This window comes from Phoca vitulina, unplaced genomic scaffold (assembly GCF_004348235.1).
Source record: "Phoca vitulina isolate PV1807 unplaced genomic scaffold, GSC_HSeal_1.0 scaffold22, whole genome shotgun sequence".
NCBI lineage: Eukaryota > Metazoa > Chordata > Mammalia > Carnivora > Phocidae > Phoca > Phoca vitulina.
This window is the reverse complement of record NW_022589725.1, coordinates 14667976-14738895: the sequence shown is the minus strand read 5'-3', so window position 1 is coordinate 14738895 and position 70920 is coordinate 14667976. Positions and strand designations below refer to the sequence as shown.

The 70920-nt window shown below is 46.7% G+C and overlaps 1 protein-coding gene across 7 annotated transcripts; it reads left to right on the top strand.

Moving 5' to 3' along the window:
- Positions 1 to 15427: 15427 nt before the first annotated feature.
- Positions 15428 to 65322, top strand: COMMD7 (COMM domain containing 7). Of its 7 annotated transcripts, none has more exons than XM_032419325.1 (9): positions 15428 to 15589; positions 22953 to 23003; positions 23098 to 23200; positions 32505 to 32561; positions 32643 to 32680; positions 33139 to 33229; positions 33550 to 33599; positions 33982 to 34030; positions 34560 to 36007. In XM_032419325.1, the coding sequence occupies exons 1-9, from the start codon at positions 15506 to 15508 to the stop codon at positions 34634 to 34636; spliced, it is 600 nt and encodes a 199-aa protein (XP_032275216.1). In that variant the 5' UTR covers positions 15428 to 15505; the 3' UTR covers positions 34637 to 36007. The 7 variants fall into 7 exon arrangements, with proteins under 7 accessions (XP_032275216.1, XP_032275215.1, XP_032275219.1 ...); XM_032419324.1 differs by having other exon boundaries at positions 22950 to 23003; XM_032419328.1 differs by lacking the exons at positions 33982 to 34030; positions 34560 to 36007 and adding an exon at positions 63159 to 65322 and having other exon boundaries at positions 22950 to 23003.
- Positions 65323 to 70920: the final 5598 nt, after the last annotated feature.

Sequence of the window (70920 nt, the reverse complement as noted above, 5' to 3'; positions counted from 1 at the left end):
TAGAGGTAAAGGGGCACACTGGCACCAATTTGCCCTTAAATGGTTCAGAAACAACAATATGCATATGTATGGGAGAGGGAGAATGTAAAGCAAATGGAGGAAAATGTAAACAAAAGGAAAATCTGGTTAAAAAGACATTCATTCATGAGTTCCTACTACTAGTCCTACAACTCTTCTATAAATTAAATGAGGGATTATATCAAATAAAAAGATGCCCCCTGAAAATTAATGTTAAAAAAATAAACCACACAGGGGTACCTGGGGGGCTTAGTCGGTAGAGCACGCACCTCTTAATTTCAGGGTTGTGAGTTCGAGCCCCACATTGGGCATGGACATGGAGCCTACTTAAAATAAAATTTTAGGTGCACCTGGGTGGCTCAGTTGGTTAAGTGTCCGACTTTTGATTTTGGCTCAGGTCTTCATCTCAGGGTCCTGAGTTCAAGCCCCGCGTTGCGCTCCATTAATTAGTTAATTAATTAAAATACTAAAAAAACAAGGGCCGCCTGGCTCAGTAGAGCATGTGACTCTTGATGTCGGAGTTGTGAGTTCGAGTCCGATATTGGATGTAGAGATTACTTAAAAATAAAACCTTGAAAAAAAATTCTTTAAACAAAAAACAAAAACCCCACACATGTGGGGTGCCATGCTGGCTGAATCAGAAGAGCATGCAACTCTTGTTTTCGGGGTCATGAGTTCAAGCTCCATGTAGGGTGTAGAGATTACTTAATTTTTAAAAAAAGCACACATAAATATATATATCCTTCATGCCTTTGTGCTAATCAACACATTGATGGACTTACACCCATGTCATGGTTAAATATTATATTTGTGTTGAATTCTACCACCATTTTTTCAGCTCTCACAGCAGCTACAGGTTTTAATAACATGCAAAAAGCTAAGCACTGTGCTTGTTGCATAATAAGTACCTCAGATGCGGTAGGTATTTTTATGAACAGGTGACTTCATCTCTCTGTCTCGATTTCATCATCCATAAAATGGAGGTAATAAGAATCCTTACTTCGTAGAATTGTTGTGAGAATCATATGAGTTAATACATATCGGGCTTTTTGAACCATAACAACCATAAAGGTGCTTGTTAAATTAAAAAAAAAAATACATTGTTATTGGGGCGCCTGGCTGGCTCAGTTGGAAGAACCTGCAACTCTTGATCTCAGTGTCGTGACTCTTGATCTTGGGGTCCTGAGTTCGAGCCCCACGTTGGGCATAGTGATTACTTAAATAAAAATTTTTAAAAAAATATATTGTTATTAATAGTGAATTCATGCTCCCCTGCTCCCCTGGCTGTCTCAGCCCTTAGCAGGTGCGGAGAGGAACACTCCCGCTGCCCCCTCAGCATCACAGAACCCTGTCCCTTGGGCTCCCTGCTGCTTAAGGCAAGCCCAGTTCACCTCTGGATCTGCAACCAACATCTAGTGTGATGAGCCCCATTTCACAGTCAAGGAAACTGAGGCTGTGCAAGGTAAGGCAGTTTGCCTGAAAGCCATAACTGGTTGGTGGCAGAGCTGCAACTAGACTCCCAGTTCGACCCCCACTCTGCACGGACCCCCACCCCACCCCCATTCTGTGTGTGCTATGCTAAGGAGTTTGAGCCTCAGTCAACTCCCAGTCTGATTGGAATAATAATAATAGTAATGCCTACTTCCGGGAGTGACTGCAGGGATCCGCAGAGCCCGTGTATGTGAAAGAGCCCTATTGTAAAGTACTTGGTCTTAACTGCAGTGTCATCTGAGGCCACGTTCATGTGCAAAGTGGGTTCCTCACCTTTCGTTTTCAACAGAAACACCCAGACCTCTCTACCCCAGTCCACCCACAGAATTCTTTTATGTCTTTTTTTTTTCTTTTATGCCTTTTTTGAACCTAAAAATGGGCCATTGAAAGATCTGCTTTAAATATACCTACCTAGACAAGTACACAGTCTGGCCAGGTATTATTTGTTATTATTAAATAAGTATGTTAGTAGCAGCCATCAAGAGATGTGCCAGACACTTGGCTCAGTGTTTTGCACGTATTACGCACTGATTCTTGGGGCAGCTTCATGAAGTAGAAAGGAGTGTTATCTCCATTTTACACAGGGGGAAACTGAGGCCCACAGAGGCAGAGTAATTATTCGAAGTTATACTGCCAGGAAGTGTGCTGAGAGCTGGGATTAAATTCTAAGCTGGTCTTAACCACCTTGCTACCCTATAAAAGGTTTAGCATGGTTCCTAGGAGGTGGCACTGATGAACAGGGGAATGGATCCTACTTCTCCCTAAGAGCCCTTTGCTGGCTGCACAGACCCACTGACCTTCCTTTGCCTGGGGATGTGAGTCTGCCCCCTACCCTCTGAGCCAGGGAAACTCTATCCTGAGGCGTTGCTCCTCACACCTTCTATCTACTCCTTTCTCTCCTTCAAAATAGGGAAGTGCCCTGGGGTGGGCATGGAAGTTAGGATAGGAAGTGGGCTGCCCTTCTCCTTGTCCTGCACCTCTCTCTCCATCCCCTACAGAAGCAGTTCTTTCCTTGCTGCTGTCACTGAAGAGGATGCCTTGGTGGAGGAGTGTGTGGATATTTATTTAATTTATGGAACTACCTGCCAGGTGCTATGGTAAGGACTGGGGATAAAGCAGACAACAAAAAGGGACTTAGTCCTGGGGCTGCCCTCCTGGAGCTTACAACTGAGTAGGGAAACAGACACGAATTAACTGAATTGATCTCATGAACAATTATGAGATTACAATTGTGTTAAATGCTAAGAAGACAAGCACAGGGTAAGTAAGAGGAAGTGCGGCTGAGAAATATTCTCTGAGAAAGAGCTCTAAGGGAATGCAGGCTACAGGGTGGAGGGAAATGTGTTCTAGGCAGTGGGAATAGCACTTGCTAAGGTCCTGGAACACAGGGAACTGAGGGGAGGCCCGTGTGGCTGGAGCATGCAGGGGGAGAGAGAGAATCTGGTGAAGAAGGCAGGGGCCAGATCATGAAACCTTAAGAAATGAAGTCATTAGGGCGCCTGGGTGGCTCAGTTGGTTAAGCAACTGCCTTCGGCTCAGGTCATGATCCTGGAGTCCCTGGATTGAGTCCCGCATCGGGCTCCCTGCTCTGCAGGGAGTCTGCTTCTCCCTCTGACCCTCCCCCCTCTCATGTGCTCTCTCTCATTCTCTCTCTCTCAAATAAATAAATAAAATCTTAAAAAAAAAAAAAAGAAATGAAGTCATTGGAGGCTTTTCAGAAGACAGGTTATTAATGTGATCAGATGTAAATAAAGCATTTTGCATAGTGTCTCGCACAATGGTAGCTGGTAGAAGGCAAAAAAGCCCTCCCTTCATTTAGGATAGTCTCTGTATCTACAGATATATAGTCTCTGTATCTATAGATAACATTTTATCCCAATTTCTCCAGACATCAAGTGAATGAATGCTCAAGTTATTTATTATCATTATTCATAGTGATAATAGTACTCCTAATTTGCTTCCCCTGAATTGCCTAAGGAGATAATTTTTTTTAAAGATTTATTTATTTATTTATTTATTTATTTATTTATTTGAGAGAGTACATGCATGGGCACGGGGAGGAGCAGGGGAGAGGGAGAAGCAGACTCCCTGCTGAGCAGGGAGCTGGACACAGGGCTAGATCTCAGGATCCTGAGATCATGACCTAGCTGAAATTAAGAGTCAGAGGCTTAACCAACTGAGCCACCCAGGTGCCCTGGAGATCATTTTTAAAAGGTGAAAGACATGGTTAAGAAAACACAGCCCTGGGCGCCTGGGTGGCTCAGTCATTAAGCGTCTGCCTTCGGCTCAGTTCGTAATCCCAGGGTCCTGAGATCGAGCCCTACATCGGGCTCCCTGCTCCGCGGGAATCCTGCTTCTCCCTCTCCCACTCCCCTTGCTTGTGTTCCCTCTCTCGCTGTGTCTCTCTGGGTCAAATAAATAAATAAAATCTTAAAAAAAAAAAAAAGAAAACACAGCCCTGGGGCGCCTGGGTAGCTCAGTCAGAAGAACACAGGACTCTTGATCTCCACTTTTTTTTTTTTTTTAAGATTTTCTTTATGTATTTGACACAGAGAGAGCACAAGCAAGGAGAGTGGCAGGCAGAGGGAGAGGGAGAAGCAGACTCCTTGCTGAGCAGGGAGCCCGATGCGGGGCTTGATCCCAGGACCCTGGGATCATGACCTAAGCCGAAGGCAGCGGCTTAACCAACTGAGCCACCCAGACGCCCCTTGATCTCCAGTTTTGACTTTGAGTTCCACATTGGGTGTAGAGATTACATAAACAAACTTTAAAAAAAAAAAAAGGAAAGGAAAGAACACAGCACTACTGTCCCCCGCCCTCACAGTGGCCCTTGTGAGAAGAGCCTCCACTGCAAAATAGTCTGTAATCTGTCTTTGGCTTTTGACTTGGGTCCCAGGTCTAAACTATTGATTGCTTTCCTCATCCTGAGCCTTAAACAGACAGCATGCCTTACTCTTGAATGTCCCTCCATATGTATTTAAGTTTTTTATTTATTTAAGTAGTCTCTAAACCTGAGGTCAAGAGTCACACACTCTTCTGACAGTGAGCCAGCCAGGTGCCCCTCCTCCATATTTTGTGGTGATCATGCAATGAGGTATTCATCCATACTTGATAGGTTTCTACTTTTTGGAAGTTCCTTGAATAAGTCTTGCTTCAGCCACTTGCTATCTGGTAGAACAGCCTCGCCTGTCCAGATGTGGTCTGATGAGTGTCCAAAGGGATGACGCATGCCCTCATGTTTGTCCTCATGCACACTGGCATGAACTTGAGTCTAGAGATCTCCCTGAAGAAACATCACCTGGGATGGTGGTAGTGATGGCGACAGCAACAAGCAACTAGGCCGTGTTTACCTTTTAAATGTCTAGGCCCCAGCGCCCATTCTGGTCCCATCCTCGGGGCCTCCAGGAAACCTCTTGCCCACCTCCCAAGTTCTAGGGTGCCCACCCGAAGTTCTTGTCTGCTACACCCAGGCAGATGCCTAAAGGATCTTAGATGATAGAGGCATAGTCCCCCTACTCCAGTACCACCCTCTGCTTGAAACCTCCACACAGGTCACTCTCAGTGCCAAACCCAAAGCCCTGGAGGTACATGGGGAGTACGTTAAGGCCACGTTATGTTCATATGTGTAACATTTAGTCCTTTGCTTGGTCGACCCACGTGAACAAAATGTCCATGTCAACCTGTATGACTCTGCCATTCTTTGTAACTGCTTCACAGAATCCCACGGTATGAACGGGCTGCAATTTATTGCACAGTTGATCCTGTTAGTGGACAATTCATTGGCTTACAGGTTTTTCCCATTACAATCCTGGTTACCAAGAGCATTCCTCTACATTCCTCCTCATATGTATGTACATTTCCGGTTTTTACAGTTACCATTCAATTGTCCAAGATGACTATATAACAATTTATTAATTACTTGTATAATTTTCCAACATTTTATTATGGAAAATATTCTAAGATTCAGCCAAGTTGAAAGAATTTATGGGGAACCCCCTTAGACCTCCTACCCAGATTTTGCCGTTGACATTTTATACATCTCTCCATCCATCCATTTATCCATCCATCCATCCATCCATCTATCCATCTTATCTTTTGAAGCATTTCAAAGGAAATTGCAGACATCAGTACACTTCCTTCTGAACATTTCAACATGCATTTCATTAACTAGAGTTTAATATTTGTTTATACTTTTTTGTCTTCAATGTAAAATTTACATAAAAGACACAAATCTTTTTTTTTTTTTTTTTTTTTAAAGATTTTTATTTATTCATTTGCGAGAGAGACGGAGAGAGAACAAGCAGAGGGAGAGGCAGAGGGAGAGGGAGAAGCAGACTCCCCGCTGAGCAAGGAGCCCGATGCGGGACTCGATCCCAGGACCCTGGGATCATGACCTGAGCCGAAGGCAGACGCCCAACCATCTGAGCCACCCAGGCGCCCAAAAGACACAAATCTTAAGTGTACATTTACTGAACATTCATACACGCATACACACACTGTGTGTGCTCCCCGTGTACCCAAACCCCTATCAAGATATAGAACATCATCATCACCCTGGAAAGTTCTATTGTTCCTTCCAGGCAATCTCTGCCCCAACTACTACAAAGATAATTAGTGTTCTAATTTTTTCCACCACTGACTGCCTGTTCTAGATCTTTATATTTTTTAATGGGGGGGGGGATGGGGGACACTCCCCACGTACACATTTTTTCTGCCTTCTTTTATTTTAATGGGAGGAAAACAAAAATCTCACCTCCTCTCCAGTGCCTAAAGGAATGTATTTCTTTCTGACCAGATAAGTTCTATTCCTCCTTTGAGTTCCAATAAGCAATTAACTTCTCATTCCCTGGGACACATGTATTTAGGCTCTGAGCTACCTGAATGCAGGGACTACATTTATCCCCACAGTAAGTGCTCAATAAACGTTTCTTCCCTTGAAACCCTTGCTTATTATCTATCTTTCTCTCACTTTCAGACAAACCATAAAGTACCGGTGGGCCTTCCTTTATTTTTGGAAGCTTAGGTTTGACTGCTCAGGGAGGTAGGATGGTAAAGGGAAGATCAGCAGCCTGATCTCATTCTTCCATCAACCCACTGAGTGACCCTATGCAAATATTTTCCCCAGTCTGGGCACTGGCTTCCCACACTGTCAAGTGAGGAAGATGGTACAGTGTGGGAATGGGGCCAAAAACCTTGGTGTCATTTTTCACTCCCTTCTCTCACGCAGGATCTGTCAGCACATCTGAAAGGTTTTCCTTCAACTCTGATTCCCAATCTGACCCTCACCACCTTGTTGCCAGCGCCTTGTACAAGCTACCATCCTTACTCCACTAGAATCTTGCATCAACCCCTCTTACTGGGCTCTCTGCTTCCAACCTTGCCCACTCCTGTCTCCTCTTCCTGAGCAGACTGGTCTTTGTTCAAAGATCTCCCACGACTCCCCATCTCACTTAGGGCAAAAGCCTAAGTCTTTCCAATGGCCCACAAGGGCCCCTATGACCTCGACCCAATCCCACCTTCTACTGTCTTCAGTTCTCACCCGTGACCTCTGCTTTTCCTTGAACACACCACGCACACTCTGACCTCAGGGCCTCTGCAGTTACCCCTCTACCTGGAATTCTTCCCCCCAGACATTTTCATGGCTCATTTCTTCACTTCCTTCAGGTCTTTCCTCAGATAACACTTTATTAAAGATGCCTTCCCTAGCCTGCCTATTAAAGAGCAAGCCCCCACCCTCCTCCCCCAGCACTCCCCATCCTCAGGATCATCCAATGTGCTATGTATTTACTTACTTATTGCCGCCTGTCTACCTGACTAGAATGTAAGTTCCACGAGGGACAGCTCATCTACCTGTTTTGACTGCAGCTATATTTTGTTCACTGTGCACCTACATTAGGGCCTAGCTCATAATAGGTGCTCAGTAAATATTTGTTGGTGAGTCAGGGAACATGGGCTTGGGACTTAGCTCTAGCGATGATCTTTTCTATCTAAGGCTTGGATTCCTCCCTTAAAAAAAGCTCCCAATCTTTTCCTCATTGTATTGTTGTGAAAAGTTAAATGGTACAGGAAACACATGTTACAGAGTTGCCTGGCTGACAGTACAGAAGCCCTGTGGCTTAGGGCACGGCTTCTGACACCTGAGTGACCTGCCACGAGGTTCCCTGGCCCTTCTAGTACCTGCTTCAGAAGTTTCCTTAAGGTTATACAAAAGCCCCATGGAACGTGCTTCACACAGTGTCTGATACAGTAATAGTAACCGTTGTTGAGGGACTGGAAAAGGATTCTACTTCTTGGATTTGCTCTGGATCTGGACTCTGCCTCCTCTTTTGTTTTGGGATAAACAGACCTGTCCAGACCTGTCCTTATCTCCTCTGGGCAGGCCCTCTCCCACCAAGCTTCAGGAAGTCCTTATACACAGCTTGTAGATAACCCTGCCGGCAGGCTGGCCTTCAGAAAGTGATTACTGAGTCATGCTGACCTGGGGAGTAGTGAGAGAAGGTAGGGTGACAAGCCCAAGACCCCCAGGCTTCCCCTTGATTGTTATGTTGATGCCCATGTCCAGGGCCAGTCAGAGGTGGACGACTTAGTCTGCTTAACTTCCATTCACCTTTCAGGTCTACCCACAGCTGGCTTACCCCCCCCACATGCCCCCCCCCCCCCCACCGAACCTGCTCACCAACCGCCCCTCCTTCCTAGCTTCATACTGCCCTTCAGCGACTCTTCAAATCCAGTGTGTCTCCCCCGTTAGATTGTGAGCTGCATGGGGGCAGAGCAGTAATCTGTCTAGATCACCGCGTGGCCCCAGCACCTAGCACAGGGCCTGGCATACAGAAGGTGGTCAATAAATATCTGCTGCCCGGAGGACCAAAGGGACTTTCCCATCTTTCAGATAATAAAAGTGGTCTAGAAGAGAAAGTTCCCCTGGCAGCCCCTCCCAGGTTACACCCAGGTCTCTTCTCAGCACCCTGCAGCGATTTGCATTGCAGTCCTAAAGCAGGGCTAGGCCAGGCATTCATTTTATAATTGTCCTGAGGAGAAAAACAAAACAGACAATAGAGATCCGAGGCCTCATTTTCTCAGGCAAAGAGATTCCTACCTTGAATTTGAAATAAGGGGCGAGAGATTCCCCAAAGGTGGAGGCATTATCACCCCCACCCTCAAAACTAGGAACTGCCCAAAGGGCCCTTTAAAAAACAAATTTCTAGGGGAGGCAGTTTAAAAGTCCATTGAAGCTTAGGCCAAGGATCTTAAAAAGGTGTAACCTTTACCCCAGGAATTCCACTTGTAGAATTTATGTCAAAGAAAAATCTTGAGATTAAGGGAGACTTTTGAACGGGTAAGCAAGTTCTTCACCACCTCCCATGCAAAAGTCAAGAGAACTGAAATTGTCCTAGGAGTCCAACAATAGAGGGCTGTTTACATTAATGTGCAGATACAAGGATAGAAAACTGAAAGAGGAATTGACTCCTCTCCCCATGGCTTCCAGCAAGCTCAGAGCCAATTTGAAATTCAACCAATAATCTCTCCACTGCTCCATATGTTGGTGAGTTTGCGCCCTACCTGGTCCTGATTTACCTTTCTTTTTTTTTTTTTTTTTTAATCCTCCTACTTTAAGTGGCTCATTTCTTCAGCCAGTAACAGTCTTCCAACAGGGGAGTTTTTGTCTGGTTCACTGCTCTGTCCCAGCACCCAGCATGATGCTCACTAAAGACATGTTGCATGAATGGACAAATATATCCACAGGGTTGACTTAAAATCTTGGCCAATTTGGCAACTCCTACCCAAACGAAAGGTGGCAACCCAGCAATTCCATTCTAAGATCCAGTAATGCCATTCTTAAGATACCTGTATACATGGATACCTGTGTATGTGAAAAGGCAAGATGCTAAATAGTGTAAGAGTGTATATATATATATGTATATATATATATATGAGTCCATGGTTCGAAGCAAAAATAACAGAGAAAATAAGTGTAGGCCATTCCAGAATGATCCTGAGAGCACATATGGGAAGTTCCGATCTCACTCAGTCGTGGGACCTTGAATAGCACCTTTCCTCTATCAGCCCCATCCCCCCTCCCACAAAAAAACAAGGATAAGAGTTAAGACCTCCTGGGGGGCTTACTGAGAGGATTAAGGAAGAAAATGCATGTAAATGCCCAGCACTTCTACAGTTAGTACTGAAAGATATATTAAAATAGAAATTTATTTCCCTTGTGACAGGATGGGAACAAAGATCATTTAACTTCTTTTGACCCCTTTAAAATTTATTCTGTAAGTAAACTCAAATTTACGAAAGAGTTGCAAGAATACCCGTTATACTCTACCCAGAGTCAATAATTGTTAACCTTTGCCGTGTTTGTGCTATTTATCTCCTCTTCAATTTTTATTTCTTCAACCATTTTATCCCCCTTTACCTTAAATACTTTCAGCATGTAATTCTGAAGAACAAAGACATTCTCCTACATAAGCAAAGTACAATGATCAAATTCAGGAAAGTGAACACTGATACAATATCATTATCTAGTTTACAGTCATGTTCAGATTTCATCAGTTGTCCCAATAATGGGGTGCCTGGGTGGTTCAGGCGGTTGAGCGTCTGCCTTCGGCTCAGGCCATGATCCCGGGTTCCTGGGATCAAGCCCTGCGTGGGGACTCCCTGCTTGTCAGGGGAGTCTTCTCTCTCTAAAGTCTTTTTTCTTTTTTTTTTTTTTTTAAGATTTTATTTATTTATTTGACAGAGAGAGAGACAGTGAGAGAGGGAACACAAGCAGGGGGAGAGGGTGAAGGAGAAGCAGGCTTCCTGCTGAGCAGGGAGCCCCATGCGGGGCCCGATCCCAGGACCCTGGGATCATGACCAGAGCCGAAGTCAGACACTTAACGACTGAGCCACCCTGGCGCCCCCTCTCTCTAAAGTCTTTAAAAAAATTGTTCCAATAATGTCCTTTTTTAAAATTGTGGTTAAAAAAAAATAAGACCCACATAATATTTACCGTCTTAACCATTTTCCAAGCATACAGTTCAGTAGTTTTTTATTTATTTTTTATTTTTTTAAAGATTTTATTTATTTATTTGACAGAGAGAGAGAGAGGGAACACAAGCAGGGGGAGTGGGAGAGGGAGAAGCAGGCTTCCCGCCACGCAGGGAGCCCGATGTGGGACTCGATCCCAGGACCCTGGGATCATGACCTGAGCTGAAGGCAGATGCTTAACGACTGAGCCACCCAGGCGCCCCAGTTCAGTAGTGTTAAGCATATTCACGTTGTTGTGCCAATAATATATTTTATGGTAATTGTTTACCTCCATCCAAGACCACACATTACATTTAGTTATCTTGTCTATTTTAATTTCTTTTAATCTGGAGCAATTCCCCAGCCTTCCTTTGTTGATGACTTCCATAACATAGGTGTTTTTGAAAAGTGTAGGCCAACTGTAATTTTGCATTTGTCTATGTGCTTTTATCATAAAGGAGCTAGTATTGAAGGTATGATGAGGATAATAATAAATGGAAACACGAAAATGTCCACAGTATATTCCCTCCCAGTGTTGGGTAGGAGGAGGATCTGGAATCTATCCCTTCTGTCATAATGCCCTTGGGCAACATACCAGATCCTCAGGGGTGATAGAAACGTTCTGCATCTCACATCAATCTCAGTATCTCATCAATGTCAGTATCTCACTTTGCAAGATAAGATCTGTATATTGAGGGATCTCTCTGTATTATTTCTTACTACTGTACATGAATCTACAATTATCTCAAAATCAAAAATTTAATTTTTTTAAATGCTTTTGGCATTTCAGAGCATGAAGAGTCAACCTTTCTCTGGGGAAGAACTTGGCCCCTTGGTGAAATTCCCAGCGGGAATCCTTGTGCCTGAGAAAAGACTTCTTAATGAGCTCCTTTCACTTGCAGGGGAGGGGGAGGGGGCCCTCTTTTGCCCTCCACAGGGACATTTTAAAGTGAATGAAGGGAGCAAGGTCCCTCATTAAGGCTGAAATGGGAGCTGCTGGGGGCGGGGGTTCTCTAGAAAGGAGGCCTGGCCCCAGGTCTGCATTTCCTGCGACAAAGTTATCGCATTAACAATAATCACCACTCCTTCCTTCATCCTAGAATGGACTGTGAAGGAAAACATTGGAAAGACCTTTTTACCTATTGTTTTCGTTAACTGACAAGTTCTTAATAAAACTGAAAAACTGTAAAGACCTAAATAGGCAACCATGGGGATTAGTTATGGGCATTATATTCTGGCTCAGTAGAATAGTATGCAGGCTCTTATGATCATGTTTGCATAGCGTTTACAGTTGAAGCCAAGACTGGAGTTGTCTGAGATTTTGAGGTTTCTTTTAGAGGACTTGGGATTACCCTCAAGGTTGAGGAGTGCTGGGTGGGAAGGAGAGTGAGTTGCTCTTAAGTGCCTCATCCAGGGAAGTGAACCTGCCACCAGACCCCTATTCAGGGTGAAATGCTAATTTCTGGTTGTTCTCTGAGAGATCAGTCATGGTCCCTACCTAGGAAAGTTGGCCATTCTCTTGCTATTTAGAACCCAAATAGTCTGAACATAACATTCCTTGACACTTCCAGGAATTTCTCAAAAAGAAATAATCAGATGTGGGGAAAAATGTGTACAGGGATGCTTATTGCTATATTCTTTCTATAAGATTGAAAAACTGGAATAATAATAGCAAGCATTTATTGAGCACTTACCATGCGCCAGTTGCTGGACTAAGTGTTTTACGAGCATTGTCTCATATCGTCCTTTCAAGTAGGTTCTATTATTGTCTCAATTTTTACAAATGAAAAAAGAAATGGAGGCACAAAAAGCTTAGTAATTTGCCCAAGACAACATTATTAGTAAGTGAGGGAGACAGATGGGCAAATGACAGCAATAACACAATGTGATAAACATTAAAATAGAAATAATATGAGCAACAATAGGTAGATGGTGCAAAGTATTATCATTACACATGCTGTCTATTCGGGTCTTCAAATAAAGCCTGGCACACGGTGAGCATCTAAAAATTGTTGTTATTATTTATACTTCAAACTTGAATGTGCCCAGGAATCACCTGGAGATCTTGTTAAAATGCAGATCCTGAATCAACAGGTCTGGGTGGGTGGGTGCTACAAGTCTGCATTTCTAACAAATTCCCAGATGGTGTCCGTGTCCTTCAAGGACCACACTCTGTCTATCAGAGATTAAATAGGTTGGGGAAGGAGGAAAGCCCTGAATATGTAAATACAAAACAAATCACAGAAACCCCAAGGACCTGTGACATGGAAGAAAACTAGAAGGCAAGATAGTCACTGTGTTACTACGGTGTTGGACAGCAGCTTCCAGTGAATTTCTTTCTCCTTCTCTCTTTTCTGTCACATGGACTAATTAAATTCCACAAATATTTATTATGTGCTTCAGCACCAGTCACTGTGGGAGCAGAAATGAAGGAAATCCACTGCTTTCCTCAAGGAATTTTTTTTTAAATAAAATCTTAAAAAAAATAATTTAAAGAAACACATCAAAACCTCAATGAGATACCACCTCACACCAGTCAGAATGGCTAAAATTAACAAGTCAGGAAACGACAGATGTTGGCGAGGATGCGGAGAAAGGGGAACCCTCCTACACTGTTGGTGGGAATGCAAGCTGGTGCAGCCACTCTGGAAAACAGTAGGGAGGTTCCTCAAAAAGTTGAAAATAGACCTACCCTACGACCCAGCAATTGCACTACTGGGTATTTACCCCAAAGATACAAATGTAGTGATCCAAAGGGGCACCTGCACCCCGATGTTTATAGCAGCAATGTCCACAATAGCCAAACTATGGAAACAGCCTAGATGTCCATCAACAGATGAATGGATAAAGAAAATGTGGTGTATATATATACAATGGAATATTAGGCAGCCATCAAAAAATGAAATCTTGCCATTTGCAACGACGTGGATGGAACTATAGGGTATTATGCTAAGCGAAATAACTGAATCAGAGAAAGACAAGTATCATATGATTTCACTGATATGAGGAATTTGAGAAACAAGGCAGAGGATCATAGGGGAAGGGAGGGAAAAATGAAACAAGACTAAACCAGGGAGAGTGACAAACCATAAGAGACTCTTAATCTCAGGAAACAAACTGAGGGTGGCTGGAGTGGAGGGGGGTGGGAGGGATGGGGTGGCTGGGTGATGGACATTGGGGAGGGTATGTGCTCTAGTGAGTGCTGTGAATTGTGTAAGACTGATGAATCACAGACCTGTGCCCCTGAAATAAATAATACATTATATGTTAATAAAAAAATAAATTAAAGAAACACACTTAAAAGGAGTGCATCTCATTGTATATAAGTTATTCCTCAACAAAGTTGATTTAACACTTAAAGATATAAATAAATATAATGCCCCAGCAGAGATCTTTTTTAAAAGGTTGAAAATATTTTAAATTAAAAATTCCTGGATGGTGAGTCAGGGGGCCTGAGTTCAGTCACTGTCAGTAAACTTGAAGGTTTACTCTCTTCCAGGTACCTTGGACTTGGAGAAGTGCCCTGCATACATTTTCAAAGCACTTTGTACTTCTCGGCATCAGTTAATAATTTCACACACACACGTGTGAATTTCACACGTGTGTGTGTGTCTGCTATCCTGACTAAACCCCGACTTCTCCAGGGCCAGGCACTGCATCCGGCTGTCACTGTGGTGTCCTAGCACCTGTCATGGTATCCACTCTCCAGTAGACACTTGATTTATTACCTGTTGAATGAGTGCATGAATGAAATAATCACTAAAGGGAAGGCACTTGGCCTCTAGGTCAAAGACATTTTGTTCATATCCTTCCAGAGGGATTTTTAGTGAAGGGTAGAGAAGAAAGCCTGGTAGGGAAAGCCAGCCAATCCTTTCCATAGTCCCCCACCCCATGTTTCTATGCATCCCCTCCCTACCCTCAAGGCTGAGGGTGGGGGGGGGGGGGTAGGTGAAGAAGCTCTTGGGCTTGGGGGTCACGTCCTAGATTCCAGGGAGCACTTCTCAGTTTTCTCATCTGTTCAGTGGGGATCAGGGTAATAGTTACCCCGGGCTGTGAGAGGTATTTGGGAAAACACAGCATAGGGGTTAAAGTGTTTCAGGTTAAAGTGATCATCACCCTCCTAATAAACTCCCTTCATGGACCTGAGCACCACCCTCCCTCCCACTATCACAGTCCTTGCACTTCTGGGGGTCAGTTTACTCCACTCCAGAGGTTCTCAAAGTGTGGTCCCTAAGAGCTTGTTGGAAATGCAAATTCTCAGGCTGTACCCTAGACCCTTCTGGATCAGATACTCTGGGGGTGGGGCCCAGCCATCTGCCTTACACCAAGCCCTCCAGAAGATGCTGATGCAAGCCCAAATTTGAGTCCTTACTGCTCTGCTCTGATATAAGCTCTCCTAAGGAGGGACACTGGGCCTGCGTTGTTCACTTCTCTATCCCCCTGGCCTGGCACAGTACGCGTGCGACAAGAAATCTGCTGAATGCATCATACCTATGTTAATAGCAGCTAGCCACTGATTGAAGACTTTCTATGTGTCAGGCTAATCTTCTAAACGTTTTGGGAGAATTACCTCAGTTAAGCAGCCATCCCTGGGTTCATTTTACAGAGAGTGAAACTGGGGCGCAGGGAGGCCAAGCTCTGTGTTGTGGGGTCACCCAGAGGGAGATCCGCTAAGAAATCCCACGTTTGGCAGCTTGGCTCCTTGGGGCTCTCCAGGGGTCGCAGCGGCGCGCGCCTCTGCCGCGCTGCTCGTGCGCCCCGCCCCGCCCCGGGGTCCGCGCGTGTCCGCGAGGCCGCCCCGCCCCCGGGGCCCGCGCGTGTCCGCAGCTCCGCGAGGCCGCCCCGCCCCGCCCCGGGGCCGGCTGGGGGAGGAGCGCGGCGGCGGCGGCGGCTGTGGCGAAAGTGCGGCTGCGGAAGCGCGGCGAGGCGGGCGGCGGCGAGGGAGGAAGCTGGGAGGCGGCGGGCCTTGCGGAGCCGGGCGGACGCCATGGGCCGGCTGCACTGCACGCAGGACCCCGTGCCCGAGGCCGTGGGCGGCGACATGCAGCAGCTGAACCAGCTGGGCGCGCAGGTGGGCCGGGCGGCCGGGGCGCGGGCCAGCGTGGGTCCCGAGGGCTGAGGGAGGGGAGGGGTGTGGGCCGAGGGCCGCCTGGGGGTGAGGAGAGTGGGAGGGACTAGGCAGAGGGGCTTCTGGTGTGCAGTGTGGCGCTAGGGAGATTCAGGGACGGGCTAAGGGGAATCGGGGATCTGAGGCGAGTTTGGGGGGCCGAGGGATCTCAAGAGGCCTCCGGCGCAAGCTGAGGGGTCCCGGGGAGGGGAGTGTGGGGACACAGGTGGGCGGGAGTCCTGGGAACGAGGAGAATTTGTGGGGGTCTTAGAGGACCTGGGGGAAGTCTCCATAAGGCTGAAGGGAGTTTGGGGAACTGAGGTAATAGTGGGAGTTTGGCGAGCTGTGGAATTTGGTGCTCCAGGGAGGGACTGAGATGTTCAGTAGGGAGGCTAGTGGGGGAAACTGCGGGGGGTCTTGGCATCCAGCGGGGGCCGGGGGAAGGGGGAGCCTGGAGTGGGGGGCAGGTAATCCGCGGTCACATACGGGTTTGGGTAATGGCCAGGCCAGGGTGGGGACTGTAGGGGCCTGAGATCAGGGCCACACCCCTAACCCCCAATTAAGGGGAATATCTGGTAGTCCTCAAAGAAAAAAACCATATACTCTTCACTGTGGCGGACCCCCCCCCGCCCCCACACACACCCCCCTTGGTAGTAGAGGAGCTGGCAAAGCTGTTTTTTGCTTGTTCAGCCTGCAAATGCCAGCCAGCCAACTTCCTGCCCCTGTGCTGGTTGGGCTGCCCTTTTCAAAGCACCAAGGCAGCCTAAATAAATAGGTTAAAATGACACCTCTCATCACCATTGTAAAGGTGCGGCTATTTCCCCCACTGGGTTGTAACTTCTCAGGAGGTGGGGTCCCTCTCCTTCATCTCAGCATCCCCCACAACTTACTGTTTTCTCATAAAGTAACACGAATTATAATGCCAGACATACTCTGAAACCCCTTTGTCCAACAAATAAATAAATTGCAAGCCACAAGTCTAACTTTACATTTTCTAGTACTCACATATAAAAATTAAAAAGAGAGGCGCTTAGCTGCAACTCTTGATTTCAGGGTTGTGAGTTCAAGCCCCACATTTTGTGTAGAGATTACTTGAAAATAACATCATTAAAAAGTAAATAAATAGGGCGCCTGGGTGGCTCATTCAGTTATGCATCTGCCTTTGGCTCAGGTCATGATCTTGGGGTCCTGGGATTGAGTCCTGCGTTGGGCTCCCTGGCAGGAGAGTCTGCTTCTCCCTTTTCCTCTCCCCCTGCTTGTGTTCCCCCTCTTGTCTGTCTCTCTGTCAAATAAATAAATAAATAAATAAAAATAAAATCTTTAAATAAATAAAAAGTAAATAAATAAAGGGGTGCCTGGTTGGCTCAGTTGGTTGAGCGTCTACCTTTGACTCAGGTCATGATCTCAAGGTCCTGGGATTGAGCCCTCTTTTGTCAGGCTCCTTGCTCAAGAGGGAGTCTGCTTCTCCCTTTGCCTCTCCCCCCCTCCTCCACATCACTTGTGCTCTCTCTAATAAATAAAAATCTTTTCTCTCTAATAAAAAAGGTAAATAAAAATGAAACAAAATATGTTTTCTTTAATCCCCTATACTATCATTTCAACGTGTAATCCATATGAAAATATCAATGAGATATTTTACTCTTTGATACTAATTTTTCAGGTTCTGCTGTGCACTTTACATTTATAGTACATCTCAATTAGACTAGCCTTTTTCAAGTGTTTAATAGCCACATGTGGCTAGTGGCCACTGTTTATCATACAGCAATTCTAAGTGCTCTTATGTATATTATTAAGCCTTTAAGTCCTTAGAACCACCCTAGGAGGTAGGTACTATTATTATCCCCATTTTCAGATTAAGGAAACTGAATCACAGAGCAGTTAAACAAAAATAGCTGTCATTTATTGAGCATGTACCATGTGGCAGGCATTGTTTTCCAGTGCTTTATGTGTAACACCCCTAAAAAGGTAGGTGCTGTTATTATTCCCATTTCATAGATAAGAAAAATGGTTCCGGGAAAGAAATTGACCTGTTTAAGGTCAGGCAGCCAGGAAGTGGTGGAGCCAGGAATTCAGGACCAGATGCTTGACTTTAGATTCTGGGGAATGAAACAGAACAGAGCTTTGTAGGTGATCTCCCCAACTAGGTAGCTTAGTTTTCACTTGTTTATATGGCAGGATTTTCTGGAAGATTTCCATTTGGAGAATAAAAAACATTCTGCTGCTAAAAAACTTTTTGGAGGCTACAGGATGGTAGGATCCCTAAGGTTACCTCCAACTTGGTATTTATGGAAAAAACATAAACCACATTCTTTAAAATCAGAGCTTGCCTTCATATTCTAACTTTAAAACATACTCTGGGGGCACCTGGGTGGCTCAGTAGGTTGGGCGTCTGACTCTCGATCTCAGCTCAGGTCTTCATCTCAGGATCACGAGTTAGGCCTGTATTGGGCTCCACGTTGCGCGTGGAGCCTATTTAAAAACAAAACAAACAAAAAACCTACTCTGGATCTTTACCTGTTTGTTTTTTGTTTGTTTGTTTGTTTGTTTTTAGTAGTCTCTACACCCAGTATGTGGGGGCTCAGACTCACAATCCTTATGTCGGGAGTTGCATCCTCTTTAGACTGAGCCAGTCAGGTGCCCCTTTACCTTTGTTTTTTAACACAGAAAGCTTTTTCCTGATGAGCAATTTACCAGAATCCTTTCCCTGCCTTTTGTTGAATGATCAGATTTTTCCAAGTACCCACTCTGTTAGCTGAATTTATTTTGAAGTCTGAGGCCTAGGCATCAATGAGAAAAAGAATCAGTGTATCAGTGTGGGCATCAACATTTATTGCTCAGTGCTTGCTTCGGCAGCACATATACTAAAATCAACATTTATTGCTCACTCAGTGGGTATTTTTCTGAATGCCTACTGTACACCAAATAGCCACTAAACCCAGTGGGGTTTGCAAAGGCACGATGGACACAGCCTCTTATGCCGGGGAAGTTGTGATCTGCTAGGGCAGGTCAGAAAACAGAGATCCAGCACAGTACTAAGTGCACCTAGATGTGTTCTCTGATGCCTGTGGCCAGTCCTAGGTAACGTGCATCTTTGAGAATAGATTAAAAAAATAATTTTTAGAAAGTTTATGAGAGAGGAAATTCAGAAAAATAGAAGAAAACAAATGGTCTACAATCTTCTCACCTAGCTGTAAATGAAAGCAACACATACAGTTAGAAAATTCAAATAGTATTCAAAGGTCTAAATTTTTTTTTAAGATTTTATTTATTTAGGGGCGCCTGGGTGGCTCAGTCGTTGGGCGTCTGCCTTCGGCTCGGGTCATGATCCCGGGGTCCTGGGATCGGGCCCCGCATCGGCTCCCTGCTCCACGGGGGGCCTACTTCTCCCCCTCCGACTCTCCCTGCCTGTGTGTTCCCTCTCTCGCTGTGTCTCTCTCTGTCAAATAAATAAAAATCTTTAAAAAAAAAAAAGATTTTATTTATTTATTTGAGATAGAGCACAAGCCTGGGGGTGGAGGAAGAGGGACAAGCAGGTTCCCCACTGAGCAAGGAGCATGAAGTGGGGCTGGGTCCCAGGACCCTGGGATCATGACCTGAGCCAAAGGCAGATGTTTAACCAACTGAGCCACCCAGGCGCCCCCAAAGGTATAAAATTAAAATATCTATTTCTCTTGTCTGCAGAAACTGTCATTTTAATAGTGTCTTTGTAGAAAAAAAGTCTGCATCTGCCTGTATATATACGGGTATCCGTTAAAATCTTTTTTTACACAAAAGGGATTGCATGATATTCCTTGAAATGGCTCTACCATAATTTATTTAACCTGCTGTATATTAATAGACACTTAAGTTGCTTTCAGTTTTTTGTTTTTATGAACAATGCTGTCAATGGATTGCTTTGTGTAAATGTGTCTGGGTTTACTTTTTGGAACATATCTGAAGGATATACTTCCTGCAGTGGAATTACTAGGTCAAGAGATACAAGCATTTAAAAATTAGATACAACTATCAAATTGCCGTCTGGAAAGGTTGTCCCAGTTTTATCCTCTCATCAACAGTGCAAGCATATCTGTTTCCTGGTACTTTGACCAGCACTGGTGTTATCAAACTTTTATTTTTGAAGATCTGATAAGTTAAAAAGTGGTACTTCCTTATTTTACTGATTTGCATTTCTCATCTGGAATGATCTTGACCGTTTTTCCATACATTTACTGGTGAGAATAGTCAAGATTTGATTTCATGGATGGTGATGAGCAGATGAACATTCCAGAAGGAGACAGCTATGCAGATATAAAGGCAAAGAATGGGGAAGGTGTTTAGGGAAGATTTATTCAACAAATACTTAACTGTGCACTTGCAATAACTACGACTCTGTGACCATCCGAAGGCATACAAGGAACCTTCTCTGCTAAGACAAGTCTGTGTTTCTTATCAAGATTTAAAATTCTAAGTGCCCTCAGGCAAGGTTCCAGGAGGGAGCCTCAGAAGTTAAGAATCTGGGTAGGTCACTTTCTTGTTGGGAGGGTCATGGTGTCTTGGCAGCAGGACATTGAAGGATAAAGGAGGCTTTGGAAAAGAGGAGATAGGGATGGGGCTCAGTGTGTCCTGCAGACCAGATTAGGTTGAGGCCTCACAGGGAGGTTGAGCCTGAATGCTAGGCTCAGGCCTGGAAATGGAAAAGCCACTGGCAGTCTTCTCAGCTGCTCCATTTCTTAAAAGGCCCAGGGTGACATAGGAAATACAGTTAGCCAAAGATCTGACAGTCCACAGATTGCAGGGGGAAATACGGAAAACTCATAGTCTGAGGACACAGTCTGAAACTAGTCACTGACTTTTCTTGTTTTTACTGTATAGAATCAGTAGTTATGCAAGGCTAATACCACTATCATTATTACTGCAGAAAGACAACCCCTGGATCAGGCTTGGTTAAAATGTTTCCAGGGAATATCCATGAAGTTTTTAGAAAGTAGAAACCTCTGTGCAGGTGGGAGTATAAATCCATGCAACTTCTTTGCAAGACAGTTAGGCAACATTTTCTCAGAATTTAAAATGCATATATCATTTGACCTAAGATACATTTTTTTTTTTTTTTTAAGATTTTATTTATTTGCGAGAGAGAGAATGAGATAGAGAGAGCATGAGAGGGAGGAGGGTCAGAGGGAGAAGCAGACTCCCTGCTCAGCAGGGAGCCCGATGCGGGACTCGATCCCGGGACTCCAGGATCATGACCTGAGCCGAAGGCAGTCGCTTAACCAACTGAGCCACCCAGGCGCCCCACATTTTAAAAATGTATTTTATAGACACATATGTCACAAAGAAATATATGGGAGGATATTCATTGCAGTATTACTTAGAATAACAACAAAGCAGGCACACACCCCTTAAGTATATACAGTTGAATGCTGTGCAGTTGTTAAAAGAATTGGGTAGAGGGGGCCTGGCTGGCTTGGTTGGAGGAGTGTGCTACTCTTGATCTCGGGTTGTCAGTTCAAACCCCAAGTTGGGTGTAGAGATTACTTAAAAAAAATAAAATCTTTTTAAAAAACGGTAGAGGGATGCCTGAGTGGTTCAGTCAGTTAAGCGCCTGCTTTGGGGTCGGGTCATGATCCCGGGGTCCTGGGACTGAGCCCGGAGTCAAGCTCCCTGCTCAGCAGGGAGCCTGCTTCTCCCTCTGCCTGCCTCTCCCCCTGCTTGTGCTCTCTCTCTCTGACAAATAAATAAAATCTTTAAAAAAAAAAAAAAGACCGGTAGAATTATATCTACTGACAAGATGAATCTCTAAGATATAATTGGATGAAAAAAAGCAAGGTGCAGGGTGTAGGTTCACTATCATCTCCTTTGTGTGTTTTTTTTTTAAGATTTTATTTATTCATTTGACAGAGAGACACAGCTAGAGAGGGAACACAAGCAGGGGGAGTGGGAGAGGGAGAAGCAGGCTTCCCGCAGAGCAGGGAGCCCAGATGCAGGGCTCGATCCCAGGACCCCGGGATCAGGACCTGAGCAGAAGGCAGATGCTTAAGAACTGAACCACCCAGGTGCCCCATCATCTCCTTTGTATTTATTTATTTATTTTTTTAAGATTTTTTTTTTATTTATTCATTTGAGACACAGAGATACAGAGAGAGAGAGAGAGAGAGAGAAAGCATGAGCAGGGAGAGAGGCAGAGGGAGAGGGAGAAGCAGGCTTCTCGCTGAGCCAGGAGCCTGATGTGGGGCTCAATCCCAGGACCCTGGGATCATGACCTGAGCCGAAGGCAGACGCTTAACCATCTGAGCCACCCAGGCGCCCCATCTCCTTTGTATTTAAAAGAAATTAAATTCAAATGCAATTCTGGGAAGGCCACAAAGGTGTTAGCAGTAACCACCTGTGGGCAGTGGGACTGAAATGGGGGGCGGGCAGGGAGAGCCATTTAATTTTATTACTAAAAAAAAAATGAAAACAAACTTTTAAAAATAATAAAATAAAATCTTAAAAAAATAAAGAATAAGAGGAGCACCTGGGTGGCTCAGTTATTAAGCGTCTGCCTTCTGCTGGATTCCTGACCCCAGGTCGGGCTCCTTGCTGGGTGGGGAACCTGCTTCTCCCTCTCCCACTCCCCTGCTTGTATTCCCTCTCTCGCTGTCTCTCTGTCAAATAAATAAATAAAATCTTCAAAAAAAAAAAAAGAATAAGAGACTGTTCTAGGACAGTAGATTAAAATAAAGTGTAAACTCTACTGTTTTGTTATATACATAATGTTTATTGTGGGGAAGAAACCCAGAAAATATGGATAGACAGAAGAAAATAAAAATCACCCAAAATCCCACTACACAGAAATAACTGCTTTGAAAGACAAGGTAGAGAAAAAAAAAATTGTATAGTATGTTAACATTTGTGGGGTGTGGAAGAAGAAGAAATCATATTATTTGGATTGGCTTATGTTTGAATAATAAATATGTGGAAATATAAACAAGAAAAAGCAACTACTATTAATCTTCCAGTGATCTCCCTCTCAGGTCGTGTGTGTGTGTGTGTGTGTGTGTGTGTGTGTGTGTGTGTGTGTGTACTTGGACCCTTGAGATATGTATATGCATGTGTGTGCATACACTCACAATCGCAATATGTATCTCCCAAGTGTTCCAATAAAATATACGAGTTTTTCAGACAATATAGTAGTACTGATATATTGACACTGGGTAGTGGGTGTTGTGAATATTTGAACTTAAAGATGATCAAACAGGTATCAACATCTGTGTGTTCTCTCTTAAGAGTCTATAGTTGGATGGGACGGGGGAACACTGACCCAGGAGTAGAATGTTACTGATGTTCTGTGTTATTCTCTTCACAGCAGTTCTCGGCCTTGACAGAAGTGCTCTTCCACTTCCTAACTGAGCCAAAAGAGGTAAAGTACCTTGTGATAAGGAGAGTTCCTGAGTGTGGGTCTACAGCCCTGAGATGCTAAGCAAGTGAAGGCCTGGTTTGTTCCCTTTCTGCAGGTGGAAAGGTTTCTGGCTCAGCTCTCTGAGTTTGCCACCACCAATCAGATCAGTCTTGGCCCTCTCAGAAGCATCGTGAAAAGCCTCCTTCTGGTTCCAAATGGTGAGTAGCCTCTCTTAGCAGCTGAGGCTGGAGATGTTACTTGAATTCTTTCAGTCCACAGAGTCGGCAAGCTGCTCTGGGCACTGAGCCAGCGCATTCGGTAGAGAACCAGACGTGGGCAGGACTCGAAGTCTAGGGAGGGAAGCCAGGTACACAGACAACTGCAGGAAAATGTAATAGAGTACAGCTCAAAGTGCAATCTGCATCCCAGCTTCTATCCCCAAACTGCTATCTGGTCCTCTGCACAGTAAGTGCAGAAATTGAGAATAAGCATTTAGAAGCTTTTATAGCAATTTGGTAAAAATTTTTGAAACCACTGTTTTTTTTTTTTTAAATGGGGGTTGTTTTTTTTTTTTTTTTAGATTTTATTTTTAAGTAATCTCTACACCCAGTATGGGGCTCAAACTCAACCCCAAAATCAGGAGTTGCACATTCTACCAACTGAGCCAGCCAGGCACCCCAGGGGCTTGTATTTTTTTTTATTTAATGCGGTAAAATATACATAATGTAAAATTTACCATTATAACTATTTGGGGTTCATATTTTGTAATTTTTTTTTAAATTTTCACTGTACTTTACAAAAATATTAGTCCATGATGGATTGAAAATAAAAAAGTTCTTTCACTGCAGATGGTTTCAGAAGTAATATGCCTAAGCAATCAGGAAAAATTTCTAGCCAGGAGGGAGGTGATCACAAAGGTTTAGCTGTAGGGATATCCATCATACCACTGTTTTGATGATATAGAAAAATTAAAAACAAATTGCCCAGCAGTTAGAGATTAGTATAATGCGCTGTGGTCTGTTTTTACAGGGGAATATTGTGGTGGTCAAAAATTCATGGTCTTGAGTTAGGTAGATGTGGGTCTGTCAGTTGCTGAGTAGTGTCACTTTGTCCAGGTGCCCAGTCTCTCCCAAGCCTTAGCAACAACCCCTCTCCTAACATTGTTCCGCCAGTCTGAGCTTTTTCTTGGTATGTGAAGGGGGCTTGTTTTGAAGATTGAGATAATGTAAATGATATGCATAATGTAGTACCTCAGTAAGAGGTTGCTCTTATTTTTCAAATTCTGTAATAATTTAAAAAGATGCTGATGAAGAAAATGTAATGATATGGAAAATCATTCACAATATACTGTTTAATAAAAATGATAGTTTATTATACCACAGTCCTATTTTTGTAAAGAAAAAAAAAAAAAGAATGTTAACTGTGGCTATATCTGGGTGGAAGGACTACAGGCTGTCTTAATTGTTTATTTTTGACTGTATATTGTCTAAAGAGATGCTAGATTTGGCAATTTAATCACAGGTTAATTTTATGTAAAGAGAGAGGCGACGTTTGAGGCCAGTCTCAAAGAATGAATCAATGTTGACCAGGCTGAGAGGAGGTAAAACAGCATCCCTGGTTTGCACATTTTACAAATTGGCAGTAGACTGATCTTCCCAAGCTCTCAGCCCAGTGGTGCACTGAAAGTTGGGAGCCTCATTTGTTTGTTCCTGTTGGGCGCCTTCCCATATCTTAGTGCAGGTCCTTTCCTTTGCCTGTCCTTTGCTCCTGAGGTTCTGGGGGCTTGAATCAGAACATCCTGAGGTTTCCAGCTGTGAAATTTTCTCATCCTCTGTATGATTCTTGGATTTGTTGCCCTTGTGGTGGGTTAAAGGCATGTGAACCAAAGGCTAGATGACAATGTGCAGTCTTTTGTAACACGGGAATAAATTTTCATTGCAAACCTACAACAGTCCAGAGTCAGAAGTGAAAAATCCCTATCTGTTCTCCTGCTACTTGTCTCCAGACACCATCGCATTTGGTGTATATCCTTTTATATTTTCACGTCCACTGGCAGACACGCACATAGACATTCATGTAGTTTTGTTTTTCATGACTGGTAGTAAACCATAAAAGTGCTCTTGCATGGGGCTCCTGGGTGGCTCAGTCGTTAAGCGTCTGTCTGCCTTCGGCTCAGGTCATGATCCCAGGGTCCTGGGATCGAGCCCCGCATTGAGCCCTGCATCGGGCTCCCTGCTCAGCAGGAAGCCTGCTTCTCCCTTTCCCACTCCCCCTGCTTGTGTTGCCTCTCTCGCTGTGTCTCTCTTTGTCAAATAAATAAAGTCTTTAAAAAAAAAAAAAGTGCTCTTGCAGCTTGTATTTTTTCCTGTGTGGTATGTCATGGAGATTTCTCCATGTCAACTTCATTCTTCTGAGGGCTGTAATGTACCATGTGCTGGGTGTCTCTTCAGCTGGTCGGGGGTTTCCTGTTGCTGCACATCTTTGTAACCTTTCACTCTTAGAAACAGTGCCACAGCGAATGGCCTCAGGACATTGTACACTCTCCCGTGTGAGCATTTCTGTAGGGTAGGGGCCCGGGGTGCAGTGCCAGAGTTGTCTTTCTCATTCTGGCCTATACCTGTGGGGATGGGTTTGTCTCTGGGTAGAGACCTGTCTACCTGACAGCTGTTGTGGACACTGATTTTTCAGGAGACTTCGGTCTTCTGGTGTCCCTGCCTCCCTTCTTTCCAGTCTTCGTTAGCTCTGCTCCCCACCCCCTCAGTCCTGTCAGACTGCCTGCAGTCCTCCCCAACCCGGGAACTCCCGCCCCTGTGCTGCCTCAGAAAGCCTTCCTAAACCACTTCAATCCGCAGTGCCCTCCCTTCCTCTCAGCTCCCGAGAGATGGTTTTTATCTATAGTTATCATTTTGGACCATAATCTTTTACAGTTTTCTATTGCTCGGGCTGTTTTACATGTGTCTATTTTGTGGCTTTGACAGAGAGCTTGTTCTTTGAAGTCCGGGGAGGATCTTGTACTTCTTTCCTGAGCCAAGGTTACAAGTAAAGTGATGACATAAAGCAGATGCTTAGTACATGCTGCATGAGTTGAACTGAACTTGGGAGATCCTGTGACCCTCCCAGGGGATGTTGGGTGTATATTTTTTAGGCAAGATTGATTGTCATTGTTTATAGCAGATCATTTTCTATAGGTGCAGAGAACCCTGAGGAGCTCATAGCATACCATTCAAGAGGTGGGCTTGACAGGCTCACGTGGATTTGAGTGTTAGTCACATCACCTATATAGCTATTCAGCCTTGGTCAAATCAGCCTCAGTTTCTTATCTGAAAAACAGTAATAAGAGCAGTATGGTTGTGCATTAGGAATGAATGAGTTAATATATGCAAAGTACTTAATACAGTGTTGGCTAAACTTTAGCTTTATGTATTGATAGTTCAGTTAATTTCAGTCCTATGCCTTCTCCCGATTATGAGGACTAAGCGTCTGAGGGTGTAGCTTATAAGTCACTTGTTCTCTTCCTCAGCCCAGAACAAGTTCTTAGTCCTTCCTGCCTCATTGTGAGCAGTAACATCTCCACCTCTACTCTTCCATGCCTGGTTCCAACCTCGCCTGGAGGACACTCCTGCAAGCACAGCTGGGGATCATGTTGCTCCTCACAACTGTTGACTTCGCATGGTGAGGTCCGTAATCCTCAGCATGGCATTCAAGGCTTTTTCCTAATCTCATCTGAAATGTAAGGGCCTCCAGGTCCTCACCCTCTTCCTCGTCCCTCATCCTGGGCCTGCCTTGCAGTAAGGCCTCCTCATATATGAGAAGTACAGCTTGTCAGAGCTGGGGGAGCCGCCACCCTCCAGATCAGTTGTCCCCAAATTGGTGTTTTCTTCCAGAAGAGGCTTGTGTGGTCAGCCAGAAGCAGGAAATACTGTCCCCTCCCACTCCCCCAGCCTTGGAATCTTGGAGAGACATACATATTAACATATCTCAGGCTCTGAAAAGGCCCGCAATAAAGAAACCTGCTTATCCAGTATCTGAGAAACAGTTAACCATGAAACCCATCTTCTTCCCCTCCTACTCTTTCTTCTTGCAGGGAGCGGGTCAGGTAAAAGCTTTTTGTAAGTGCTGATCTAGTCTAATCTTTGTCTTACAGATAAAGAGACAGACCCTTAGAGAAGGGAAGTGACTTGCTTAGGATCTTACAGAGGAAAAGCTGGGGCCAGTATCTCCCATGGTTGGCATAAAGCCCAGTGGCTTTTGTTTTTGTTTTTTAATGTTTTTCTTTTACTACTTAGTATGTAATTCCTAAAAACACCTGACTTCAGTAGTTATCAGCCCATAGCCAGATTGTTTCCTCTACACCCCTCCCACTTCTCACTGCTGTCCAAACTGGATTATTTTAAAGCATACCTCAGAGGTCATATCATTTCATTTCTGAATACCTAGTCATTATCTCTAAAAGATAAAGGCCCTTTTCCCCCTTATCAAACCACAATGCCATTATCGTATCTGAAATTAAAATATGCAGTCAGTGTTCAGATGTCCCCATTGTCTCGTGCATTTTGTTTGTTTGTAGTTGGTTCCTCTCATCAGGATCCAGGGAGGGTCCCCACATGGCATTTGGTTGCTGGATGGCCCTTGTGTTTTTGTTTTTTTTTTTAAAGATTTTATTTATTTATTTGACAGAGAGAGACACAGCGAGAGAAGGAACACAAGCAGGGGGAGTGGGAGAGGGAGAAACAGGCTTCCCGCTGAGCAGGGAGCCCGATGCGGGGCTCGATCCCAGGACCCCAGGATCATGACCTGAGCCGAAGGCAGACACTTAACGACTGAGCCACCCAGGCGCCCCGGCCCTTGTGTTTTTACTTGTCACCATGGCTACTTAACAGCTTTGATATCTTGAGCCAAGTTACTGAACCTCTCTGAGAATCAGTGTCCTCAGAAAACAGAGCTTATAATAGGAGTTCATACATCATTATAAGAATAGAGAAAGATACTAAATGTGAAATACTTCAGTGAGTGCAGTGCACTGCTTGTCTTTTCGACACAGGTAACTCCTGGATTACAGATAACTTGGCTGTAGGGCTACTGTTTAAGCCTGGTTTTATTTTAATACTTAGCAAGATATCTGGCCCTTGTGGGTAACTGATTGTTTTTTAAGAAAAGTTGATAATTCCCCTTCTCCTTTCCCACAGGAGTTCTTTGTGGCTGGGCAAAAACAGAGTAATCAGCATTGAACAGTAGTCACAAATGGTACTTTTTTTTTTTTTAAGATTTTATTATTTGACAGAGACAGCGAGAGCAGGAACACAAGCAGGGGGAGTGGGAGAGGGAGAAGCAGGCTTGCTGCTGAGCAGGGAGCCCTACTCGGGGCTCGATCCCAGGACCCTGGGATCATGACCTGAGCCGAAGGCAGACGCTTAATGTCTGAGCCACCCAGGCGCCCCTCACACATGATTTTTTTTTTTTTTAAGATTTTATTTGAGAGAGAGAGAATGAGTGAGAGAGAGCGCGAACATGAGAGAGGGGAGGGTCAGAGGGAGAAGCAGACTACCTGCTCAGCAGGGAGCCCGATGCGGGACTTGATCCCGGGACTCCAGGATCATGACCTGAACCGAAGGCAGTCACTTAACCAACTGAGCCACCCAGGCGCCCCATCACACATGATTTTTAAACAACTATTGAGCTAAGTTCCCCAGGACTCCCAGCCTCACCCGCTGTATTTATTACTTTTCTCTGTGGCACTTTTCAGTCATACTCTATATGGCTTCCTTACTTGTTACATTATTGTTGTGGTCTTTTGCTTCCCAATAGAATGTAAGCCTCACAAGGGCAGACGTTGTCTGTGTGGGTCATTGATGTTTCCCGGCAGCTAGCATAGTGCTGGCACCGAGCAGGTCCTCAGTAAATGCACATACAGTGACTATGACTTCTGTCTTTCCATGAGCCTCAGAGAAGTGGATTCAGCTGGTCAGCCTTCAGGGTCAGTAATCACTGGCTGAACGTGCCTTACTCTCTCCCATCTGCTTCCTTCTCCTGGAGTTTTAACCAATGCTTAGTTCTGTTCCTTGGGCTTCCCTTATTACACTGAATAAGTTTATGTAGATTTTTGACTAGAAGAACAATACACTAGTTTTCCAACTGTTCCCTGGCAAAAGTAGAACCCTCACCCTGGACATACACCTTTGTCTTGTCCCCCATAGTGTTTGATGGCAATAAGGGTTTGCCTAAGGCAACTGTTCGGTGAAAATTGGTGCTCAAGGACTTTATAAACCATCTCAGATGGTTATCTGTGTTTAAAGAAGGACATTCTCAAATTTCCCTAAGTGGCATGTTCTGGGGACTCAAGCCCTGGATTTATAATTTTCTTCCATCTGACATAGAGTCAAGGCTTCAGGTCTGTCATGTGCTTAGGACAAAGGAATCACCAAAGGAGAAAGCTGAAAAAGAAGTTAAGAGCTATAATCAACAATACTGTATTATAAACTTTAAAACTGCTAAGAGCTTAGATCTTTTTAAAGATTTTATTTATTTATTTGAGAGAGAGTGAGAGAGAGCATGAACTGGGGGAGAGGCAGAGGGAGAGGCAGACTCCCCACCAAGCAGGAGCTCGATGCAGGGCTCAACGTGGGGCTTGATCCCAGGACCCTGGGATCATGACCTGAGCCAAAGGCAGACACTTAACAGACTGAGCCACCCAGGTGTCCCAGTAAGAGCTTAGATCTTAAAGGTTCTGGGGGTGCCTGGGTGGCTCAGTCGGTTAAGCGTCTACCTTCAGCTCAGGTCATGATCTCAGGGTCCTGGGATCGAGCCCCGAGTAGGGCTCCCTGCTCAGTGGAGAGTCTGCTTCTCTCTCTCCCTCTGCCTCCTCTTCTTGCTTATGCTCTAGCTCTCTCTCTCAAATAAAAATAAATAAAAATCTTAAAAAAAAAAAGATCTTAAAGGTTCTCAGCACAGAAAGGAGATGATAATTATGTGATGTGATAGAGGTATTAGTTAATGCTGTAGTGCCAGTCATATTGCCATATATAAATGTATCAGATCAACAGGTTGTACACCTTAAACTTACACGATGTTATATGTCAATTGTATCTCTCCCTCTTTTTTTTAAGATTTGCTTATTTATTTGAGAGAGAGAGCCTGCACGCTGGATTGGGGGAGGTGGAGGGGAGGGGTAGAGGAAGAGAGAGAAGCCTGAGGCAGACTCCCCACTGAGTGCGGAGTCAATTCTATCTTGATTAATTAATAAAAAGAAAGACTAATTAATTAATCAAGGGCTTGAAGCCTCGCATGATGTAAATATATTTTTTAAAGTATGGCTTGGGACACAACAATGAACAAAACAGACCAAGTCCTTTTTCTCATCAAACTGATACTCTAGTGGAAAAACCAACAATAAACGTGTCACGTGAAGTTGGGTGGTTAAGAATGCATCGCAGAAAAGTACAGCAGTAGAAGGGTACCAGTGAAGAGCAGCTCCCCTTGAATTAGAGTAGCCAGGGGTCCTCTTGGAGGTGAGATTCAAGGAGGAGCTGGAAGGACATGAGGGAAGGGACCCGTGCAGATTTGGGAAAGAGCGTCCCCAGCAGAGGGAATTGCAAGGGCAAATACCAGGAAGTAGGAACCTGCCCGGCATATTACAGGAAAAGCTGAGGAAGCGAGGGAGAGAAGAGCTTAGGGGTTCTAGAGGTGGCCAGTCCTTTAGGGCGTTGTAAGAGCTCTGGATTTTATTGTGAGTGAAACCGGAGCTATTAGAGGGTTTTGAGCAGGGCAGAGACATGGTCTGACTGACTCAAGTTTTAACAAAATCACCTTGGCACCCAGGCTGCTGTGTGGATGCACCAAAACCTGGGCACTGTTTCTGACATTTTATCTTCACTCCTGACATTGCTAAAGAGCTTTGCACGTATATTTCAGTGTGCTCTCTGGAGCATATCTGTTAGGGGACTCCTTGACAGTGCAGTTGTTGACTATGTGGCTTTGCCAGATTTTCTTCCCAAAAGCTTAATCTTTCTGATCTTCAGTTTCCTGGTAAATTAAAGGTTTCAGTAGTAATCTCCACTTCAGAGTACTTTGGGATCATCAAGCAAAATACTGGATTTGAGCTAGATATACACTAAGGAGCTGTGCATGTGGTAGTTACGAATTAATTGAATTGGCTAGGAAGTGGCCGTCTTGGAGGGCCTTTATGGCCAAGGTTCCCTGGTGTCTTGCCTTTTTTATTTCCCTATGGCTTCCTTGCTCAGTCTGATTTTGGCGATAAAAGATTTCCTCCCTTTGTTTACATGGTTTATTTTGCAGGGGACAAACAGCCTCTAGGATTGTTTTTCAGGAGTGAGCTGGGGGTGGGGAGTTGGGCTTAGGGTATTACTCCAGGGCCCTCTCTGGATGGTGGTGGATGTCCCCTTATTCTTTAATTGGTCATCTTCTGGAAGACTAAGAAGTGGAAAATTTTAAAGCGGTTGCCAAATTGTGACTCTAGGCTATAGCCGGAGGTTAAACATTTAGAAGCCCAGATTGCTGGCAACACTTTGTTCTCAGGAATTGGACCTCGCAAGCAGAACAAAGCAGCCCCCACAGGGGAGTGCTCTCAGGGCTTGTGAGGGGAAACTTTGCCGGGCCCCTTTGGAAGTGACTTGTGAATCGTAGAGGCCAGCTGTTAGTCCATCTTCGTTTACCTCCAGAGAGCTGATTTTCTATGGCAGCTCTGTCCAATAGAACTGTCTAAATAGGGGCGCCTGGGTGGCTCAATTGGTTAAGCAACTGCCTTCGGCTCAGGTCATGATCCTGGAGTCTCAGGATCGAGTCCCACATCGGGCTCCCTGCTCAGCAGGGAGTCTGCTTCTCCCTCTGACCCTCCCACCTCTCATGTGCTTTCTCTCTCTCTCTCTCTCTCATTCTCTCTCTCTCAAATAAATAAATAAAATCTTAAAAAAAAAAAGAACTATCTAAATAGATGGAAATGGTCTCTGATCTATACTGTCCAGTACCGTGGCCACCAGAGCCATGTGGCCATTGAGGACTTGAAAGAGTGCAACTAAGGGACAGAGTTTTAAATTTTGTTTAATTTTAATTAAAATTTAAGGGGGTGCTAGGAGAAAAATAAATAAAATTTAAATAACCCCACATCTTTAGTGGTTCTGTATTGCACAGTGCAGCTCTAGGCTATTGCCCTTATGCCCAGCCTGACATTGAGCTCCCCGACTTGGCTCCAGGAATCCGTGGCCTTATTCTTTCCGCGCATCAGGTACCCCCAGGCCCAAGTCCATAAAGTCATTCTTGTTCTCTAACTTCTTTCACAGTTTCTAGAGGGGTCAACGCTTGTGTTGTACAAGAAACAAAGCATGCTGTCCCATTCTCCAGTTGCTTCCTATGTGCCTTTTTTCCACAGCTGGATTGAGATTTTCCTGGAGCTAGCCATGTCTTTTGTGTATCCCCTTTGTCCTCTCTCATATCGGTTGTGTCTGTTGATAATTACTGCCAATTGATTAACTGATACGCCCTTTTTAACTGATTTCTCCCATTTCCCAGGTGCCTTGAAGAAGAGTCTCACAGCAGATCAGGTCCAGGCCGATTTCATAACTCTTGGTAGGTCATTGCCAAGGTTGCTCAGGGTGACGGGCCTGGCGGCTCTTTATTATGTTAAAGTCTCTTTCTCTTCTCTTACAGGTCTTAGTGAGGAGAAAGCCACTTACTTTTCCGAAAAGGTATCATAATTCCGCTTAATCAAGGTTAATTAAGTTTGTTTGCTTTTATTTCATGAAAAGAAACAAATGAGAAATGTCGACTAAGGAAAAACCATCAATCATTCTGTGTCATTTCCCCAGCTTAATGGCTTTCATGCAAATGACATACATACATACAGTGTTTAAACGGCAGTATTTAGTGCATCTCTAATGTTTTGCATCTGATTTGACGGACTTTAATTGTCATGCAGTTTTTGTCCCAAACTGGGACTAAATCTTGGAATGAAAGAAAACACTTATATCGTCTTCTGCCCCTCTTTACTGCCCCTGTATCCCAGATCTGTACATATAGTCTGGGCCCTTGGTTCTGCAGTCTTCCCCTGGTCTGTATAAATACTAAGCATTGCTGTGTTGGGGGCAGAATGAAGAGGGGGCTTTTTCCCCATTGTTATGACTTTGGCTCTTTGGTTTTATTTCAGTGGAAACAGAGTGCTCCCACCCTTGCTCGATGGGCCATAGGACAGACTCTGATGATTAACCAGCTTATAGATATGGAGTGGAAATTTGGAGGTAACTAGTTAGAGCCAGTCCCAGATCATGTGGGGGATGTAGGGTGGGGTTGCAGAGGCTTTCAGATAGTTTCCATGGGGAGGACATGTCCTCGGTCCTCACCGACTGTTGGGGCCAGCAGCTGCTTCTCCATATTGGCGCTGGCATTTGGCAGCTGTTTCCATCCATGGCTCTCAGTAAGTTGACTTCCTGAAGAGCACGTTTTGCTGTCCTCATACTCGTCCCTATACGGCTTCTGCTGGACAGCCTGCAAGATGGGGGTGTTCAGAGTAGGTCCATTGTCAACCCATCACTTACTACTTTTCTCTTTTGTGTCACAGTAACATCTGGGAGCAGTGAACTGGAGAAAGTGGGAAGTATTTTTTTACAAGTAAGTCTCCTGATCTGTGAAAATGGGTAGATTTTTGACTTGGTTAAAAATTATTAAATCGACATTGGATTTTTTTAAGTGGCTGTTCACTGGAGTGCCTTGTGTACTTCAGAGAAGTGTTGTCAGCCAAAAACGTGGTCACTAACACACCGACTCTCAGATTAATAGGATCCGGATATTTTTCTTAAAAGCTTGATTGTTCTGTAGTCATGAGAATTGTTAGAAGTTTTTGGTGATCGTGGATCCAGATTGTTCCTGTTTGACTCTCAAGTCAGAAGCTGGGTGCTTCGATGTTTTAGTGTTAAGGATTTCAAGAATTTCTTTGCCCTGTTGTCATCATTTTAATTTAAACTTTTATTTCCTTTGTGTTTTTTTAAATCAGTTAAAGTTGGTGGTTAAGAAAGGAAATCAAACTGAAAATTTGTACATAGGTGAGTCTGAATTCCTATTTGAGCCTTTTCACTTTTTCCATGTTCTCCTCGGTCAGTGGGCTTATGAAGCACCACAGATAATTTCTTCTAGAAAAAAAGTCATACCTGAGCTGTGGAGTAGCCATTCCACTGCCTCTCCTCATAAATAATAAGCCATCAGCAGGTTGGAGACCCCACAGTTGAAGAGCCTCTTTGAAAAAAAGGAAAGCGCAGGGAGAAGGGACGGCAAAGATTGAAGAGCAAGCAGCTCTTGCTGCAAAAGTCGTGCTGAACATCCTGAATAATGCCCTTTCATCTCTTTGTGCTGTGGAGTTATGCCATTTTTAAATTCTCTACTTTTGTATGGAGCCAAGAACCTTTCTGTGTTCAAGGCTCTCAGTTCTTTATTATGGTCAATTACCCATCAAGAGCTGCTTAGATGTACTAAGTCAAAAAAGAAAAAAAAAAAATCTCTGGGTGGAAATTCATTTTCTTGGATGATTCTGTGGAGTTGGAAACATTTACCTGAAGCTGAATTTTCTCTCCCCAGAATTAACCTTGCCTCAGTTCTACAGCTTCCTGCACGAGATGGAGCGAGTCAGAACCAGCATGGAGTGTTTGAGCTGATTTCTGGCCCCTTCCCTGCCCCCTTCTCTTCCATGGGTGGCTGCTCTGAGAGGCACCTCACTCACAGGCCTGTGGGGTGCTGATAAGGGCCCTGCTTACTTCTTGGGAGCCCAGGTGCAAAGGTTTCTGGAAAACAACGGGATTAAGTACTTAAAGAGCCCTATACAATTACTCTGTGAATTCTTTGTTAAGAGAACCTCCAGCACCTATCTCCCAGGACACTTTTTAGGTATTCAGACAGGCTATTACTGCATCTCAAATTCAGGGGAGGAAGTAAATGGTTACCTCCCCATCAAAGTTCCAGAGTAAACAGATGGTGCCATCACTCAAGATGCACGCTGATCACCCTCCCCTCAAAAAAGCAAGGGCTTATTTATGGCTGACACATGTGGGGAGCCCCCAGCGATTTTGCTACACACTCTGCATTTGTGGTGGTGGTGGTGCATTGCTAATCAGTTTTTAATGGGGCACCTGTGTATAAATACTTGCTTGGTCTGCTCTGAAAAGAACTGAGGCCAACCTCTGTCCTCATTTCCGGTTGTGCCCTGTTGTGTTGTAATGAGGCTATTTTAGCTTGTTTTGGTTCAGGCTGACCTTCTCTGTTGGTTAGATGATGAATAAAAAAAAGGTTCTAAAGAAAAGGTCTGAATCCAGTTGTCTCTATGCATGGATGAAAGAGTCATCTGCCTTGCAGAGCGCTAGTGCTCTAATCTTCAACAGTTATTTTCCTGGTTTTGTTGACGGCCCTGAGTCTTCAGTGAAATTAGCTGTAGTCCAAAGGTGGAATTTGTAAGAGCAGTTCAGGGGAGACTCGGGTTAAAAACATCATGAAAAGCATGAGTGCTTCGTGTTCTGATGACTTTAGGCCCCCACCTAGCATGTGATTTCTCCTCAGGAATTTTTTTAAAATTTTGAATAGATAATACATGCCCATGGTTCAAAAGGTACATTGTAAAGTAATTCCTTCTCACCCCCATTCCCCAGTTACCTAGTTCCTTTCCCCAGGTAACCACCATTATAGTCTATGTTCTTCCAGACATATTTTTGCATTTGCAGGTGCATAGGCATGGAGTTTGATTTTCTTCCCACACAAGTGGTGGCATAGTGTACACACAGCATCCTGTGTCTTGCTTTTTTCCTACTTCACTTGGAAATCATTCCACATCTGAACAGAGAAAGGGAAAAACTAACAAAAAAACAGAGCAGCCTCATTCTTTGTAACAGATGCACCATGTTTCTTCAGATGGATGATTTTTTTTAACTGGTTTCCTACTGGTAGGTGTTTAGGTTGGTTCTATTCTTTTTCTCATATAAATGATGCTGCATTTGAATATTTTTGTATGTATGTCATTTTGCATGTGTGGAAGTATATTTATAAAGTAAATATATGGGTGTGGAATTGCTGGGTCAAAGAATATGTGCATTTATCAGAATATAAAAAGGAATAAAGCAAAAAGATCCTTCTACTTTACCTCCCATTTACTCGGTTTCCCTACTGCCCTCTTCCAACAGATAACCCCTGCTATTTGTTTCTTAAATATCCTTCCAGAGGGTTTTCCCCCCACATATAAGCAATAGGAATTTAAATTTTTACACTCTTTTTGGTGTTTACACAGATAATTATACACTGTATATACTATCCTTAATATATCTTGGAGAACTTTCCATATGAGTACATAAAAGTACATTCTTTCCTGTGGCTGTAGCATATTCACAGAACCATAGAGAGATTGATTGATTTTCAAGGATGGGCTCACATGATCGTGGAGACTTGGTAAATCAAAAATCTGCAGAATTAGGGCGCCTGGGTGGCTCAGTCGGTTAAGTGTCCAACTCTTGATTTCAGCTCAGGTCATGATTTCAGGGTCATGAGATCTAGCAGACTGCGCTCAACAGGGAATTGGCTTGAGGATTCTCTCCCTCTCCCTCTCTCTCAGCCCCTCCCCCTGCTCGCACACACACGGGCATGCATGCTTTTTCTTTCAAATCAATAAGTAAAATCTTAAAAACAAAACAAAACAAAACTGAAGGATAGGGGTGCCTGGCTGGCTCAGTCAAAAGAGCATGCAACTCTTGATCTCCAGGTCATGAGTTCAAGCCCCACATTGGGTGTAGAGATTACTAAAAAAAATAAACTTAAATTAATAAATAAATAAAATCTGCAGGAAAGGCTGTCAGGCTGGAGACCCAGGAAAGAGTTGGGTCCAAAGGCAGTCCACTAGAATTTCTTCTTGCTCGGGGAGGTAGGGGAATCAGTCTTTGTTCTATTAAGATCTTCAACTAATTGGATGAGGCCCACCCACATTTATGGAGGGAATCTGTTTTATTCTGATATAAAGTTTCACCAATTTAAATTTTTTTTTTAAGATTTATTTTTTTTATTTGACAGAGAGAGAGATAGCGAGAGCAGGAACACAAGCAGGGGGAGTGGGAGAGGGAGAAGCAGGCTTCCCGCTGAGCAGGGAGCCCGATGTGGGGCTCGATCCCAGGACCCTGGGATCATGACCTGAGCCGAAGGCAGATGCATAATGACTGAGCCACCCAGGCGCCCCTAAATTTTTTTTTAAGATTTTTATTTGTCAGAGAGAGAGCCAGCACGAGCAGGGGCGAGAGAGGAGGGGCAGAGGGAGAGGGAGAAGCAGGCTCCCCACTGAGCATGGAGCCCAATGCCGGACTTGACCCCAGGACCCCAGGACCACGACCTGAGCCGAAGGCAGCCACTCAACTGACTGAGCCACCCAGGTGTCCCCACCAATTTAAATATTAGTCTCATTCCCCAAAATATCACTTTCACAGAAACATTCAGAATAATGTTTGACCAAATATTTGGACATAGCAGGCCAGTCAGTTACACAACCTTAACTAACACAGTGCCCAACTGACTTACATAGAGATTGTTTCAATTTATGCAGGATTACCAAATTAATCTTACAAAGAGCAAATTGGTGCCTTTGGATAGTGTCCAAATGTATCTGTGAGGTTTCTGAGGGCCTCGTGCCCACCATGAAGCTCTAAGGTAAAAAGAATTCACAATGTCAGAACAGGAAGACACCCAAAATGCAATCTAGTTACATCCACTCATATTATATATAGGGAAATGGAATCCTAGAGACAAACTGGGCTCTGGCCAGAGGTCAGTGCTACCCTGTGAGCCATGGGTATCCTGCTTTAGTTCAGAAGGGATATTCTGAGAGACCTGAAATGGATTCAGCCTGGCACGCCATCCAGTGCTGATCTCAGGATAATCCATAAGAGTTGCACCCAGCTGGCCACTGGACAGAGTCTGACCAAGGAGCTCCTTGCCCTGCCCAATTGAGGCCTCCCTGCCCCGCCTGGATCACAACAGCGGCTTCCTGATGGTCCCACCCCAGTCTTCAGCCTCATAGCTTCTGCAATCTGATCTGTTTCCTGTGTGAGCCTTGTATGGGCAAGTCTCATGTCAGCAGACAGATCCAAACACATGACTCTGCATGGTATCCAGGGTAAAGCCCAAATCTCTCAGCACACCCAACCCCCACAGTCTGGCCCTGCTTATACCTTCTACCCCTCCATCTGCCTTGCGTCTTGGCATGTATCCTATACAGGAGTGTCTGGTCCTACCAGACTGCTGACAGCTGCCAAGCCATGAGGCCATCTGCCTCTTCTCCCCTTGGGCCTACAGTGCTTGCCCATGCTTCGTGATGTAGCAGCCAGGGCACCTCTGAGGGCCTCTCCTGACATGTCCAGGCCATAATAAGGAGATATCTGGTCTTTGTTAATACATCTGCAACAGAAGCCAGGCATGTAGGCTCAAGTCAGAATGCTTGGTTCCATCCCTAGCTCCTCGGCTTTCCAACGGTGTGACCTCAGGCAAGCTCCCGACTTCTCAGAACCTTAGTATCCTCCTTTGTGAAATGGGTATAGTTCTTGCCTCACAGGGCTATTGGGCAGATCACTGCCTGCTCAACTAACGGTGAGCTATTCATGATCAAATTATTATCATTATTTGTTTCCAGGATTCTCTTCCGCACCAGCCTGTGAGCTTCCCGATAAGACTTGTTTTTCAGCTCAGTAACCCTAACAGTCAGCTCCACTCCCCCGCACCCCCACCTGGTCACAGGTCCCGTCAGTTGAAATGAAATGAGCCTATGTGTAGATCCTCCATGGCAGAACTGTTAATGAACCTACCTAGCTTTAGAAGAGTAAATCTGGGGAAGTTAGATTGTTGGTTAGTTTTAACAGAGATCGTAGATATAAGGCAGCCAGCCAGGCTGGGCCCCCATCTTCCAAGGGCCATCTTCGACCAGCCGCCGACCTCCTTGCTCCGTGATTCCAAGGACGCTCTTGGAGCGCCTCCTGTGGGCCAGAGCTCCGCTGGTTCCTATGGGAGTGGGGAGATAAGCTGTGTGCACGGGTAACTGACAGTTTTGTCTTTTCAGCACCTCTATTTCCATGCAAGTGGAGAGTATATCCTCACTCCCATTTGCTCTAATTCAGATTTCATTATGAACTCCAGGAACTCCTCCAGTTGCTTTGTTGTATTGGGATCTTGTCACAAATAAAATCTATTGAAATCAGGGGCATTGATCAGGGCCTGTAGACTGTTAGGTAGGGATTTTGTGGCAATGCTGTGGGATTTGGGGCGCCTGGGTGGCTCAGTTGTTACGCGTCTGCCTTCGGCTCAGGTCATGATCCCAGGGTCCTGGGATCGAGCCCTGCATTGGGCTCCCTGCTCAGCGGGAAGCCTGCTTCTCCCTCTCTCACTCCCCCTGCTTGTGTTCCCACTTTCACTGTGTCTCTCTCTGTCAAATAAATAAATAAAATCTTAAAAAAAAAAAATGCTGGGGGATTTGAGCAGGGTCTTCCTTACTGTGAGTACTTCATCTTTGCACCGATTCACTCTTGTTCCTATTCTGCTTAGAAATCTGCTGTCCGTTAACCTAGTTTTTGGCTGCAGGTTATTCTTATTTTGTATTTTATTTGCTTTTGGAGCATAGTGTTCATTAAGATGGCAATGGTCAAGCCAAGAGAAGATCAACCAGAAATACCTGTATTTTTCCCTGGAGGAAAAAGGGCTGTCCTGGTTGGAGTGGGGAAAACATTCACTGTTTGGTTCTGACACAGTTTCTTTTTACTCTGGTGATTTAAAAAAGAAAACAAAAACAAAATCAAGCTGGTGGTGACAAGGAAAATCCCCAAACAGTCCCAAGTGGTCAGCTGCTCCTCAGTGGGACCAGCTGCCTCACACATGAGGATTTGCTGGAGTGTGTAGAAATGGCCTTCCCAAAAGGCAGATAACCCAAAACAGATATCTTCCTGAAGCATATTTGGTCTTTTCTGAATTGCATTTTTTTTGCATTTGTTATATTTCACAAAGGTATTTCAGAATTTCTGTGAAAAGCATTATAGGTAATGTCTGATGGATGATACCTTGTATTTGGATGACACTATAGGTATGTGTGTGTGTGTGTGTGTTTTGAGGGGAGTCAAGTTTATTAAGACATAACTTACATGCAGTAAAACTCACTATTTTGGGGGCACCAGGGTGGCTCAATCCTCCCACTTGTGCTCTTACTCTCACACTCTCTCAAATAAACAAAATCTTAAAAAACTCACTCTTTATAAGTGTGCAGCTGAATGAATTTTGATAAATGTATATAGTCATGTAACCATTACCACAGTCAAGGTATAGAATATTTCCATCACCCCAAAAAGTTCCCCCATGTTCTTTATAGGCAGTCCGTTCCCCTTACCCCTAGTTCAGGCAATCACTGACCTGATTGCTGACTTCATGTTTTGCCTTTTCCAGAATGTAAATAGAATCATTCAATATGAACCCTTTTGTGCCCTGCTTCTTCCACTTAGCGTAATGTTTTTCAGGTTCGTCTACGTTACTGACACATCAGGAGTTTTTTCCTTTTTACACCTGGCTTGTATTTCATGGTATGGATACATCCAGGTGTTTTATTTTTGTCCATTTACTGCTGACCAATGGAATGTGTTGTTTCCCGCATTGATGATTATGAATCAAGAATAGTAGGATAGTTTCCAGCATTCATTCCTTCACAGGCATCATCTCATCTGAAGCTCAAGACACCCTCAGAGTTGGGAGTTGTTACACCAGGTCTGAGAAGAAGGATACACCAAGGGTTACACTTGCATGGGGTCACAGGGCGACATTTGGAGCCTTGGTCATCTAACTCCCAACTAGAAAGGGTTTTTGTTTGTTTAAGAGATAATCCACATTCCATAAAATTCCATAAAATTGGAAAGGTTTTAACAGAACTTAAACTAGGAAGTATTACACAAGCTAACCCCCACTGAAACATCTCCAATAATATTTTCTTTTAAAGATTTTATTTATTTATTTGAGAGTGAGAGAGCATATGCCGGGGGCGGGGCGGGGCGGGGTGGGGGAAAGGGAGGAGCAGACTCCCCGCTGAGCAGGGAGTCCAATGTGGGATGTGATCCCAGGACCTTAGGATCATGACCCGAGCTGAAGGCAGATGCTTAACTGACTGAGCCACCCAGGCACTCCAATAATATTTTATTTCTTATTCTGTTTTAAAGTAGGAAGAATCTGGGGTGCCTGGGTGGCTCAGTCGTTAAGCGTCTGCCTTCAGCTTGGGTCATGATCCCAGGGTCCTGGGATCGAGCCCCACATCGGGCTCCCTGTTCCGCGGGAGGCCTGCTTCTCCCCTCTCCACACCCCCTGCTTGTGTTCCCTCTCTCGCTGTGTCTCTCTCAGATAAATAAATAAAATCTTTAAAAAAAAAAGAAAAAGTAGGAAGAATCTTTAAACATTTTTCCAAATTGGGCTTTACTTGAACCATGGGTGATCCTATGATGACCAAAAGGTAATAGTCTAAAAATAAACTAAAATTTATAATAGCAACTAATTGAGAACAACTTAGAATTAGGCAATAGGGGATCAGTTATATACATTATGGTATAGGTATAGAATGGGATAGCATACAGCCACTGATGTTGACACTGAAGAAGACAGTATTATCTAAGGGATCATGGTCATGATGTATAGGCAAAAAAATCAGGTTGCAAAACAGATCAAAGTGAACCTACTCTTGGAAAAAATGTTTACATAGAATTACAGGTTTTTAATTTTTTCTTTTGCTTATTTTTTTTTTTTAAGATTTTATTTATTTATTTGACAGAGAGAACGAAAGAGCACAAGCAGGGGGAGCAGCAGAGGGAGAGGAAGAAGCAGGCCCCCTTCCGAGCAGGGAGCCTGATGTGGGACTCGATCCCAGGACCCTGGGATCAGGACCTGAGCCGAAGGCAGATGCTTAACCATCTGAGCCACCCAGGCGCCCTCTTATTTGTAGTTTCTAAATTTTTCAATATGAACATAAATTAGTGTGCTCTATTTGTAGAGATAATACATGAAAGGTGCATAATCATATGTTCAAACAGAACTGAAAATGGTGAAAATTCAAAACAACCGTCTTCCCTGCCCCCCGGATTGCAAAGAACACCTATTATTTTTGTAAAAAATATTTCAACCCAAACAATTGAACTTCCTTCATACCAACTACCTGAATTAATGCTGGATACTTTGTCCCTAACAAGGCTATGATGATTCCCCAGGGCTGGTCTGGACCCATAACCTAGGAGTCTTCCATTCTTCTAGCTGGTAGTCCCACTTCTCTTCCATGGCCCCTCTGGAACCAGCTCCTTACCATTTCTTTTCATTGTCACTCCCCTAGATCCAACCCTGAACATTTTTTTTTTCTTTTTAAGATTTTATTTATTTATTTTAGAGAGCATGAGCATGAGTGGGGGAGGGAGAGGGACAAGCAGACTCCGGGCTGAGTGTGAAGCCCAACGTGGGGCTCCATCTTACGACCCTGAGATCGTGACCTGAGCCAAAACCAAGAGTTGACACATAACTGACTGAACCACCCAGGTGCCCCCAAACCTGAACATCTTGACAGTACATTTGACTCAGAAAAGCTTTAGCGTAACACTACTGTTATAAAATCAAGAAGGAAAGGAGGGAAAGAAAAAAAAAAGCGGGGAGGGAGGATAAAGACAGAAAGAGAAGCTTTAGTGCTTTGCCTCCCAGAGCTTGCATGGCCTTTAATGCTTCCTGATGATGTGGTAGAATGAGTTTGAGCTTTGGAGTCAGACTAGGGTTCAAATCTGCCTCCTTTTTTTTTTTTTTTTAAGATTTTATTTCTCTATTTGAGAGAGAGCAAGAGAGATCACAGAGGGAAAGGAAGAGGGAGAAGCAGGTTTGCCACTGAGCAGGGAGCCTAATGTGGGGCTTGATCCCAGGACCCTGGGATCATGACCTGGGCTGAAGGCAGACGCTTAACCAACTGAGCCATTGACACTGGGTAGCTACACCCCTCCCCTAAAATTTTCATCCCAGGACAGAGGGACTGGCTAGACCAGTGGTTCTCAAAGGTGGTCCCTAGACCAATAGCATCAGCATTACCTGGGAACTTGCTAGAAATACAGTCTTAGACCCTGCTCTAAGGGCCACTGGGTGGCTCAGTCGGTTAAGCATCTGCCGATGGCTCAGGTCATGATCCTGGGGTCCTGGGATCGAGTCCTACATTGGGCTCCCTGCTCCATGGGAGTCTGCTTCTCCCTCTGCTCCTTCCCCAACTCATGTCCTCTCTCTCAAATAATTAAATAAAATCTTAAAAAAAGAAAAAAAAAGACCCTGCTCTAGACCTACTGAGTCAGGAATTCTGGGGTGGGACCTAGTGATCTGTGTTTTAACAAGCCCTCGGGGTGTGATTGTGATATATGCTCCAATTTGAGAACCACTGGATTACATACACCATCCCCTGCCTTTGAGAGACCCCTGAATACATCTTTAATAAACACAGAAGATGACCAGCCCAACAGGGACCCTGCCAACAACGGGGACCCTGCCAACAGTCTACCTCTGACAGAGATGCTTCTGGATCATGGGTTGTGGAGCCTTGAAATTTAGGGACAGCCCTTAAAACACCTTGCTTGGCTTCTTCCAGGAATATCTTATAACTCAGTCACTCTTGAATTTAGTGAAGAGTTTCATCTATTGGATTAGGGGGTTCTTCAATTTTTTTTTCCTCCTGCTGTATGAAACAGGGCAGATTTGAGACTTGTGGAGTGCTTTGTCTGGATGTCAGAGGGAGGGGGAGGCAGATTCTTCCCTTTATACTCTACTGTGTGCAGTTCAATCAATGGTTCTTTTAGCTGCTTGCTGTGTATATGGCAGCCCCAGTTTCAATATTCTGCCCCCTTGTCCCTTTGGGGGCCCTTAAAGCTTGTGAGATCTTTTCCGTAGGTTTTTGGTTTGGAAGTAATGGTCCCTGTAACTGTGTACAAGGCATGGCGCTGGGATGGCAGGGGCACAGTGAATTAGGAGGCCTGGCCTCTCATCTTCGAGGAACTTGAAGTTCGAGAAACCCAGGCAACACACAGGAAGTCGTAAATCCATGTGGACAGGCTGCGCATGGTGGACAAGGGGGAGCACTGGCCCCGGAGGAGAGGCGCTGGGTGGTTGGGGAGGCCCCCTTGCAGACACAGGAGCTGTTGCTTGGTCCTGACAGGCCCAAGGAGGGGGAGTGCCAGGGCCACACTTTCCCTTCTCCTGGCCATGGCCAGTGTGTTGAGGGAGATCAAGAAGCTGCCTCTGGCCTCTTCTGAGAGACCGTTTACCTACTGTTGACTAAATAAAGGCTTACAGAGGCTTATGGGATAAGGCGGCTTTCACATCAAAGGGCTCTTACAAAACAGCTTGGTGATGAGTTAAGTACAAATGAATCAGAAACAGATGGACTCAATTTCCTAGAAAATACCCCTGGGCTTCAACAAGAAGAGGAAAAGTGCTCAGCCAAAGGCATTGTGGGTTTTTGCTGATCCTAAAATATGCTCAACGATTTTGCTGGAAACAGAGCCAAGATGTTGGGACTCTGTTGGGCTCCAAGTCATTGGAAAGTCCAGGCTGGGATCCTGCCAGCCCATCAGCTGATTCCTGGCAGCCCCCACCAGCTCTTCCCAGTGGCCTGCAAGAGGACCCTGTCGACTGGGTCCTACTCTGGGTTTGCGAGGGCTGGACAGAGCTCCAGTGAGACCTTCCTCTTTCCTGCCTCAGTTCCAACCGTAAAATGTAGGAGTTCATTTAGGTGATCTCTAAAGGCCTTTTCAGCATGGGTGTTCCATGAGTAATAATAACAATAATAATTGCTCACATTTACTAAGTGATTCTTTATGCCAGGCACTGCCTTAAGTGCTTTATATACGTTGGCTTGTTTTACAGCTTTTTTGTTTTGTTTTACAGCTTTTAAACAACCCTTAGAGCTATAATGATCTCCATTGTACAGATGAGGAGACTGAGGTTCAGAGAGGTTAAATAGCTTGCCCAACGGCCCATGGCTGGTACAACAGTGTCTGGATTTTTTTTTTTTAATTTTATTTATTTGACAGAGACACAGCGAGAGAGGGAACACAAGCAGGGGGAGTGGGAGAGGGAGAAGCAGGCTTCCCGCCGAGCAGGGAGCCCGATGAGGGGCTCGATCCCAGGACCCTGAGATCATGACCTGAGCCGAAGGCAGACGCTTAACGACTGAGCCACCCAGGCAGCCCAACAGTGTCTGGATTTTAACCAAGTGATAAAGTAATTTATAATTCCTAGCCTGCCAATTTATAGGTTTCCATTCTTGTGGCAACCTTCTAGTTTTTGGGTTGGTACAGAATAGTCTCTTCTCTGAATGCCCTGCCTGAGGCTGTCTGTTCTCTAAGACCTGGCCAAAGTAGCCTGAAACCACATCTTGCCCCTGCTTACCCTCTGCTCCCCTAGACCCCTACGTGCCTGGGTTGGATGTGGGGAATGCTCAGCTTTGCTTTTAGGGACAGTGACCCCAGGGCAGTGTCACAGATGCCCACTGGAGGAAGCATGTGGGGCACACCCTAAGCCCGGAAGGGGCGTGTCTGACTTAGACTGGGGAGAGGCACCAGCAGGAGCCAGGCAGGCCAGCAAGGTGGGGTGACGGTACTGCTGGGGGCAACAGTGTTGCCTTCGTAGGGAGGTGAGAAGGGGCCTGACCCTCACAACTAGACACGGTTTAAGATGACAGAGACCCAGTGTTAATGTTGGGCTGGGAAGATAGTAAGGGGTCAGATCCTATCAGGCCAGCCTTGGGACTTGGTCCTAAAGGGAGTCAGGCCAGGTGTTACGCAGGAGAGTGACAGGAGCATCTGTGCCCTGCCTCTGGTCTTGCCCTTCTCCTAGCTCATGTGGGAGTGAAGGCCTCAGGGCAGGGGATGGGTCCAGCACAGCCCATAGTAAGTATTCAGTGTTCCCAGGAGTGCTGGGCACAGCAGTTGGGTGACCTTGACCCTGAACATCCACCTCCCACAAATGACCCAGGTCCTCTGACTTGGGTCAGCTGGAATAATCTAGAAAACAAGCATCTAGGCCTTGGTTCTTAATGCCGGCGGCACCACAGAATCACTCGAGGAATGTTTGAAAATGCCAATGGCAGGTCCCCAGCCCTTGAGTCAGGATCTCTGGCAGCGGTACTTTCAGAAGCTCCTCAGGTAGTTCCAGTGCATGGCCGGGGTTTGGAAACACTGCGAGCCTTCGGTGTGCATCAGAATCCCCCTGGGCGTTTGCTTTGCCCCAGCCCAGACTTGTGAAACTAGCGTGGGATGGGATGGGAAGGGATTGGGGCATTGCATTTTTTTTTTAAAAGATTTTATTTATTTATTTGAGAGAGAGAGATCACGAGCAGCAGGGAGGGTCAGAGGGAGAAGCAGACTCCCCGCTGAGCAGGGAGCCCAATGCAGGACTCCATCCCAGGACCCTGGGGATCATGACCTGAGCCAAAGGCAGATACTTAACCAACTGAGCCACCCAGGCGCCAGGGGCATCTGCATTTTTTAACAGGCTCCTGGGGTGATTCTCAAGTACGAACAATGCTCAGAACCCTCGATCCTATCGTTTGGATGTATTTGCTTTGGCTTCTAACGTAGGTCTGTGTCTTAGTGGCTTAGAGGTTGATCAGAAGGGTGAACCAGACACAGCTCAAAACCCTTCTCATGAAGCTGTGGGTGTTTGATGACTGACTCTCTGCCACTCTTGGGGCCACAGAGAATAGCATAACAGCAGTTTGTGGAGTGTCTTACAGAATGCTCTAACATACCATCATCCACAGGGCCCTGCTGTCCAGGGCGCCTGCCTGAGCGGGTGGGGCAGAGTAGCCCTGTACCTGGGCTCCAAACTCCTGGCTCCACCCCCACCCTCCAGTGCTCCTTTGAGCCTCTCTCTCTCATGAATGTCAAATAAGAACGGGGCTGGGGGTGGGGGTGGGGAGGGGGGTGGTGCCTGGCTGGCTCAGTTGGAAGAGCATGTGACTCTTGATCTCGGGGTTGTAAGTTCAAGTCCCATGTTGGGTATAAAGAGTACTTAAATAAATAAACTAAAAAAAAAAAAAAAAAATCAAGGTTAAAAAGAGGTAAGAACAGTGAATGAAATGGACATGTTCATTTGATTGGTCAACTTGGCGACACGGTGAGAGATTAGAGGGACTCAAGTGCCAGCCTGAGGGCTTCTGTTATTCACACAACAAATATTTACCAAGGGTCTGCTTTACATCAGGCATGGGGACACCATGGTGAGCAAAACCAACCTCCAGGCTTACTCTACTTGTGGAAACAAACAGTAGATAGGTAAAGAAGTACATAATCGTAAAATGGGTTAGGAACTATTTTCATTCGAGGATAGGGAATAATGTGTGTGTTGGGGGGGGGCTTCTTATGGTGGTCAGGGAAGGTCTCTTTGAGGAGGTGACAAGGGATCTAGTCCTGGAGGATGTTAGGAAGCCTGGCAAGTAACCTATGGTAGACAGAAGGGTGGTCTATGCAAAGGCCCTGGCATGGTTGATGTGTTTGAGAAATGAGGAGGCCAGGGTGGCTGGAGAAGGAGAGCAAGAGGGAGTGTAATGAGGGCAGAGGTTAGCAGGGCCCAGGCACACAGGGCTGTGATAAGGAATTCAATTCTTCAGGAGAGCAACCTGCGTTTTATGTCCCAGGTAAGAGTACATCAGGGTTTGAGTGATGGGAAGAAAGAAGAACAACATGGAATATCATCTCCTTTTGAGGGACATGGGCCTAACGTCTGAGCGCACGTGTGACCTGGAGCAAGTCCCCACTGTGGACCTGTTTTCCCTTGTGGGAGGATTGGCTCACTGGGAGCCTCTAGCTATCCATACATAAACTGAAGATAAAGAAGTGTCCACCACTGGCATGGCCGTGACCGTGAAAATCTTTTGGAAGCCATGGCGCTGACGTTTGTTCATAATTGAGTGAAGTTGTTGCTGTTCTTGACTCCGCTGTTGTCCCCAGGGCAAGCGACCAGTAAATACTGATTTACCAAGGCTGAGCTGGCCTTATTTCATGTTGGTCTCATTCGTCTTTATCCCAGGAGGGAAGTGTAAAGTGGGTGGGAGAGAGGCAGGAGGGAGGAGGCTGGAGGCAATGTCGTTGTGCTGTGTAGCTGGCTCGGGGACAGTGGTTGGGGTGAGGCCAGGAGCTGGGCGCTGGGAAGGTGTCATTTTTTATGAATGATTTCCTGACAGGTAGAGAGGCTGACTCAGCTGGCAGCCTCCCGCAGGCTGGTGTGTGGGGCCTGCTTTTCCGGAGCCCAGTACTAATCTGCTTGGGCAGCTGGCTCCAGGGAAGGAAGGGCCCTCCCGCTCGGTGGGGAGGGCAACTGTGCATCTTTGGCGGTTTTCTACCCCGGAGCTTTTCTTAGCTTGTCCACTGCAGGCCCTGGGGGAAGCAGCGGGACCCACCAGGCCCCTCTCCTCCTCCTCCTCCTTTCTTTTCCTTCCCCCGCTCCTCCCCATCGTGCTCCTCCTCAGAGGCCTGCTATCAGCAGCTTTCAGCAGCTTTCAGCTCCAGTGCCCGCCTCACTCCCTTGCAGCTCTCAGCAGCCTTGTGTCCGCAGGCGGTGGGGCTTGGGGGGGGGGGCGTTGAGGGGGGGGGACGGGGAGAGGACGGCTGCTCCCTAAGAGCCCCTCTGCCCAGCAGGCCTCTACAGCCAGGAGGTTCTTGGGGGGAAAGGAGAGGGGGCTGAGCTCTCAGGAAGCCAGGGAGACAGAGTGAGGAGGGATTCTGCCTTCACCATCCATGCTCTGGCCCTTGGGAGCTTTCTCCCCAGAGAATTCTCAGACAGGCTCTGTCATCTCCCCGAGGTCAGAGAAACCATTCCAGAGAGAAGCCCTGTGCTTGTGGCCAGCATGGGAGGATTTCCAAGCCTGCCTCAGAGCCTGGGCAGTTGTGTGTCTCTGAGCTTGGGAAAGTGAGGGAGATAGGGAAGGGAATCTGTGGAATGTCTGACCACCTACTAGGTACCAGGAAGGACTGCCAGGGGCCCAGGTGGAACATTCCATCCTGTGGACACCTTATTTCATCAACTTCCTACTACAACATTAAGAAGCAGTTACTACTTTCCCCATTTTACAGATGAGGAAACAGGCTCAGAGAGGGGAATTCATTTGCCCAAAGACACACAGTAATTGAGTAGGGGAGTGAGGCTTCAAACCCGTCTGCCTAGCCCTAAAGCCATTCCTTACACTTCACTCCCTCTGGGAGGGAAAGCCTGTGAAGAGGGTGAATTTGGAGGAAGAGCCCCTCTTACTGGGTGCCACAGAGGATGGAATGGGGGAGTCTGGGGTTTGTATCTAACTTGCTGTGTGAACTTGGGCAAACTATGCCCTTCTTCTGCGCCTCCGTTACCCCATCTCTACCAGAAAGGGTTTAAACTAGGTGCTGTTGAGATCCCTGCTAGTGCCAATGTTTTCCTTTTGAAATCACCCTGTCAAGGCCCAGAGCTTTGCAGAGGGCTGGACACTAGCTACCAGAGTCCCTTTCTGTGGGTCTTCCGCTCTTCCTCCAAGGCTTGTTCAGCTCAGGAAAGGAAAGGCACTGCTTAGGTACGTGGAAGCTGAGCTCTAACCACCTCCTTTGCCTGAAAGGTCTGCATGACCTTGGGCAAGTCACTGAGCTCAGGCCTCAGAGAACGGGGTCCATGACCCAAATCTGGCCTCCGTCCTAAAGGCTCAGGGGAGCTAAGGATGCCAAATGCTCTGGGACACTGGAAGGAGGAGCCCCCGGTTCCTCCCTCTCAGGTGTTGATTAGATTGGGCCTGCTGTAATTATCAACATTTGGAAGCAATTTGCAGCCGGCTGCAGGCAATGGAGGTGGAGGGGAGGGGGCAGCCTCTGGAGGGCTTAGAAAATCTAGTTGCTGAGGAGCATCTGGGTCAAGGTCTTCTCCTCCCAGGCGTGTCTGCAGGCTGAGTCAGGCCTGCCCCCTCCTCCTGGTCTTGGTGGCACACCCCTGTAAAGAGGCTCCGCCTTGCTAGCTGAGAGGGGCCGGAAGTAGCAAGGGTGGCTAATGATGCAAACAAAATGGAACAAGCTGGCAAGTTTAAACATGTGCGGCTCCTGGAAGCCCCTGTCAGTGGGGCTGTACTTCGGGGGAACATCTCTGGAACCAGCGTGCCAGCTTCCTCCTTCCAGACCTGCCCTTGCTGCCTGGGCCCCCATGGGCAAGTTGCTCCCTTCTGCGTGCCTCAATTTCCCCATCTCTAAAATGGAAGCTATTCCAGGGCGCCTGGCTGGCTCAGTCAGTGGAGCATGTGACTCTTGATCTCAGGGTCATGAGTTCAAGCCCCACCTTGGGCATAGAGCTTACTTTAAAAAATAATAATAATAAGATGGGAGGAATCCCTACTCTGGGGCTGTTGGAGGCGTATGCGAAGCCAGGTGTGCGTGCTTGGCACCCACAGTGAGCCAGTCCGCGACAGCCATCACTGCTGAAGGTGGCTGTGCTTGTGGGTGTAACACCCCTCGCATTACACTGGACACTGTCCCTGGATGGAGGCGACCCCCCAGCACCTTGATGGGACCTCCATCTGAGCAGCTGCACTGTACTTGCTTTATATATGTGTCTGCCAACTAGACCGTGAGCTCCTGTAATCCTAGCGCCTGGTACCCCACAGCCGACACCCATTATTGTTGGATGGAAGTCTCTGCAGGGGGAGGAGGGAGGCAGGGCTCTTCCCCCCCCACCCCCCCCCACCCCCCGCTTCTGAGCCTCAGAGTACGACTCTCTGCTTCCCCTCACTTCCCTGAGTTCCTCTTGGGAGTGTGGGCCTGATGTGCGCTCATTTCAGAAACCCCTGGCACCAGGAGAAGCAGAGTGCCGCCCAGACTGCTTTGGGAAGGAGCCCGGCAGCAGATCATGCACTTCCTCTTCCATTCGCACCTGCCACATCCTGAGCTGGTGGTTTCTGTCCCTCTGTGGGAGCTGATAAACGGGCCTGCGGGGGTGCCCGGAGCTGCTCCGCCCCACCACCCAGCGTCCTAGAAGGCCCCAGACCTAGGAGGTGCTTGGTATGTGGTTGCTGGATCCATGTTCCTGGGTGGGGTTTTCTTCCTCAGGCACCAACTGATACGGTAGATAGAGCATATAAGTAATATCCTTGAAATTGGAAACCCCGGGTGGACACATGACCCACATCAGGTGATTCAGAACTGTTTGAACAAAGGGTTGGGTGGGTTGCGCATCTAAATAGCTTCAGGTCCATGTGCAACTCACCTGGCTCTGTGCCTTGGTTTCCCTCTCCGTCAGGCTGTCTGTCCCGCATGATCCAGCCCCTGCTTCTCCTCTTGCTTCCGGTCCTGCGGGCCTCTCCACCACTCCCTCTGGGGCTCTTCTGTCCAGTGGCCTCCTCCTCATTAGGCAGCCCTCAGCTCAAGTGTCCTCTCCCCCAGGAGGCCTCCGCATCTTCTCATTCCCCATGGCTCTTTGTGCCACTTGACATCAGGTGCAACAATGCGTTTATGTGTTGCACCTTTCACTGTCTCTCTCTCCCCTGCCCAGGATTAGGTGCTGGATACATATTTGATGAATGAATGAATGAATGAGCAGGTGTGCTGGATCCCATGGGGCCTTGTTCAGTACACCAAATACTGCTCCTGGAGGGTGGAAAGTCTGGAAGGATTTTTTTTGTCAAAAGGCCTTCCCGTCACGCCTCTGTGAGGGGTGAGGAGAGAGGGAGGCAGGAGACCAGAATAGAGGCTGTCACCACCTCTTTCCTCTCTGCCTCCCTCCCCTCCAGGTCTCACCCCTCCAAAATGGAGTGTTTTCAGCTCTGAGCCCAGTTCCTCATGAACTGTCATTATAAACAGCCTAGAGGCCAGGAACAAGTAAGATTCTTTATTATTCCTTTTTCCTCCTTAGAAGTCTAGCATAGTGAAACACTGCTGAATGGGGGGAGGGAAGAACACGGCATGCAGACTTGGGGTCCTCAAGACTGCGGGCCAGGGCCCAGAGGGGGGCGCCGCCAGAGCCCAAGAATCTTGATGCCCAATGCAGCCGAAAAAGCGAATATAGCGAATGTCCTCCTGTGGGAGCAGTCTGGCCCAAACTGGAGGGGAAGGTCCTGCAGGAAGCACACGGAGCCTTCGCAGTGGGGGAGAGGGAGGGGTGGGAGGAAAACCCAGGGGGTCCCTAGAAACTCAGAAGGAGTATCTTGTGGGAGATTGGGTCCTGTGAGGAGGCATCCCTACTCCTGTCACTGGTGGGGATGGGACTGATTCCCAGCGCAAATAGCAGGCCCCACTGTCAGCTAGCTCATCTCTGATCCCGGGCACCGGGGCTCTGCAGGGGGCCGGGTCTGCAGCAGAGGGTGCAGGGGTGGGAAGGAAACTGTTGGCTGGTGATTTTATCCCGGTGCTTCTGAGGGAGGCGAGGAATCCTTGCCTGGACTCCTTGGGGTAGAGACACAGTGATGTGTGCAGTTAGGGGTGGCGTGATGGGAACTGTGGCCCACCGGGAGGGCCCCCCACCCGAGGCAGGCAGAAAATGCACAGACACTCTCCCCATCAGGGAGAAGGATAGAAGACAAGTTCACACAGGACTGGAAGGAAAGACTGCATTTACAGACATGGAAACAGGCGAAAATGCAGGGAGCAGGGGAGGCAGTAGGAGAGGTTTGAGGGTTGAGGATGCACCTGGAGTCTGAGGTCAAGGCTTTATTTAGGCAACAATGGGCCCCCAGGTTCTCTCCTCTCGGCCATTGTGCAGGGCCCCGGTTTCCCCACCTGTCCCTAGAAATCAGATGTATAGCATCCGTTTGTCACGAAATCCATGAAAGACCTCGTGCAAGTCAAGTTCCAAATTCTTATGAAGTGAATTCTAACCGAGGAGTTTTTGGTTTTGTTTTGTTTTTAAGTAAGCTCTATGCCCAACATGGGGCTTGAACTCACAACCCTGAGATCAAGAGTCACGTGCTCTACAAACTGAGCCAGCCAGGCGTCCCCTAACCGAGGAGTTTTGAGAGACTGAGACCTGGACAGAAATCATCCCAGCAGAACAATATAAGGATAGAAGAGAGAATTGCTTTCTCTTTGTTTGTTTGTTTGTTTGTTTGTGGTAAGGGGCATTGTGAGGAAGGACAAAGAGGATGCCAAACATGTAGATAATGTCAGTAACAAAAGCTTCGAGGCTAAGATGAAGCGAGGCTGGCCTGACTTTTGAGAAGGTCTGGGTGTTATCATGTGTGTTTGTCACTGAAGTCCCGGCGCTGTGGGCTAATCTGACGGAGCCCCTGACCCAGAGGTGCCTCCTGGTGGTTGGTTCTAAAAATACTCCGTGTTTTCTGGCTTGCTCTTTCTCCCTTATTATAACAACATACTGTACTTTTTTCCTGAGTATCAAATAAATAAACCCACATACATTTTTTCTGTAGGATAAATTCCTAGAAGCACAAGGGCAGGATTGGTGGACATGGGCATTTTAGATGTAGGCAAGTTACATCTAAGCCTTTTTCCAAAAAAAGTTGGCACTGCACCAGTTTGCACTCCCTTTTTGGTTTATTTAAACATAAATGAGACTGGGTAGATCACTGCCCCGAAGTGTCCTGTCCATAAAATGAAAAGGCTGGATTTTTTTTTTTTAAGATTTTATTTATTTATTTGACAGAGAGACACAGCGAGAGAGGGAACACAAGCAGGGGGAGTGGGAGAGGGAGAAGCAGGCTTCCCACCGAGCAGGGAGCCCGATGTGGGGCTCGATCCCAGGACCCCGGGATCACGACCCAAGCCGAAGGCAGACGCCCAATGACTGAACCACCCAGCCGCCCCTGAAAAGGCTGGATTTAAAAAAAAAGTGTAAAGGAACCAGTCTTCTTTGGGCAGCATGGCTCCTGCTCGACACTCAAGAGGTGGGCGTGTTAGACCCATCTACAGCTGAGCAGGCAAGGGCTGGCCAGGCAGTGACCTGCCCAAGGTCACACAGCTAGTGGGTCTCAGCTGCCTTTGCTTCCCAAACCTGTCTGATCTGCAAACCCTTTGCCCCCCCATGCCCTCCCTCCCCAGATGATTCATTCATTCCACCAACAAACAGCCCTAGTGACTAAGGTGACCAGGCTCTTTGCTTCCTGTTGGAGGTGCCACAGTGAGCAAAATCAGATGCATCCCTGCAAATTTGAAAAATCTCACAAAGAAATGTATAATTGTAAATGGAGCCAAATGGCTAGGGCAAGAGGCATAGATGTGCGCAGGGTGAGGAGGGGAGCCTGCAGTTGGCCCAGCACATCCTCTGTCTTTATCTTAAGAGCACAAGGTGACCCTGAGGGGGTTTTAAGCTGGGGTGGGTGACTGAGGGAAAGAGTGAGCAGAAAGATCAGTGTGTTTTTGAAGTGGCTGTCTGAGTCTCCCTGGCCCTCCCATGTCGCCTGGAGCCCCACCTGGGCCTCTGGGACCTCTTGTGGCCAGGGCGCCCCCAGTGTGGGGGCACATGGCCGTTGAGCCCATCTCCGGCAGCTAGGTCTGAAGGCCCGGCCACTTCCGCCCTTTGCTCTCCCTGTGGTTGGCTGGTGGGGCTGAGGCATCTCGGGCCGGTGTGGAGGGGAGCAGGAGGGGCAGACGGACTGTCCCAGGAGGGGCTGGCAGGCCTCCCACCTCCTACTTCACACTCTTCCTGCCCTTTGTCCTAGCTGTGGGTCCAGTCAGGAGGGCCTCTTTCCAGGGCTTCTTCCCACCCCTCCCCACTTCCCTTACCCACTTCCCTCCCCACCTTCCTCCCAGGCTGTGAGGTGGGACCCCTCACTACAGAGGGGTGTTGGGGCAGCCGACTTCTTTTATGGACACTCCCTTTCCGCTCCCTTGTCCTTGCTGCCTTCCACTCTTCCCCTCCTCAGGTCCTCTCGTGGTCTCCCAGGCCTGACGCCTTTTCACCTCCCAATGTCAGTCAGAATCCATTTCCCACCAGCAGTATTTACAGGCTCCTCCCCGGTGCCGGTTCTGGGTAGATGAGGGGTACAGAGAATGGGACGCGCCCTCCCCTCTGGAGCTTACAGCCCAGTGAGCAGACAGCAGAGCCAGGCCTGCGTGAACAAAAGAAGCAGCTTTCTGCAACTGTGTGTGCAGAGTGCTGTGGGCTTGGGAGAAAACAGGGAGGGAGGGGTAGTGGTCAGACTCCCTGGCTTCCTCCCCCGGATTTCCAAATAGAAGGCCTCGTGTGATGAGAAATTGTTGATGGGGCGGTATGAGGAGAAAGAGAGCAAGAGATCAAGACACACACACACACACACACACACACACACACACACACACATTATGGTTATTTAAAAGCTATTTAATTTGAAGGACTATTCTTTATTCTGAGATGATGACCTTCCTATTCTTTTGTGTTTTAATGTCCTTTCCAGGAGGTACTTTGTTGTTTACTTGTTTTTTTTTATTGTGGTAAAAAGCATATAGCATGAGCTCTGCCCTCTTGGCACATTTTTAATTCTGTGGTACAGAATTGCTAACTAAATGCACGATGTTGTACAGCAGATCCCTAATACTCATCTCATGTGACTGAAACTCTGTACCCACTGACCTGCAGCTCCCATCCCTCTTGCCCTCAGTCCCTGAGAACCACCACTCTACTTTCTGTTTCTGTGAGTTTGAGTTTGACCACTTTATTCTTTTTTTTTTTTTTAAGATTTTACTTGTTTGTGAGAGAGAGAACACAAGCAGGGGGAGTGGCAGGCAGAGGGAGAAGGAGAAGCAGGCTCCCCACTGAGCAAGGAGCCCGATGTGGGGCTCCATCCCAGGACCCTGGTATCATGACCTGAGCAGAAGGCAGACGCTCAACCAACTGAACCACCTAGGTGTCCCTGAGTTTGACCACTTTAGATACCTCCTATAAGTGGGATGGTGCAGTATGTGTCCTTCTGTGACTGGCTTATTTCACTTAGCATAATGTCCTCAAGATTCATCCACTTTGTAGCATGTGATAGGATTTCCTTCTTTTTTATGGCCGAATTATATTCCACTGTATGGATAGACCACATTTTCATTATCCATTCATGCATCAGTGGACATGTAGGTTGTTTCCATCTCTTCGCTGTTGTGAATAATGCTGCAATGAACACGGGAGGGAAGATACCTCTTTGAGATACTGATTACAGTTCTTTTGAATAAATACCAAAAATGGGATTGCTGGATCATATGCTAGTTCTAGTTTTAATTTTTTTTTTTTTTTTAAATAGAGGGAGATTGGGGGAAAGGGGCAGAGGGAGAGAGAGAGAGAATCAGCTTGGAGCCTGACATGGGGCTCAATCTCACAACCCTGAGATCATGACCTGAGCTGAAATCAAGAGTCAGACGTTTACGCGCACTGAGACACCCAGGCACCCCTATTTTTAATTTTTTTGAAGAACGCCCAAACTGTTTTTGCTAGCAGCTGCACCATTTTACATTCCCACCAACAGTGCACAAGGCTCCTTTTTTCTCCATGTCCTCCAATGCTTGTCTCTTGTCTTTTTGATAAATAGCCATCTAACACGTGTGAGGTGATATCTCATGTGGTTTGATATCCATTTTCCTGATGATTAGAGATGTTGAATCTTTTCATGTGCCATTTGTATGCCTTCTTTGGAGAAATATCTATTCAGGTCCTTTGCCCATTTTTAAAAAAGATTTTATTTATTTATTTGAGAGAGAGAGCGCAAGTAGGGGGAGGAGCAGAGGGAGGGACAAACAGACTCTGTGCCGAGCCTAGAGCCTGACGTGGGGATTTATCTCATGACCCTAAGTTTGTGACCTGAGCCAAAATCAAGAGTCCGAAGCTTAACTGACTGAGTCACTCAGGCACCCCTTTGCCCATTTTTTTTTTTTTTTAGATTTTATTTATTTATTTGAGAGAGAGCAAGAGAGCACAAGCAGGGGAAGTGGCAGAGGGAGAGAGAGAGAGAAGCAGGCTCTCCACTGAGCAGGGAGCCTGAACTGGGGCTCGATCCCAGGACACTGGGATCATGACCTGAGCCGAAGGCAGATGCTTAACCAACTGAGGCACCCAGGAGCCCCTCCCTTTGCCCATTTTTTAATCAGGTTTTTTGTTTGTTTGTTTTGCCATTGAGTATGGTTTCCAAATATTTTCTCTCATTCTGTAGGTCGTCTTTTTATTTTGTTGATTGTTTCTTTCTTTTTAAAAAAATTTTTTTAAAGTAAGCTTTATACCCAACATGGGGTTTGAACTTATGACCCTGAGATCAAGAGTCGCATGCTCTACCCACTGAACCAGTCAGGTGCCCTCCCCCAGTTGATTGTTTCTTTTGTCTGACAGAAACTTTTTAGTTTGATTTAGTCCCACTTGTCTATTTTTGCTTTTGTTGTCTGTACTTTTGGTGTCATATCCAGGAAATCATTGCCAACACCAGTGTTACGAAGCTTTTCTCTTACGTGTTCTTCTAGGAGTTTATAGTTTCAGGTGCTACATTTAAGTCTTCAATCCATGTTGAGTTGATTTTTTTAATTTTTATTTTAGAGAGAGAGCAGGCAGAGGGAGGGGCAGAGGGAGAGGGGGAGAGAATCTTAAACAGGCTCCATGCTCAGTGCGGAGCCTGATGCAAGGCTCGATCTCACGACCCTGAGATCATGACCTGAGCCAAAATCAAGAGTCTGACACTCAGCCGACTGAACCACTCAGGTGCCCCATGTTGAGTTGATTTTTGTGTGTGGTAACATAAGGGCCCAGTTTCATTCTTTTGCATGTGGATATCTGGTTTTCCCAGCGCCATTTCTTATTGGTTTTAAGGGCCTTCCTTGGCAGAATAACAAATGTTCAGTCCTTTGCAGGTTCCCCAGTGTTTCTTTAGAAATGTTATTGGTCTGTGAAATCTTGTAAACCAGACTCTCATTAACTTTGTTATAATGTCCAATTATAGTTTAAAAGCTAGGATGTAGGATCCCGTATGCATATAGCTCTTATGAGATGAATGGGTCAGTCAAGAAAGTTCCAGAAAATCTGGGCTGTAGGGCCCATGTCCTTGGAGGCCACATCCCAGTCTGACTGGCAGTTGGTTCCTTTTCCCCACCTTGAAGTTGGGACTTCACAGAGTAGGTGCTCAGCTAACATTTGTTCACTTCTGTGCACAGCCAGGGGTGCTGAGATCAGAGAGATGAAGCCCTTTGCCCACATCACAGAGCAAGGCAGGCAGGGGTGGGCTCGGCCCAGGCTCCCCCAGTTCTCAGGCCAGCACTGTTTTGACTAAGCTGTAATCGGCGTGTGGCTCTGCCCGTGTTTGGGCAGAGTGGTTGAGAGAGAGCTTCTTCCTTCCTGGGAAAGGCTCAATTTTGTAGAGATGAGGCTGTACCATCTCAGTGCCCCCAGCTGCCAGCATGGCTGGCATCTGCCACGTGAAGAGAACATGGTAAATGTCTGAAGGAAGGGATCACCGGCGATTTCAACTGTGGAGCAGCCTGAAGAGCCAGAGATTAGAAAACTTAGCTTCTGCTTCCTGCTCTGCCTTAGGTTGGCTGTGTGACACTGAGCAGGTCCGTTCCTGTCCCTGTGCCCTAGCTGTCTTGTCTGTTAACAATGGTAACAACAAGAACAATAACAGGATAACATGTGATGAGCGCCTCCTATGTGTCGGGCACTGCTCGAAGCACTTTTTTAGGGTTTAGACCCATTACCTCCTTCCGGTCACCCCCAGAGATAGAGATTATTCACACAGCCAGTGAATGATGAGGAAACAGAAGCCCAGAGGGGTCAAGTATCTAAACCAAGGTCACACAGCTAATTAGAGGGCAGCAGGGTTTCGAACCCAAGCCGGTCAGCCCCAGAGACCACCTAATTACTATATGATACTGAGCCTCTAGAAGGTTTATCTTTTCCTTGAGTGATTCTATGAGATACAGAAAGTGGCAGCCGTTTCAATTCTGGGCCCTGGGCACAATGTTTCTGGTTGAGTTTCTTTAGGCTTTGTTAAGAAGCAACCATGCATATCTCTTCCTGGAAGGGAGGCAACTGCTGAGACAGGGTTACTCGGGAAGAATTTTGGCAGAGAGGGAGAAAAAAAGGCAGATGGCAAGGCCTGTCTCCCTGTCTCGAGCCTCTCCGTGGCCTCTTCTGTGCTCCCTGAAGCTCCCTGTGGCTGCCCTCACCAAGGCACAGGCCACCTTTGGCCCTGACCTTGCGCATCTTTCTGGGCAGCCAATCTCATCCGCTCTGAAGCATTCCACGTGGCCAGATCAGGCTCTAAAGACAACAATGGATCACATCGCACCCCTGCTTCACGCCCTCCCGTGGCTTCTCAGACCTCTCAGAATAAAACCCAACGTGACCCCTGCCCACCTCTCTGACTTCATCTCACACTTCCCCTCCACTCAACACCCTGTAGCCCAGCTGTGCTGTCCCCACCAGTGGCCCTGGCCATATGGGGCTGCTGAGCACTTGAAATGTGGCCGGTCCAAATTGAGATGTTGCTTGTCCATATAAAATACACACTGGCAAGGGCGCCTGGGTGGCTCAGTCAGTTAAGCGCCCTCCTTCAGCTCACGTCATGATCTCAGGGTCCTGGGATCGAGCCCCACATCAAGCCTCGTGTTGCATCCGGCTCTGCGCTCAGGGGGAGCCTGCTTCTCCCTCGCCCTCTGCCCCTCCTCCTGCTTGTGCTCTCTCTCTGTCTCTCTAATAATAAATAAATAAAATCTTTAAAAAAATAAAATAAGGGGCGCCTGGGTGGCTCCGTCATTAAGCATCTGCCTTCGGCTCAGGTCATGATCCCAGGGTCCTGGGATCGAGCCCCGCATCAGGCTCCCTGATAGGCGGGAAGCCCACTTCTCCCTCTCCCACTCCCCCTGCTTGTGTTCCCTCTCTCGCTGTGTCTCTCTCTGTCAAATAAATAAATAAAATCTTTTTAAAAAAATATAAATAAATTTAAAAAATAAAATACACATTGGCTCTCGAAGCTATAGTCCAAAAGAGGGTGTAAAATACCTCATTAATAATTTTATATTGATTATATGTTGAAATGATAATTTTTTTATATATTGGGTTAAATAAAATACATTATTAAAATTAATCTCACTTCTTTTTACTTTTTTACTGTGACTACTCGAAAATTGCCAGTTCCCTGCGTGGCTTGTGTTTTATTCCTGCTGCTTGTGCTGCCGCAGCCCCACTCCGGCCTCTGTCTGTTCCTGGACCGCACCAGGCTCTTCCCAGCCTCAGGCAGGCAGGGCCTGTGACTCCCCGCTGCTCTCAATGCCCCCCATAGCTGCAATCTTTCTCATGTTTGCTGTCTTTCTTCCCCGGGTCCCCCAGGGTTCTTGGTCCAGCACCTGACGCGCGGGCTGGCCAGGAAGAGCCTGCGGTCAGTCAGATGCCTTGGGGAGGGAAGGATGGGAACAGGCCCACGTTCCTCAGCCTGGAGCTGTGGGAGGGGTCTTCAGCCAGAGGCCTCCACACGCTGCGAGCCAGGGTTTAGCTGGAGCAGGTGATCAGCGTCCTCAGCGGCTCTGAGCAGAACACACATGGGCTATAAGAGAGGGGCTTTGGGCTTTGGGTTTTTCGTGGGGTTTTGGGAACCTGCTGTGTCAGTAGGACCAGGGGTGTGAAGCCTCCCCAGGCTTCATCACAAGAACTCATTTGGCATGGAGCCTGGGTGGCTCAGATGGTGGAGTGTCTGCCTTCGGCTCAGGTCATGATCTCTGGGTTCTGGGATCGAGCCCCACGTCAGGCTCCTGGCTCAGCCGTGGGTGGGGGGGAGTCTGCTTCTCCCTCTCCCTCTGCCTCTCCTCCTGCTCATGCTCTCTCTCTCTGTATCTCTCTGTCTCAAATGAATAAATAAAAAAAAAATCTTAAAAAAAAAACAAACCTCATTTGGCACCTGGGTCAGTGGCCATGTGTGCCAGGCCCTTGGGAAGTGTCAGTGTAGCCGAGGTGGGTTTGGGCTTTGCTGGGGCACCCCAGGGTCCCTTGCATCCTGGCTGCTTACCACACGATGACCTTCGGAGGTCACTCAATTCCCCGCTAAGTGGGGATTGGCTCCCTGCCTAGAGCCTGTGAGGACCAGAGGGCGGGCTCTGTGTCCAGCGCCAGTGAGGTACAGCATGGGGCCACATGGGTATTCAGCCACCTGAACATCCTTGTGACCAGCTCCCTCTTCATGCCAGACACTGGCCGCAGTGGGAATGGAAATAACTCATGGCCTCAGCTCCTGAGCAGGGCCCCCTGCTGCAGGAGGACCACCAGGCCATCACCTCATGCTGTTTTCCCCCTGAGGATCCTGACTCTGGCAGCATCTGGAAGAGGAAGAGATAGCACCATTTCTGTGAAAAGGGCCTGTGGGTTTTAAGTGACCGAAAGCTCAGAGTGAGCCAACGGGTGACCTGATTGCTAAAATAGCCCAGGAGGAGGGCGGAAGCTTCCAGGGCAGGGAGGGGGCGGCTAGGATCTCAGCTGGAAGGAAGTGAGGGCACCATTCTTGGAACCTGCCCAAATCCACAGCTCCAGAGAGCAGGGAGGCCCTTCTCTGGAAACTCTGCCTCAGTCCAGCCCCTGTGGGTGAGAATGGGGTGGTGCAGGAGGAGACAGGGCAGAAGGCGGAGCTGAGTGGTTCCCGGAGCACAGTAACCCAGGAGGGTGAATGAACGCAGGCCAGCACCCCTGGGTTTCACCCCTCAGGTTAGAAGAAACCCCGAGCCTGGAGGTCAGAAGGGCCAGGCGCTCCAGTCCCATGCGGGGAAGCCGAGAGCCTGCCTGAGCCCATGGTGGGAGGATGACAAAGGTCAGCTCTCCTCCAGCCTTCCTGCTGCACTCAGCAGCTCTGCAAGAAATGCAAGGAACAAAGAAGATGACTTCCCTCATACAGCAGATAATGAATGTTTTGATTCTCAGCCCCGGAGAGCACCAAATCCCAGTGTCCCTGGCCAGGAAATTTACAGCTTGCCATTGACCCTTCTGAAGGGCCCAGGCAGGGCAGTGTCCCTTTGCTGGTTCCTCCACAGGCAGAGATGGCCGGTGAATCCCACGACCTCTGTGCTGGCTGTCCTCAGCGCCAGTGGCCTGGCCAGGGTCCCTCAGCTGTGGCCGGTGCTGGACTGGTCAGTGAGGACAGAGCCCAGAGGCCACCCAGCTCTGTGTGGAGGGTGGGTGGAGGTAGAGGGGATGAGCCTGGACAAGGGCAACCCGTCCTCTGCCTTTCTGTTTTATGTCTAATTAGAAAAGCGATTCATACTCATTGTAAAATTTGGAAACTACAAAAAGGTGCAAAGGAGAAAATGAAAGTCATCTGTCATCTCACTGCCCAGAGATTACTGTCATTGCTATTTTGTCGTATTTCTCTCCAGTCCTGTTCTTCTGTATGGATCATACATATGCATATAAGTATATATTTTAATTGTCATAATACTCTAGAGCTGGCTTCCCCTCCCCCCACCTTACATTATATGGTGACTATTTTCTCACCATGTTAAAATTTTCTTTAAAGTTATTTAATGGCTTTATAATATTGTCTTAATAATTTATTTAGCCATTCTCCTATTTTTTTTTTTCATTCTCCTAGTTTGACTCTCTTTTTTTACCAAGGGGATTTGGCAGTTTTTAAAATTGCACTTAGCGGCGCCTGGGTGGCACAGTTGGTTGAGTGTCCGACTCTTGGTTTCTGCTCAGGTCATGATCTCAGGGTCGTGAGATCAAGCCCTGCATCGGGCTCCACGCTGGGCGTGGAACCTGCTTAAGATTCTCTCTCTCCTTCTGCCCCTCCCTGCCTGCGCTTGCACGCTCTCTCAGCTCTCTCGTGCTTTCTCTCTCTCTCTCTCAGAAAAACCCCCGAATATTTAAAATTCCACTTAAAAATATAAATCCAGGTTTTTGGCTGCTGAGATGGAGCAGTTCTGGGGGATCCTCTCTGTCATTCACACTGTGAGGGGCCCCTCATTTGAACAGCTCAGGTGACAGCAAAAGTCTGGCATTTGGAAACACAAAAACAAAAACCAAGCAGGGGGCTTAGGAAAGGAGCTTCCCTCTGTGCCCGCAGCTCATGCAGTGCCCCCATTGGAGAGCCATCCAGCATTACCAGCATGGCTGTAAATGTGCCCATTCTTGTGGGTGGCAGCCTGGCGTGTGAGCTGGTGAAGAAGACTGACAGTCCCTGGTTCACATTTTGCCTGTGCCATGAGCTGGTGTGATCTTGGGTGATCCTTCCACTGCCCCGTTTCTCCCCTTTCCTAGGCTATGAAATGGACCTGATGCTGGAGCTGCTGGGACCGAATGCCATAACGCTGCCTCTGAGCCAGGATTGCTGTCAGGGGGAGCAGAGGAACAAAGGTGTGGTAGGCCTGGGTGGCCTTGGCCAAGTGGCCTCCACTCGGTGAGAGTCATTGTGTCCCCAGCCCCGGGAGTTTGTGGCTACACCCTGAATGGGTGACCCTTGTTGGCCTTCCAGTTGTCCAGAGTGGATGACTGCAGACCCCTCTGAACAGCTCTGGCCTGCCCAGGGCTTTGATTTTGTTCCTAGGGAAGGCACTAGTTGCGTTTCCCTGCCCTTTCTGGATCCCTGCTCAGCAGCCCAGAACCAGGCCCAAGGAGGACTCTGGAGAACCCCTAGAGAAATTTCCCGTTGTGTTCAGGGCTCAAGGATCATGCAGGCAGGGTTTCTGGAGGTTTGGGGCTGGATACGACCAGAATTTATGCTTCAGGAGGGGAGGAGCCTTGTGCTTCTCATTTATGTGCTGCCCTCAGTTCCCAGCACTGGGCGTGGCCCACAGTAGGCCCTCAGTAAATATTAGTACACCCAGGCAAGTGGTGGCCTCTTCTTGCCTCAGTTTCCCTTTCTGTTCTGCTAGGCCATGAGCTCTGTGAGAGCACAGATGGGCCTGGTTTACCTGAGTCCTCAGTGCCCAGCAAAGACACTGGCATGTGGAGAGGGTCCATGAATGCATAAGCAGAGAACAAGTGGATTGATGAATAAGTTATGTCCAGAGAGTCAGGGCTCAGGAGGTGGGCCCTCCCTTCTGCCCACCTCCCCTCCATAGTGGGTCCTTTCCCTCCCTCTGAAGGGTACTGGATGATCCCTTCCTCTGTCCTTCCTTGGTTGAATTTGGCCACCAGGAACCTCTGAGACATCCTGGCTGTGTGACTTTGGACAAGTCACTCTACCTCTCTGAACCCCATTGCCTCTTCTGTAAAGTGAGGCAGATATGATGTATTGAAAGGGCTTTGTGAGGCTTGGTGCCAGATTGCATAGCCTAGCTGGTGCCTGGCAGGTGGTGGGGACCCGAAGAAGCAGCCACTCACATTGCCAGTGGCCCGGCCCTCTGTCCATGATGAACTTTCTGCCATGAGCTGGCTGACTACCTGACTATTGGAGGGGCCTGGGATAATCTTGGGCTGGGGCTACCTGAGGAGGCCACGGAAGGTTACAGATCCCCTGAGGCCCCGGCAGTTGTCCCTGGCATTTTGCCCTTGGCTCTGTCACTCAGGGTCCTTTTCCCTGCCGGGAAGGCACACGCTCTAGCTGGGGGGGCTCTGCTGGGAGGCAGGCCCGCTGCTCTGGAGAGCTGCTCTCTGGAGAGCTGCACACTCCCAAGGTTGTAGTGCAGTAACTAGTAACTTTACCAGGAGCCAGTCCACGGAGGGGGGAACATGCCCATGGCCTCTCGCAGCTGGGAGGGGCCACCTGGTGGAACTGCTGAGTGTCTCTGGCTCCACTCCTGTCCCTGCCACATAGTCGCTGTGGGACATGGACAGGTGACTTCCCTGTCTCAGCCTCAGCGTCCTTATCCGCAAAATGAGGGCAGCCACCCTCCTGGATTCCTGGGAGAAGCCCCTGAGGCGGTGCATGCGAAGTCCAGCTTCAGCTGCTGTGCGTGCCCCAGGCACCTGGGCTTCCCAGCACCCGGACGCAGTCACCTAGGCTCCCTGGACCTCAGTGTGCCCATCTGTACTCTGAAGATGATCACACCCATGGCTTCAGGTCATCGGGATGGTTCCATAAACCAACCACGTAACCCACCTAGCAAGTGGGGCTCATTAGCTCATTATCATGGGGTTTTGTGCTGCTAGTAGCAAAACCAGCCAGGGTGAGACCCTGCCCCTTGCCCAGGGCTTCTCCCTCTGGCCTGCCCTGGGAGGCTTGTGTGGATGGGAGCACAGTGACCTGCATCAGGTTTGCCAGGCCAGAACCACATTCCCAGTGTCTGGAGCACGGGGTGCAACCGCTGAGTCTCGGAAGCTGCCGTGGAGGCTGGGCCTTGGAGATTTGGCTAAAGCCTGGGGGGCTGAGCAGACGATGAATCTTGGACTTGTCCTGAACGTGGCCCTGTGCCATCTCCCCGTGCCTCAGGGTCCACCATCCTGCCCAAACAATGTCAGAGCTCCAAGGGGATGCCCCAAAACAGACACATAGCTTGTTTTTTTCTGGCTGTAAAAGCATTTCTTGTTCACTGCAGAAAAAAAAGCAAAAATTCATAAATATATAAATTAAGAACACCCCAAATCCCAAACTTCCAGGGGTTTTTGTGCATATACACATATAGAGATCAATTGTTTTCACAAGAATGGAATCTTATGATACTTGCTTTAAAAATTGAAATGAGTAAACTTGATTTTTAACTTTTTTGTTAACAAAATATGACACAGAAAGACCATATAAAATAATTGTTCATTTGGATCCACTGCCCAGTGAAGAACTCTGCCAGCCACCCTAGGCTGCGGTGTGCCCCCTCCCCTAGACTCCCCACAAAAAGTTACCGTGTTCCTGACTTTTTTGTTTTTAAAATAATCTCTACTCCCAACATGGGGCTTGAGCTCATGACCCTGAGATCAAGAGTCACATGCTCTACTGACTGAGCCAGCCAGGTGCCCCCCCTTTTTTTCTTTTTTTAAAGTAAGCTCTATGCCCAACATGGGGCTTGAACTCAGGACCCAGAGATCAAGAATCATAGTCCACCAACTGAGCCAGCCAGGCGCCCCACTGTTGCGGTGACTTTTAAGGTCTTCATTTTCTTGCTAGTTATCACCCAGTGTGAATCCCTAGATACTATAATTTTGTCTAAAAAAATATGTCTTTTAAGTCCCTTTTAATTTATAGATTTATTTTTTTAACTTTTTTTTTTTAACTTGGCAGTGTATCATAGGCCTTGTCCATGTTAGTAAATGTGACTCTCATTTTTAATCTTTTTTTAATGATTCCGTGGTTCCATCCCAGGGTTGAACATAACTGACTGGTTCCCCTACTAATGGGCACTTAGGTTATTCTCACACTTTTGCTATTATAAGCAATACTGTGATGGAAATCTTTATACATATGTTTTTATGCACTTGAGTAATTCCTAGAAGAAATTTCTAGAAGTAGAGTCATGGATCCAAAGAACAGTATTTTTTAAATTAATTAATTAATTTCTTTTTTTTTTTTTTAAAGATTTTATTTATTTATTTGAGAGAGAGAATGAGAGACAGAGAGCATGAGAGGGAGGAGGGTCAGAGGGAGAAGCAGACTCCCTGCCGAGCAGGGAGCCCGATGCGGAACTCGATCCCGGGACTCCAGGATCATGACCTGAGCCGAAGGCAGTTGCTTAACCAACTGAGCCACCCAGGCGCCCTTAATTAATTTCTTTTTTCTTCTTTTTTTTTAAGATTTTATTTATTTATTTGACAGAGACAGATAACGAGAGCAGGAACACAAGCAGGGGGAGTGGGAGAGGGAGAAGCAGGCTTCCCGCTGAGCAGCGAGACCAATGTGGGGCTCGATCCCAGGACCCTTTATTCTTAAAAATTTTATTTATTTGAGAGAGAAAGAGCATGGGGGGGGGGGTGCAGGGGGGAGGGGCAGAGGGAGAGGAGAAGCAGACTTCCTGCTCAGCAGGAAGCCCGACAACAGGGGCAGGGGGCTTAATCCCAGGACCCTGAGATTAGGGCCTGAGCCAAAGGCAGACCCTTTTATTTATTTATTTATTTATTTTAAGATTTTATTTATTTATTTGACAGAGAGAGAGACAGCGAGAGAGGGAACACAAGCAAGGGGGAGTGGGAGAGGGAGAAGCAGGCTTCCCGCTCAGCATGGGAGCCCGATGCGGGGCTCGATGCGGGGCTCGATCCCAGGACCCTGGGATCATGACCTGAGCCAAAGGCAGACGCTCAATGACTGAGCCACCCAGGCGCCCCATTTTTTTTTAAACAGCTTTATTGAGATATGACTCACTTGCCATACAATTCACCCATTTAAAGCATACAATTCATTAGTTTTTAGTATAGTCAGAGTTGTGCGATCATCACCACAATCAATTTTAGGACATTTTCAGCATCCCATAAAGAACCCCAAACCCATCTCTCCCCAGTGGCCTCCTCCCAGCTCTATGCAACCACTGCTCTAAAAGAGTCTGTTTTCTGTCTGTATAGTTTGCCCATTATGGACTTTTCATATAAATGAAATCATACAATGTGTGGTCTCTTCTGACTGTCTTCTCTCACTTAGTATATGTTTTCAGGGTTTATCCATGTCACAGATTGTATCAGTATTTAATTCTGTTTTTATTTGAGAGAAAGAGAGAAAGCGTGAGCAGGGGGTGGAGGGAGAGGGAGAAGTAGACTCCCTGCTGAGCAAGGAGCCAGAGGATTTGGGACTCCATCCCAGGACCCCGGGATCACGACCTGAGCCGAAGGCAGACACTTAACTGACTGAGCCACCCAGGCGCCCCAGTATTTAATTCCTTTTTGTTGCTGAATAATATTTCTGTGTGTAGATAGACCACATTTTATTTATCCATTCATCAGTTGATGGGCATTTGGGTTGTTTCTACTTTCTTGGCTATTATGAATAATGCATCTGTGAACATTCATGTAAATTTTGGGGTAAATATATGTTTTAATTTCTCTTAGATCTATGCCTCCCAGGTATGGAACTGCTGGGTCACATGGTAATTCTATTTAATCTTTTGAGGAACTCCCAGACTGTTTTTCAAGGTGGCTGCTCTATTTACATTCCTACCAGTAGTGTGGGAGGGTTCTGACTTCTCCACATCCTTGCCAACACTGTCTTTTTTGATGATAGCAAACCTAGTGTGTGCAAAGTAGCATCTCATGGTTTTGATTTACATTTCCCTGATGGCTAGTGATTTTGGGCATCTTTTCATGAGCTTATGGACCATATGTATATCTCCTTTGGATCAATGTTTATTCAGATCATTTGCCCATTTTTAAATTTGGTTATTTGTCTTTTATCATTGAGTTGTAAGAGTTCTTTATATATTCTGGTTACAGTTCCTTATCAGATATATGGTTTGCAAATATTTTCTCCCATTCTATGTTCTTTTACTTTCTTTCTTTCTTTTTTTTTTTTTAGGTCTTATTTTAAGTACCCTCTACACCCAAAATGGGGCTCAAACTCACAACCCCGAGATCAAGAGTCACACGGTCCACCCACTGAGCCCGCCAGGCACCCTGTCTTTCCACTTTCTTAACAATGTCCTTTGTAACACAGAATTTTATTATTTTGATGATGTCCAATTTGCCTGGTTGGTTTTTTTTTTTTTTGGTCTTTTCTATGCTTTTGTGTCTTATTATTGACTGATCCAAGTCATGAAAATTTAGGCCTATGCTTTCTTCTAAGGGTCTTATAGTTTTAATGCTTATATTTGGGTCTATGATCCATTTTGAGTTAATTTTTTGTGTGTGGTGTGAGGAAGGTGCCCAGCCTCCTTTTTTTGCACGTCGGTATCTAATTGCCCCAACACCATGTGTTGAAAAGCCTGTCCTTTCCCCACTGAACTGTCTGGGCACTCTTGTTGAAGATCAATTGACTGTAAGTGTGAGGGCTTATTTTTGGACTCGGATTCCATTCCATTAATCTATATGCCTATCCCTATGCCAGTCCCACACTGTTTTACTACTGTAACTTTGTAGAAAGCTTTCTCTGGGTCCTCCAACAATGTTCTTCTTTTTTGAATATTGTTTTGGCTGTTTGGGGTCACTTGAGTTTCCATAAGAATTTTAAGATCAGCTTGTCAGTTTCTGCAAAGAAGCAAGTTGGAATTTTGTTGGGGATGGTGTTGAATCTGAAGACCAATTTTGGGAGTCTTGCTATCTTAATAATATTGGGTCTTCAGAGATGTTTTTCCATGTATTTAGGTCTTCTTTAATTTCTTCCAACAGTATTTTATAATTTTTAGAGTATAAATTTTATGCTTCTTTTGTTAAATTATTTTTAAGTGTTTTATCCTCTTTGATTGCAGGGTAAACGAAATTAGTTTCTTAATTACATTTTTGAAGTGTTCATTGCAAAGTACACAGAGAAACAATTGACTTTTGTATATTCATCTTGTATCCTGCATCCTTGCTGAACTCATTTATTAGTTCTAACTCTTTGTGCGTGGATTCTTTAGGATTTTCTATTTACAAGATCATGCCATCTGAAAATAGAGATAGTTGTACTTTTTTCTTTGCAATCTGGATGCTTTTTTTTTTTTTTTCCTTGTCTGAGTGCCCTGGCTGGAACTTCCAGTACAATGTTGAATAGAAGTAGCAAGAGTGGACATAATTATCTTGTTCCTGATCTCAGGGGGAAAGCACCCAGTCTTTCACCATTAGTATGATACCCAATACTCGCTGTAGGAAGGTTCATTTTAGGATTTCCTGAAAGGCTGGCTGGTTCTAGCCTCACTATTAGCAGTGTATGAGAGGGACCCCAGTCCCCATGGCCCTTGCCAGTAGCTCCAGGCTTTAGAAGTGAGGAACCCAAGGCCAGAGAGGAGAAGTGCTATGTACCCCATCACATAGCTGCTCAGCTGCCTACCATCCAGTTGTCTATGGTCACTGGGGAGTGAGCCTCCTGGACACTCAGTCTTCCCTCCCCTGGGGGGGATGCTTTGAGACCCACCAAGAGCAGCCGCTGGTGCAGAAGGAGGTCTGGGTTCTGTTCTGGGCTTCGCTACTGACTTGGGCAGGTTACTTGCATGACCTTGGGCATGTAACTCCCTTCTCCATCCCCCATAGCCCCAGGCCTTGGTTTTCCTATCTGTGCAGTGGGAGAGGTGGTCCACTCTGATGTCTCCAAGTCTGACCACCCACCCTTAAACCCGGGGCTGCGTCTGCCACTGCCCCATGTGGCCACCAGAGGGCGCCCCAGACCAGCATTTGGCCCAGCTAGGGCGCAGGGGGCCCTGGGGAGGCTGAGGCCAGGTGTGTTTTTAAGAAGCTGCTAGCTTTGCTTGCACAGGCTTCCTTGTGGCTAGACCTGCCTGGGCCCTTTGCCCCGTTCTTCTGGCTGAGTCCTGATCTCTGAGGAGGGAAGATGGAGACATCAACCCCAAGACCAGTGACCTTGCACTCATTCTTGCCTGCTTTGGGTTGGCTGTCTAAGGTCCAGGTGTCCAGCGTCAGGGCCAAAGGCCTTGACTTTCTCAGCCTGGAAAGGTTTCTACTGTCTCTGGGCCCCTTATGGGCACTGCATCCTTCCCCTACTGCATTGCATGGCAGTGACTGGTGAGTGACTGGCCACCTGGACGGGACCCATTACAGCCCCTTTAGGACATGGATGGATTCTTGCTGTGGGTCCTGGACAGTGTAGTGTCTGAAACCACACCATCTGGGACTGCCAGATACCTCAAGTGACAGACCCCAAACCTCAGAAGCAGGCACCATAGGCACTTCCCAGAGCAGAGTATCTGACCCCCTTTGTGAAGGCTTCTCCTGGGAGCACCAGAGGGGCCCTGTCAGCCTTTCCAGGCTCCCCCAATGCTGATTTTACCCTCCCAAGAGAAGCACAACCTTAGCTTTCAAATCGAGCTCCAAGTCAAAGCAGCAACTCTCAGCCCCTTGCATGGAGGGCACTGGAGCGCCAGCTTGGATGCCTGCCACCTTTGCCTTGCATTCCTATTATTGGTGTGTTTTCCTTCCTTCCAGACCGGGTCCTCTTGAAGGCAGAGTGAGTGTCCAGTTCCCCTAGGTCCCTCTGGCTGGTTCAGGACTTGGCATCCAGTAGAAGCTCAACAGATGT

What these genes read in the sequence shown, in the direction of transcription:
- COMMD7 (XM_032419322.1), top strand. Translation starts at nt 15,506, where the DNA reads ATGGGCCGGCTGCACTGCACGCAGGACCCCGTGCCCGAGGCCGTGGGC. An exon ending in CCACTTACTTTTCCGAAAAG is followed by an intron (nt 32,681 to 33,138) that starts GTATCATAATTC and finishes GTTTTATTTCAG; the next exon opens with TGGAAACAGAGTGCTCCCAC. An exon ending in TGGGAAGTATTTTTTTACAA is followed by an intron (nt 33,600 to 33,981) that starts GTAAGTCTCCTG and finishes TTTTTAAATCAG; the next exon opens with TTAAAGTTGGTGGTTAAGAA.